The sequence below is a fragment of the Ascaphus truei genome, chromosome 3, assembly GCF_040206685.1.
Source record: "Ascaphus truei isolate aAscTru1 chromosome 3, aAscTru1.hap1, whole genome shotgun sequence".
Lineage (NCBI taxonomy): Eukaryota > Metazoa > Chordata > Amphibia > Anura > Ascaphidae > Ascaphus > Ascaphus truei.
In genome coordinates, this window is record NC_134485.1 from 262,066,034 (window position 1) to 262,138,122 (window position 72,089).

The window sequence follows — 72,089 nt, forward strand, 5'->3', positions numbered from 1 at the left end:
CGTGGAGTACAGGAAATGCCTAGGTTCACAAGAGCAGGAGATTGTTACATTTGGCGTGCTGAGGAGCACACCAGTCGCAGCAAGGACACGGAAGGGTGAGGGTGTAGGTGCAGGGCATCAGTAGGCCCCTGCACTAGGCCAGAGACCTCCTTATAGGCCCCAGCTAGGCCCTGACTCCCCTGTAAGTTTGTGGCTGCTATAGGGACACTGCCCCAATTAGCCACCATAGTGTCAGGGACACAGTAGGACGCCGCACAGCAGATGTGGCCTGTGGTCTGGAATCAGACAACCACCACAAGGCTAGAGACTCTCATCAAGGTGGCACCCTCCAGCTGGATACAACCCACATGGAGGCAGACTCCATCGCTGATGGCGACGGCATGGGACCAGACGGTTTCTTTTCAGTCGGTGGTACAGACTGCCGGAGCACTTGGCAGGTATCACACCCCATCAACATGTGCACCAACTCTAACATTGATTGTGGGCAGCGCTGTCACACATACATTGGGTGGGTTGGCTCCTGTGGACCATGGGAGGGTGAGTGCCCAGAGCACGTCAGTACATTGGGAAAAACCCCACCAGGGTGTGGAAAGGGTAGTTGGACAGAAGGCACTGTGTGGGAGTACGGCCCTGCAAGGCCTGTGTTAGTGTCTGTACTGTTATTTGCATGTTCAGTAAACCTGTTATCATGTACGCTGTGTGTACTTATTGCATTAGTCCTGTGAAGGGGTTATCCAGCGCTGTCAGGATCCCTCACAGGTGGAGGTGCTGTCACCAGATGATCAAGGTACACCCCAGGCTTCCAGCAGCAGAGGTTCAGGCCTCCTGTCAGCCACAGGTAAAGCACCACACACAGTACAGTAGCTGCCACATCTCCCATAGGGTGGGTGAAACAGTGCTAGAATAGCAAAAATAATATGGTTTATTATTTTTTTTTAAAGTAATACATATTAAATGATTACTGGTGCTAAGCAGCAACAAGGGAACAGTCCTGTTGTTACATAACAACATAATAACATCCCCACAAACTGCAAAATGTTACTTTTTCAATTTGACATTATTCATCAACATTATTAAAAAATCATTTAAATTATTACCAGCTTCTCAGCATTATTTGGCTGTAGTCTCCAACGATGGTCACTTACAGTACAATGTTGCCAGCGATGCTAAAGAAAAATTCAGAGTAGACATTGGAGAGTTAAGTTTGAGGCTTAAGTAAACCATAACCAATCTGTGTTAAGGTCTCCAGATACAGTAGTTGTCTTTTTCTCACAGTATATAAGCAGGCTTTCCCTGATGTTATTTTCCCTGGTATCAAAAAACTATGCAGGTTTTATTCTAAGCAGCATAAGCACTGTTATTTTTTATTTTTTTTAGAGTTTTTAACTTGTTTATTGCTTCATTGGTACCAATGAATCTTTTAAAAAAATGCAAAAATTCCTGTTGTAGTCATTGTTTAATTCTTATTTTCATTCATGGTTTCTCTGGTTTGGTGGGAACTGTGTTCATGCAAAAAACACATCCAGCGATAATGTCAGGTAATGTTATGTAATTCATGCATATATATTTTTTTTTGGACAATACTGTACACCAAAATTTTATGACATGCATATGCGTTTCCAGCAGGTTCCATATAAACTTGCATGTGCAGAAATTCAATTTCGTCCATGTATATTTCAACCAGGTTCCATATAAACTCGCATGCACAGAAATTCAATGACACACATCTGTGTTTCTATGGAACCTGGTTGAAAAGCATGAGTACCACACAATGTAATTCATGCAAATCACTACTGTATTTCTTCTCGATTATTTATATACAACATATTCTCTTTGCAAGTGAAAATGAGCAAGCCCGAAAAAGATGCCGACTGAAGAAGGTTGTACATTTGGAAGAAGAGCAAAGAAATTTGTATTATTGTATTTTTCATAAAGTCATTTACTGTAATCTAATAAGAAATATTTAATATTTTAAAATACATTTTAGTCATCTGAAATTTTTAGGGGAAAAGGGGTGGGTTACATTTAAATATCATTACATATCATATCATATTGTGTCATGAAATTAATGGGAATAAGGGATGGGTTACATTGCCTTTAGATTTTGGAAACATTTACATACAGCCAAATTTGCAGTTTATCTATAACAAATTACAGGGTCGTCCGACCCTGATGTTTAAGTCATATTTGTCATTTAAGCTTGTTGTTAATTTTTACATTATTTAGCATTTTGTAACCTTTTCTTAAAAAAAAAAAAAAAAAAAACACCACTGAATTTTTTCAAAATCTCCACAAATTCTAAAAAACAATTGTGAACTGAACATAGACAGTTATATATTTATACTACTAACATTTGAGATGACAACTTGGCATCAAGGAGCTTTTTGAAGGTGTTAAAATCTGTGAACAAACGTGAATTTGAGGGGAAAACTGACAATGAAAAAAGGGACTACCAACTAGGCTACCTACAGATGCAGCGGCCATTATTCGAACAAATCTCGAAATGGAATTTCGAGATATGCCCGAGATCCTCAACAGTTGTGCCGTGGCAGACTAATGGCCCATCAGAGTAATAGACGCGCAGTAAGAGAGAGACTGAATCAGTCACTCTAACTACGCGCCTCTCACAGGCGATTGCGGGGGTTTTATTAAAATTCTAACAATACAGAAATGTAGCAGCTGGTCTCCGGAGATGAACCGCATTGATTTCAGGTCCGGGGACCCCTACTTTCTGAGATACAGGCCCCGTTATGGGGTGTCGATATCCCCATATTAAAATCCTGTGGGTCACATGACCGTGGGATCTAAACAAAGCAGAGGGATACCGGCACCCCATAACGGGGCCTGTATCTCGGGAAGTAAGGGGTCCCCGAGGCTGAAATCAACATTGTTCAACTCAGGAGACCCTTTCTCACAGGCGACCGAGGATGTATTTGCTTGATCAGAAATGTTGGCCCCCAATAAACATTAAAATACAACAACCTACTACGCACCATCTCTACCCCAAAACATACATACAATAATGGGCATAATTCCTATTATGCATATAGATTGACAATAGTGCGTTTTCCAATTAAAAATACAAAATTTCCCAGCCAGCATAAAGTAAATTAAAGTTGGATTTACCCCAGCCAGGGTGAAGGCAGTCCTCATCTTCCAGTCTGTCCTCTGTGTCCTCCATTGACAGCAACATTACAATAAAAATCAAACTACTGACAACTAACCCTTTAATCACCTTAGCGGTTAGTAACCGCTATTGTAATTAAAGGGCTAACCCCCCCCCCACCACCACCACCACCACTGAAACTCACCCGGGAGACCTAACAAACCTCTCTGGGGCAACTACACCCACCACTCACACCCTCTACCCATTGATTTCCCAGTGGTAAATCATTCTCCAATATGAGCATGGATTACTACAATGACAATTAATAGGCAAAAAAAATACACAATGAAATAAAATACAATCAATGTGTTTCTTACCTTTGCTGAGATACACCCCCCGAATCCTACTCCGGCACCAACTGTTCAGCTTCGAAGCAATGCTTAACAGCCTGATGCGCAGATGTCCACAATCCTCTGTTGATTGAAGAGACATCTCCAGTAAGTTCTTTCCTTCTTTTCTTTCATTTATTCTTTCTTATTTCTTTCCTTCTGTCTTCTCTTCTTTATAATCCAAAGGGACCCAAAGATGTTGTGCTCAAGTGAGATGGGACATGTCTTATATAAGGCCTGCAATGTCACATTTGAGTGTCAAATGATACACTCCCAATCTGATTGGTTTGTGCACCATGTGACAGCTTCCTATTTTTTTCAAAATATGACATCATCAAAATGGGAGGGAAGCCAGCCGATAAGGTAGTATGTGCTTTCCTTCCTTTAAGATGACATCACGAGCAAAAAAAAAATAGAAGCCATTTAATGGTATACCCACCAATCTGATTGTAAGGTATACCATGTGATGCCTTTCCTTTTATGGAGTGATATGGCATCAACAAAAAAGGGAGAGAGACATGCTACTTGATTTGCTCTCTTCCTTCCCTGATGACGTCAAAAGTCGGGACACGTTTGAAAGATATAATCGACTTTTGTTTTTTTTTTTGTATTTTTTGGTCTATTGATTACCATCATCTGTGATCTCCATTTTTTGAAGCGGATACTCCTCTCAGATTTGGGTTACAGTATATAACTATTAACTTCATTATATCATTTATACAGACACACTGACATTTATTAATGCAGCATCTGCCGGTTTTAGACCATTTGCCATGGAAAATCTGTGGCTATCTCGCAATAAAGCTGCGAGATTTCTGTAGCCAGAAAAATAGCCCATCGGATTAACACAGTAGGGATACCTGCATTTGAATGGGACTCACTCTTTGTGAATCCATCTGGGCTGCGAGTCCTATTCAAAGGCAGGGAACCCCCCCCCACCCGCTGTGTTAGTTCGATGGGCCATTTCAGTCTGCTCTGGACCATCTCATGACAGTGATAGATTTTCCAAGGCAAGTGGTCTAAAACTGGTAGCTGCTGCCTCTGTACATTGTGTCTTGCATTCAAACTGTGATATACACTTATGTGAGTGATTAAACATTATTCTTCTGTTATATCAGTCAGTTAGGTTTGGGATTTCCCCTTTTTGATGTGTCTTTCTATCAATGGTAATTGTCATATGTGCAATTTTTTAATGTACAGACATCTATATTTGGAAGGAGACCTTGTGCCACCCTTATAATTTATGGTTTTCTGTAGGTTTATATTCCCCTGCCCAGCATTCAGTCTATCTAGTAGCAAGTTTATTCAGGCTTTTTTTAGCATATACTCCATTGTGAGGGGTTATCGCTCTGACTATGTGTTTTTTTTAGAATTTTTATTGTGTTTTTGTTACACCGGTGCTGCCCGCAGACCAGACCCGTCCCCTGAGCTGAAGGGAAAAGTGGTAATACACGCACCCGCAGCAAAGGGAGCGTGTCCGGAGTGTGGTATGAAGCGTTGCCAGGCCAGGTGTAGTAAGGTAGACAATACTTGCCGGTACCGGTTGTAGAGATAGAGTGAATTATGCCTTGCCGAAGTCAGGGAGTGGAGAGTGGAGATAGGTCATAGTCCAAGCCGTGTTCAAGGGGTTACCAGAGTGAGCGTTATCCAAGGAGTGCCGAGATCGAGAGCCAGAGGGGGTAGTCATACGAGCTGTGTCAGAACCTGTGAAAACACTGAGAGAATCCAGAAGTACTTCCATACAGAGACTGTCGAGCAAAGACTGAGAGCAGAGAGGAGCTAGATAAAGCAGGAAGGTCCAATTAGGAACGGAGGCGGGACAGGAAGAGCTACAGGGAGACACAGCAGATTGGTGCAGGCATAACAGGCCAGGTGAGTCTTGTTGGTAACCTGAGTATGCCCGTGCAATGTGTGGGGGCAGAGACTGAGGTCCGGGGGACAGGAATAAGAGTGTGCAGACTGAGCGTGCTCCATAACTCGTGTGAACCGAGCCAGTGGATGGTGCAGGTGTGCGTGCAGGAGGGCGTGGGCACGCCCAGCGCCGAGCAGAGGAATAGCCGAGGGGAGTGATCCCGCGACGGCGGCAGGGGCGAGAAGCCGTGGAGGCCGGTAAGGCAGGATTGTTTTGTGTGTCCAGGAGCTCCCTCCTTGCAAACAACTCTGAGTGTCCTTATTTTGTGGAATTTTGGGTATTCCTTTCTTTAGAGAGTCCCACCCTGTTGTGTTGATTAGTTCTATTCTATTCTCCTGGGGAGTTGTTAGTGCCTATTTACTTTTTTCATGGATTCCATTTTTCATGGATTTTTTTTCTTTGCTACTTCTTTTGGAAGTACTCATGGTTGGTTTTGTTCACAATGTGTTATAAACGTCCATGTAGAAGGTCTCAAATGTATTTATGACAAGTGCACAGTCTTTTACTGTTCTTACATTGTCTTGTTCAAATGAAATGATTTACTGCTTCCCATTCATGTAACTGCCTCCTCTTCTGTAAGCTTTTGTTATCTTCGATAGTCTTCTCTACCATGTCACAGTTCAATTTTCTGCAATATTCAGTTAATCTTATCTTTGAAAATCTTATACTCAGCTAAACAGTTGAAGTGATATAGAATAACAAGACAGGTTACCACCTAATGCTTAGCAACTGAAAATGGAGTATGACTGCATGCATTTTCTTTTCAAGGAAAAAACAACTGTATAAGCACATTACATTGAATTTATTCAGAATTATCAGGAGGACAGAAATCGATCTGCTTTGTTAAATCATCACTGTTATTTTAACAGTTATTTTAAATTGGTAAATAGCAGTTTGCAATTTAGACTCAGAGATTAACTTCTAAAAGCACAATACCAAACATAACAGAATGTACAATATCTACAGGTTTTTTTAAGAGGCAAAGTAACTGCTCGTCTCAGTTTAGTGAAGAATGCCAAAGCACCAATTACACTGCAATCATAAGGCCTGAAAGTAGTTTTAAGAATATTACACATTCCCTACAGAGGGTGGGAAACACAGGCTTTAGCAAACACTGTAATTGGTTTATGTATCATGTGTCTATGACAGGTGTTATGTGCTATTTTATATGGATGCAGTGCTCATATAAAAAAGGACACTGTTGCATAATACATGAGTGGTGGAATCCTCTATTGCCCCTTCACCTTTTGGCCATAACAAGCCATGATCTCCTAATCTATACACCTAAACACAAAATATCAAGATACAATTAATAGTCTTATACATAAATGTAAAAAAAACTTTGCCAGCACCATGTATATGAAGAATTTAAGACAAATTCGTACAGCCGCCAATATCCATTCCCACATTGTGGGTTAATCCAAATTGTATGAGATGTTTTTGCTGGTAAAAGCTATGGGATGTTCTGAATAAAAGCCTGTTTTATTTTCTCTTTAAAAACGTCTCCTGTTCTAAAATCCCCTGTACACATCTCCTATATATCGTGTCAGAAATTGGGATGAGAGTTGGCCCATGAATTTCAAAGGGGCTCCGTAAAGACGGTCAGTGATATTTTTTGTGCTTTTGTTTCTATAACAGCTTGCACAACAGCATTAAAAGCAGAAGGACCACGTGCAGACTTTACCAGAATAAAGCGCTACAGATCCAGTCAGGAAAGGCACATTGCGCTGGATAAAGCCTCAAATGCCACAGCCTGACAGGGAGGAATGCTACCGATGGTGACACACACAAAGTACTCATTCTGTGACCAGTCTACTCCATCACATCTTTGAAAAGGAAAAGAAATATGGCTGTTGAGCAAAAATAAACAAAAAGTCTACAGAGACATCTGCGAGAGCTACAAACTCTGCAATTGAAGTCTGAACCACCTGTAGGGCTACCATTGGTGGTTCCAAAATAGACAGAATATTTACGCTAAATCGCTACCTTAGGTCATTGTGAAGAATACACCTGAAAGTGTCAGAATGGAGGGTAAAATGTGTTTTGTCTGTAATGAATCCGGCCACACGAAAAAGTGTCCCTTCAGGCGTTCTGAGGATGATGATAAGCATGTCTCTTATTTGCTCCCAGAAATGAGACGCACCAGTGATGTTGGGATTGCCTGGGCCCTAGGTACACGGAAGTCACTTCTCCCTACGTCCTTGCTGGCAGAAAGAGCAGGACCCACTGAACAATGAATATTTCTGCCTCAACTGCAAGAAAAGCATAGAGGGTGCAGTAAAACTGCAGAAATATTAAGCAAAAAAGGGGACCGTAGTATTCCTGATGTGCCAGTCTTCCAAAGTAAAGAGGAAGAGAAAGAAAAAGAAAAGAAGGTGTTAGGTTACTGTGGAAGTCTCAGATACATCCGCAGATGACTCTGCAACATCAGAAGGGCCGAGATGCCCTTCAGCCTAAAGTAACTAGTGGATTCCCTAGAATTACAGAATCTCTAGATGGCCCAAGGCATAAGCCGTGTTTCTTGGGTTCTGACATTGAGAAACCCTCAATAAACAGTACCAGGGAAGTGGAGCTGGAACCAATAAGTGATGATACCTAGACCAGCCCTGAAGATGCACTGCAAAATGCCATACTGTACATGACGGTAATCTACTCAGTGAACGATTGGAAAAAGTGATAGAAGCTAATGCTGAGCTACAGATGGGTCTGCTTAAACTCACCTTTGAATGTGGGACTGTGGAAAACACAGAGCATAATTTTCTTAGGGACTTCAAAGACCACGACTGAGTTGAAGATGGCAAATGCTATTATTACCACCATGGTCAAGCAACAGAGCCACTTTGACGAAGTTATTGCTGACTATAAGCAGAAGAATGAAGAGGCTCAGGCAGATTTTGAACTCTCTCAGAAGGTGTGAGGAATCGCCATCCTGGCGGCCGTGGATGTGTCCTCACCTTGCTGGCCCATCTGTAGCAGATACCCAGGATGCGCACTCATCCGGTCCCGTTGCGCGCGTGTGCATCATGCGTGATCTGTTCCTGCATCCGCGCACCCTGGCCCTGCCCTCTGCTCTGACGCATGGCGGGGGCATTCGTCCAGCCTCCCCGCTGATGCGCGGTGCAAGCCCCGCCCGCACTAATGATTGACAGGACCGCCGTGGGAGTGACGTGCGACTTAGACCCCGCCCCTTGACCTCCGTGACGCGCGCGGGTCGGAGAGCTATCGGTCCCACCTCCATTCATGATCAGGCTGCACCATAGGGCACATCTGTGTGCACCAGCAGCCTATTGGATTCTTACTTCCTGGTTCCACCCTGGCTTGCTATTGGAGGCTCCTCCTATTTATACCTTCCTGTTACATCTTACCTCTACTAAGAATAGTTTTGTGTGACGCCGTGCCTTGCTGCATTAAAGTTCCTGAGACATTGCCTTGCTTGCCTGATTAACCTCTTGCTGCCTGAACCCTGCTAGTATCTTGGACTCCGCTTCTCTCCACTCCTGATCCGGCTTGTATGACCATTCTCCTGTCTCCAGTCCTGACCATGGCAAAGTACTCCGATGATCCGATACTCTCCTATCCTGAACCTGGATACGTACCCCGACGATCCACAACTCTCCTCTCCTGAATCTGGCAAGTACTCCACTGCTCTCACATCTCCAATCCTGACTTGGCTTGAATGACAACTCTACATCCTAGGTGCGCCCACGTGCTGTGGGTTTGCGTTACTCAATTCCCTATCTCAGCACTGCAGTCGCGCTTCATTTGTGGTGAGCTACGCATTACAGAAGGAGTCTCACAGTCTCAGCTCAGAGCTGGGAAGAGAGAGGTTCACAGTAAGTATAGAGCTGAATGTCTCTCGCTAGGAGTTCAGCGGTCTCAGCACAAAATTGAAAATCTCTCAAAAGGAATTTAGTAGTCTCATGCAGAACTGGGAGTTTATCAGATGGAGATTTGAAGTCTCAGTCAGAGCTGGAAGTCTCTCAGAAAGAGTTCCACACTCTAAACACAGAGCTAGAAGTCTCGAGCCAGGAAATCTGAAGCCTCAACACAAAGGTGGGTAAATGGAAGGATGACTATGAGAAGGTCCTGAGTGTTATAGAGACTGTAAAAAGAGAGAACAACAACCTTACAGAGGAGGTTTGATATCTGACTGATAAAGTCAGTGAAGGAAATGAGAAGCACAAAGAAAAAAAGGTGAAAAAAAATCTAACAAGAAAAGTTGGAATTGCATTTACTGCTGCGGCTCATCTGAGTCTAACACATCGCCGTTTTTTCCCTGGCTTTTTCCTGGAATGCGACGTACTTCACCTGGAGCATGCCGCATTCATTTTGCGTTCTCAGCCACGGGTCATGCGCGGTTGACGTGCGGTTGATGCGTTTATTGAGAATGGTTCGGATTTAATAGGTTGCAATTCTTCGCGTGTCCGCCAGATGGCAGATATTCATGAATTGTAATGCGCATGCGCTTCAGTAATGTGTTGACTTGCAGGTGTTTTGTTTAAAAAAGATACCACAGTGTGCTATTGTAACTTGGCCTTGAGACTGAAGGAAGAGGTTGATACATTTTTGCAATTTAGGCTTTTCATATTAAAGAAAGACAAAGACCAGTTTCGGTTACAGTATTCTCCAGAGACCTGCCGCCCGCCATGAGTGTTCAAGTGCAGCCCGTTTTCCAAAAACCCGACAGAAGTTACGCATATTTGATATGGGCCGCGATTTATGCAACAGATGATAAGATGTTGTTCAAATTTATCAGTATTTTATCGAAAACTATGACTTTTACAAATTTTCGCCAGCTCCTCATACGTGGAAGCGTGCAATAAGGAAAAGGTTATGTAGCGATCCCTGTTTTTATCGTATTGAGCCACAATTTGTTGGAGGGTATAGGTGTGTATCACCGGCTTTTTCCTGTGTCTATGATCATGCAGACGGCAAAAGGCGAAGGGTCGTGTTAAAACAAACCAAGAAACGACAGTCGCTGCCAAGCAATGCACCAGCACCGGCTTCCAATAACAGTCCCACCGTCAGTGACAACCCTGAGCCTGAGCCGGATTTCGCGTGCAGTTTCGATCAAGCTTGCATGTACCTAAGCAATTTTCAGGCTCATCAGCTGACTACAGGTGGACTAGTCCCGTTGCAAACTATTGACGTGGATGATCAAGAACACTGGACTGGCAGTGGATCGGTGCCAGCGCCAGCTGAATAGGAAATTCTATGGTGAGTATTGTTGCCGTATTATTTTCTGTGTTTTTTTTTATTTTGACAATACAGTATCAATATCGGTGCGATTCAAAAGTCAAGCGATTCTCCTGTAAGCAATATCATTGGCTGAGCGGCTTCTATAGTACTGTACTGCAGATACTGAACAATTGGTGGAACGCTAGGCGCATGCGCATTGGAACCTTCTTGAAACGCATATGCGTGTCATTACATCGACGGTAGGCGCATGCGCATGTGAACAGGAGACGCCCCAAGAGAAAATTATTGGTGGGACTGGCTGGGAAATTCTTTAGACCATTACAGTAAAACTTTTCTTTTTATTTTTCATCAGAAAAGAAAGCGGCTAATGGAGGGATTTTCGATGGATAATATCGCTTTGTGTAACAATGCCTGCACATTGCTGAATCGGATTTAAAAACCCACGTACCGGAGTCTACAGTTTAGTGGCCGTTGTTATTGATTAGAATAGAATACTGTACCTGGAACAGTATGCTGATATTTTCCGGCCGTACAGTATACAATACTTTTTTATAAACAGTATACTGTGTAATAAACCCGAAAAAATATAAACTATGCATTTATTCTACATGTATCACAGTACTGTACATACATTATGTGTCTTCTACAGTATACAGTGCCAGTACATACAGTACAGTACAGTATGTCTTCTATTTTTTTTAATTCTCTTATACTGAGCATGCCTACAGTTTACAGTGCAGTATGCCTCGACATGCTAGAAACACTGTATTTTGTTACAGTAGCAAAGGAGCCAATGGAACAATGTAAAACAAATAAACATGTTCTTTTATTGGTGGAGTAAGTACAAAAATATTTATTTACAAATACTGTACAATGTAGAAACATTTTAAGTGCACAGCAATTCAAAACATCAACAGGTGTATGGTTTACTGCTACAGTAGTGAAAACATTTATGTATAGAAAGTAAAAACATTTACAGTCAGTCAGTATGGTTTACAGTCACGTTTTAAAAACAAATTCTTTATTCATAAAATATACAAAATGCAATATCTCCTTTATTAAAGTTAAAACATATACAGTGGGATGGTGTGCAAAACAGTCTGCACCAGTACAGTCCTCGAGGGCATCAGACAGGCCCGGTTTTCAGGATAACCTTGAAAACCGTGCCTGTTTGCGGCCCTCAGGGACTGGAATTGTGCAGGTCCTGTGTGTGTGTGTACAGCAAGTTAAAACTTTTCTGTATAAATACAAGTTAAAAAACATACAACAACATCTCCTTTATTTAAGTACAGCAGGTCAAAACATGTACAATACAGTTCAGCACAACAGTATGCTCTTACCTGTGATTAAAAAAAATCTTTATTCATAAAATACAGTATACAAAACGCAACATCTTCTTTATTAAAGAAACATACAGTATACAGTACAGTGGGATGATGTGCAAAACAGTCAGTCAGGCCTGCACCACTACAGTCCTCGAGGGCAGCAGACAGGCCCGGTTTTCAGGACAACCTTGAAAACCGTGTCTGTTTGCGGCCCTCAGGGACTGGAATTGTGCAGGTCCTGTGTGTGAAGTTAAAGCAGTAAGTTAAATACAGTACAGCAGGTCAAAACATCTCCTTTATTTAAGTTCAGCAGGTCAAAACATATACAGCACAGTTCAGCACAACAGTATGGTCTTACAGTTCCCGTGATTAAACCATAAAGTCCACCCCATTGTCCGTCCATGGCCGATTCCTTGCATGGCGCAAAACGCCATTAATGCAGTCTCGAACGCCTTTCATTACAGGATCTGTAATTGGATAAAAGCGCCGCATTTCATCCAGAATGTTCTTTCTTAAATTGGCAGGAAGCGCCTTTTTTACGCTATTTCCGTCGTAGTTCACTCTGAAGGCCCAGTTGCAGCACAACGAGTAGGGAACATGGTGCTTAAAAAGTAACAAGGCATACTTGTGGGGTGCACCAGCACTCATCACCCTATACTTCTCCCTGAGTGCCGGTAGCAGATCGCACAGGGTGATGTCGGGCACCGTATCGATGCGAGCGAATGTAGGTCTTCTGCGAGCGGGTTTACTTGAGGCAACGGGCGATGGTAGGTTGTCTGGGAGGAAGCTTTCCTCCAGTCTTGGTCGCCGTGTTGTCTCCTGGCGTGGTCTTGATGGGGTTGTCATGTCCTCCTCAACGGCATACATGTATACTACATCTTCTGGTGGAGGGGGTGCGCTTGGTGATGGAAGGGGGTCGATGCTCCCATTCATCACATCCATGTCACCCCCCTGCTCTGGCGTCGGGGAAACAGGGGCATTAACACTGAGCAAATGATGTATACCCGCTATGTCAGCCTCTATCTTCTCCATCCATCGATCCATCCGTTGATCCATATCTAGCATCCGTTGATCCATATGTATCATCCGTTGACCCATATGTAGCATCCGTTGCTTCACATTTAACATGGTCTCCAGAAGCAAATCTATCTTTGCTAGCACAATAGAGTTCCCATGGAGATCCACACTTATCCCATTCAGCATCCGGTCTAACAAGCTGCTTTTTGTGCATGGCGTGTGGACATCTGTGTGGATAGGTGCAACGGAGGATGAGATGGGGGTTCCATGAGAGAAGTGGCAGCGATGTCGAAGAAGGGTGGAGGAGGTGACCTGTGGATATCTGGTGGAGGAGAAGTGGCAGCGTCGTCGAAGATGGATGGAGAAAGTGACCTTTGGATTCCCGGGTGAGAAGCAGAGTCGTCTAAGAGCAAAGGAGAAAGTGATCCGTGGATTTCAGAGGCGGCAGCGTCGTCGGATAGAACCGGAGAAGATGGCCTGTGGGCTTCTGGGAGGGCGGCGGCAGCGTCGAGGACGAGGGGTGGAGAAGACAGGCTGAAGATTTCTGGGATAGCGGCGGCAGAGTCGTCAAAGCGTATGTGAGGAAGTGGTCTGCGGTTTCAATGGGTTGGCTGCCAATCATTTTGCGTCAAGAGTACATCACCGTATATCTTTTTGACATAATAAGGCTGACGTCTATGAAAACCCTTAGCCTTTGTGGTCAGCAGAAGGTTTTCTTTATTGGCCTTAGCCTGTCGCTTTTGCCTTGGCGTCGAAACGGCAACCGTCTTTCGCTTTTTCTCCATGACAGGCACGGCAGAGGCGAGTGGGCTCCTGCATCCGTAGAATCGGGGTTGCTCCATGGAAGCAGGTGGCACAATGCAGTATCTGGACAAGGGCAAGTTCAGAAAAAGATCATCGAGTGGTGGGCTATGCAAAGTCTGTAACCTTTTATGCATGGCAGCGAGGTACAGGTGTTGAAAGTGGGCGTACTCTAATGTAAGTCATTACCGTATAAATACACCATCCATTTTCTGGATCAAATATACATTCTTGTGTTTGTATTTCTTTCTACTCACAGCAATGGTTGTAAAAAAGATTTCCAAGGATCTCAGCATGCGACTTAAGGAGATGTACACGAGCGGACACCGAATTGCTGCTATCCAACGCTGGTTAGCTACTTCTGGCCTCATTGTGCCAGCAACCACCGTGAGCTATCATGCACATGGAAAAAACAGAGAACGCAAAAGGGCACCAAGGGTAACTAACGCGTAAGTATATTTATAACACTTTAAAAAAAAATTAGATCCAAAAATGTACTGTACATCTACAGTACTGTATCTTATATTTTTGTTATTTCTGTCAGAGTATACAGTAGTTACAGTTTTTTTCTTTACAGAGAGAGCAGCACCATTTTACAGTACATAGTATTTTACAGTAGTCAGAGTATACAGTAGTTCCAGTATAGACTAGTTTGACAGTATTACAGTAACTGCCTACTAACTGCTCAATTTTTTTCTTTCCAGAGAAAGCAGCACCAGCCATGTACAGTAGTACTACACATCACACAATGCCATAATACAGTACGCACATTACTGCACTCATTTTTTGTTTTCTTGTTGTTTCAGGAAAAAAGGGTGGCCTGGGGGGAGGTGGGGTGTTGTGTCCAGTCTAATCTGTTTGTACAGTAAAATGTACAGTATATAAACAGCAGTAATGATGTACACAAAACCTCTCCTCTCTCAATGAACTACTGTACTGTACACAGAATGAGGAACAAGATAAAGACGGAAAAAATAATATTACTATATATATATATATATATATATATATATATATATATATATATATATATATATATATATATATATATATATATATATTATACATTACAGTATATATTATTAAATAATATTCTTATAAATGTGCATTATTCATGTTTCCCCATGTTTTACAAATGTTTTCTAAATGTTTATCCAATTTCAATCTGCCAAAAGAACTTAATAAAGACTGCATTATGTATTATTCATGATTATTTTTATATTTGCATTTTTTGGTTCCTGATAAAATAAAATAAATATTTATTCACATTCCTGCTAATCATAATCATTGACAACTACCAACCCCCCCCACACCTACAGTACACCAATGATCACCATGTTCACCAATGAATAAGAATGAATGACAAAACAACATGAATCAGTTAATGGTTTTTTTAACTCTCAATTGTCACAATGCTGTGCAAATCGGATTTACATTTCAAAATCAAGAAGATATTTTCCAAAGCGTTACCGTAAACAAAGACTCAAAGGGTTGGGGGGGGGGTGATTACACGCAGGCGCACTGAGGCTTTGTAGCTCGGCTATGGACAGATTAAGAACACAATGGCAATATTCAGAAAATTAACGACTGTGGAGAGAGGGGGCTGGGTGACTCATGCGCAGTAAGCAGCAAGCTCCCATCTCAAAGGATTAGAGTACACGCAGGCACAGTGAGGCGATTGACGCTCGGCTAGGGACGGATTAAAAACACAATGACTAACTTCAGAAATTGAATGACTCTGTGGAGGTGTCTGTCGATAAGAGATTGTGTGTGCGTGAGGGAGAGATGAAGGATTAGTTGTGCAGCAGTTCAAAGAAATAACATACTGTACTATAGAGTACAGCAATTTCAAAAGGCAGTTCATCATAATACTGTAATTTAATCCCTACACCCCCCAAATACAGTACATAAAAAGCACACAAATCAACCATGTGCAGGCAAACGCACAGATTTAATATCGTAATATCAAGATTGTTTTTGCAGGATTGTGGATAAAATAACAGTTAAAAAATCATGATTAAAATTTTTTTGGGGGGACACTCAAGCAAGCAGTGGTGGGTGAATTTACAGGCGCATGAGCAGGAATAAACAAGCTCCGAAAGAGGATTACACACGGCGCATAGAGAGTTGATGCTCTGTGCAAATCAATTTCGAGAAGGGATTTTCCAAAGCGTTGCCGTAAACAAAGCCTCAAAATTCCCATCTCAAAGAGAATTACACGCAGGCGCAGTGAGGCTTTGTAGCTCGGCTATGGACAGATTCAGAACACAATGGCAAGATTCAGTAAATTAACGACTCTGTGGAGAGGGGGGGTTGGATGACTTATGCGCAGTAAGCAGCTCCCATCTCAAAAAGGATTACACGCAGGCGCACTGAGGCTTTGTAGCTCGGCTATAGACGGATTAACAACACAATGGCAAGATTCAGTAAATTAACGACTCTGTGGAGAGGGGGGGAGTTGGGTGACTCATGTGCAGTAAGCAGCTCCCATCTCAAAAAGGATTACACGCAGGCGCAGTGAGGCTTTGTAGCTCGGCTATGGACGGATTAAGAACACAAAGGCAAGATTCAGAAAATTAACGACTCCGTGGAATTTCAAATCCTTGAGCTAGCGTTCGTGGGGGAGGGGGCTAAAGGTACAGCTGCATGAAGTTCAAAGGTAAAGACATACTTTAATTTCAAAAGGCAGTTCATCATAATAATACACCCCCAAATACAGTACGTAAAAAGCACACAAATCAACCATGTGCAGTCAAATACACAGGGTCGCAGTCAAAAGCTACAGCACAGATTGAATATCGTAATACAGTAAGATGGTTTTTGCAGGCTTGTGGAGAAAATAAAAATAAAAAAATTACAATAATTTTTTTTTTAATTTTTTTTGTCACTCACTCAGGCAAGCGAGCAGTGGTGAGAGAAGTTACAGGCGCGTGTGCCGTAAATTTCTGCTGTCAAGCAGGAATGTGATTAAAACCAGACACACGTTCAAAGGAATGGTGTGGGAGAGATGTACTGCATTGCACAGAAGATAAGAAGTTGAAATACCCTGCAGTGCAGTTAATTATCCTGAGCGAGGGGAGAGCGCTGTATATGAAGAAATGTGACACTGTTACAGTACTATACACACCTATGCGTTTCAACAATTTTAAAATTAGACATACTGTACAGCAGCACAGCACTGCAAATGCATGTATACTTTAAATATGCAAATTTACAATTACTGCGCGCGCACACAGACTGTGTACTGACGTAGGTTGAACCACGAAGGTATTAGACTTCCAAGACAACAGCTCGCAAACGCCCCCCTGAGTTTTTACACGGCATTGCAGTATTGCAGACAGCGAGAATAAAATGCTAATATCACGAGCGCGAAAATAACGCAGTTCACTCCGGGCAAAAACGACAAAAAATGCACCTAACCAGGATAATCTGAGAGCCGCGGATCTAGCCGACTTAGACTCAGATCGGCCACTTCTGTAGAACTGGAAGAAGCAGATGAAACTGCCCATCCGTAACAGAGCCAATCGCTTCAATTGAAACTTTCTAAGATAAAAGCAGACTCTGAAAGAAAAAAGAGAAGCGTTCTACCACTTCAGAAATACTTCATAGCTCTTATCAAAGGAAGGTTGGAGAAATAAAGTTATCTCCACAAATGCTGTGCGACAGTCATGATACAGGCTGCCTACAGAGTAAAGGAAGCTTGTCAGCTATCGCCAGAATAAAGCAGCATGCCTTCTCCAGTAAATATGGAGAATACAACGACAAATAATAAGTATGAACATTTGAAGCAATCTGTAATTATGGTCCAGTCAAATGTTAGGAAGTATCTGCAGCAACGGTGCTACAGTACAAGAAAATCAAGGAAGCTTCTTGAGTGATTCAGTCCAGATATGAGTCCTACAGTATATCCCAACCATTCAAGCTGTGCGTTGTTATAAGCGCATTTGCAATACCATATCAGTGCTACAACTGGCTTTCCACAAAATCCAGGAAAGAAGAACCGGATAAGGACTGAGAAGTACAATACAAATCAAGTCATGGTACTCTACCCATGTTGCCCAAACCAGATTCCTCATGATGAAACCAGCCACTACAAACATCCAGTCTTTAGCTAGATTGAAACAGAACAGTATCTGTGATCATGCCCCTAAAGATGCAACACTAGTTGTCTACTCGTATTTGCAAGGGAAAAAGGCACATGACTACAGGTTTGCCAATTGCAAAAAAGGGAAGCCACGGGTAATGGTTAAGTGTGTGGAGAACTGCGGCAAGATTTATGTACTGGCAATTAAGGATCCTGAACCTGTCACCAATTACCTCTCTACTGATAAGGGGGTTATACTTTTTGTGGATAAGTCCATGATAGATGAGAAAGCTGTAGGCCAGTGTCCCCTAGTACTGACAGAGCATCAAAATCGTGCAACTACAGTATAGTAGAGATACCCTGCCAGACATCACTTGGGATTTCCCGACACATTGAAGAAGCGGACAGACTGGATAAATGAATACATAGAGAGAGAGAGGCCCAAGACTATAAGTCTGCCGACTGCCAGAGTAAGATGCCACAGGAGCCAATCAGAGTTGGTAAAAACTTTGCCAAGTTTACTATGCCCGAGATTAATGATGCTGAACCAGCCAGACGCAGGTGTCACCCTAGTGACAGGGAATAAAAGACCACAACCATAACGTGCGAAAAAACTTGTTGCCAATCGAGTAAAAGATGTGTTGATAAAATGGAAAAATGAGCATGAGCGAGAAGTCCTCCGCTGGTCAAGCACATTGTGGAAAGTTGTGCTGTGGAAAAGTCAAACAGGAGTGATTAAACCATGCTGAATTTGAGCGTCTGCTGGTAGAGACACTGGTTGTGAGCTCAGAGATTAAAACAGGTGCAAGAGGTTTGAGGAGATGGGAGGGAATGGGGTCGAGAGGGCAAGTGATAGAGGGCGAAGAGGAGACCAGTAGCGACACATCCTCCTCCGTGACAATGGAAAAAGAGTTGAGGAAGGTAACATACATGCAAAAATATACCAATGTATACATAAATAATTATTATTTTATACGTCTCAGCATAACAGGATTATTTAAATACTGGTATCTCCTGATAAATATTCCAAGTTTGTACTGTTCAATAGCAGATTTGGGAAATAATTTTGGCAAAGCTCACATCTACAGATCACTGCTCTTATTGCAGTGTTTCTGAGATTTTTGAATAGCATGTGAATAAGTAAATTGATGAAAAGTGATTCCTCTTTAACATAATTTTATTATTAAATGTATGTGTTATGTTAAAGAATGTGAATTCTAAGATATTTAATAAAAGCATAATAAATAATCAAATATCTTAGTGAGGTGTTATTGTATTTACGAATATATATTATCTTTGTTTCTCTTCTTCAAGAGAATGCTGTAAATATATGAATCAGTAGGCCTAATGCACTTTGTATGACCTTTCAGAAACTCATGGTTATAGGATTTATGGATAGACAAAACTGGATCAACTATGATTTTGCTAATAAAGGTTGTTTCTATTCCCCCCAAAAATATATAGATTTTACTTTTCATTAACAGCCTATAACAGGGCAGGAAAGCTTAATAAGATTACATAGTAACACCTATGTGAGCCATTTTAGAAAAACTAGCATGTTGAATCAAAAACCACATTTTGGACTAGAAGTCAGATTTTTATGGTCAATTCATTCATTGCATATTCCATCAATTCAAAAGGGGAAATCCTATTTATTTATAAATGTCCCTAATGGATAGAATAGACATATAATGTACTACAGTAAGTTTCTGTATAATCCATCGCTTTGGTCTTGTAGCTGTGATTTATAGTATTAAATTATATTTGAAATACATATCACTCCTAATGTCTACAGATTCCATCATTGCACTCGTTTGGGACCACATAAACCACATTTGACTGGTTTATGTAATATATATTTTCTGAAGCACTTTAGAACCACAGGAACTATTCAAGATAATTCAGGCTACTTAGATATTGAACATGTGAAAGCACTTTGCTGTCATCACAAATTAACAAAAATGAATATTTTCTTTCTTAGAAATGTAAAACAGAAAATGCAGGTTTAATATCAGATAATCTACTTACTTAATGATCCTAACTTTTTTGCTATTAAAATACCATTCATTTAATAGTTATTAAAAAAATGTATACTATCAAGTCTATAAGATCCTTCAGAAATATGTTGTCTTTTGTGTATATCACAGTGTAGTACTACAGTATACTAAGCAATAATTAAAATGCATTTACATATTTAATATCAGGCTTCTTTATTTTAAATGAGGCAAAACATTACTTTTTTAAATTTAGTTAAAACCAGTTCTAAGAAACCAGGTCAAAATCTTATCCTTAAATCAAAACTACAATCATGCTTAGGGGCCTATTCACTAAACTGTGATAAAATCAGTGCATTGCTGATCGACTTTGCATTTTTATTGCGCTATGAAACATGTTGGTAAAAACGGTATTCACAAAGAAGAAATCCATTTTTTTTTAAAAGTTTGTTTAAAAAATGCAGCATCAAAGTGCTATCGCGCTATAAATCCAATCGATCAGCAACTGATTCAACCTGCAGCCAGTAAGAGCTGCATGGAGAGGCTACACATCAAAGAATGGCTCTTACAGGCGATCGTTCAGTTTCAATATTAAAACTATTGTGCGGGAGCATGGGGTCTCCTGAGCTGAACCGCATTAATTTTAACCTCGGGGACCCTCTACTTCCCGAGTTACAGGCCCCGGTATGGGGTGCCAGTATCCCCCTGCAACACCCTTGTAGGGATCCCCGGATACCTCCTGGAGACCCCCAGACACCACCAGACACCACCTGGAGACCCCCAGACACCTGCAGGGACACCCTGTAAATACCCGGACACCTATGAGGACCTCCAGGTAACCCCCAGATACAAAAAACAGCGCAAAACCGCATAGTGAAGTATATCAAAATATAATTGAATATAAAGAAGGTGAGTATTAGGCGCTCATCAGGTAAAGAGAACAAGCACATTGAGGGCAAATAGCACAACAGGTTACCACACTGCAGCAGGTATCATGGGTCACTGGCAATCACAGCTGAAAAGAATTGTGGAATCAGCCTCACGTCCTCAGTGGAAGGTGCTGCTGGAACTCCGTCTGTCCGGTGGTCTTGGTCTCATCAGTGGAGGATTCCTCTCTGGGATATCAGCGTGTGTGCATGCACACAGCAGGATAACGTCGCAGCCGAATGATGTCACAGCGACAAAGATGGTAGTCTCTTCCGCACACGTGGTATGCAGATCAGTCCAAAGCGGAACAAAGTCCCGATCTCGCCAAAGTAATGAGTGTACAGCTTAGAGTCACAAACTCAGTGACTAAGGGCTCTATGCAGTAAGCGGCGAAAAAGTGCTTTCGGCAAGTGTTGGCGATAGCCATGATTTTGCCGATTTGCCCTCGCAGTATTCAGTAAGGGCCGAATCCATGGCGATCCCTGCCGAATCACTGCGAAAGCAAAACGCCGATGAGCCACCGATAAATAAACCTGGCTCCCGATAACCTGCCGATAGGCATTTCTACCGATATGTGTTTGCAGCAGAGAGAGACCAGCCGCGCTCTCTGCACAGACATCGGCAAAATAAAAACATATCAAAACAACTTTTACTAATAGTGTACATGTGCAGGGGGTCTCCGTAGCTGAACCGCATTGGTTTCAGGTCCAGGGACCCCCTGATTCCTGAGATACAGGCCCCTTTAGGGGGTGCCGGTATCCCTCTGCTTTTTTTACATTCCGCAGTCACGTGATCGGGACCTTTAAATGTAGAGGGATATCGGCACCTCATAAAGGGGCCTATATCTCGGGAAGCAGGGGGTCCCCAGACCTAAAACCAAAGCGGTTCAGCTCCGGAGACCCTCTGCACATCTACACTATGAGTAAAACACATATATATAAATAAACACTCATTCCTTACCTTTGCGGCTATGTGCTATGGTAACGAAGCAGCATGAATGTATTTTTAATAATAGTGTACTGTGAGCAGGGGGTCCCCTGAGCTGAACCGCGTTGCTTTGTGGACCAGGGACCCCCTGCTTCCCGAGTTACAGGCCCCGGTATGTGTCATTGGGTGGCAGTGTTGCCGCCATCTTTGTAGCGTCCCATTCGCGCCGTGTCCGCTATAAATATGGCAGCGACACTGTAACCGATGCCCCATACCGGGGCCTGTAACTCGGGAAGCAGGGGGTCTCTGAGCCACAAATCAATGCTGTTCAGCTCAGGAGCCCCCATGCTTTCGCACAATATTTTTAAAATACATAAATGCTGCATCATTACCATATGAATAGCCGCTAAGGAAATGAAGGGGTTAAGGCAGAATAGCATGTTTATTGGGGACATTTGCCCCCAATAAACATTGCAATAAACAACATACACCCCCTGTGTATTTAAAATACATAAACAACAATAAATACATTAAAACATATAGCATTCACCCATTTCCGGCTGCCACGATGAAGGCCATCCTCATCTTCATCCTGGCCATGCCCCCTCTGCTGCTGCAAAACAGACACAAGAATGAAAACATCCAATGTAATGTCCCCTAACCCCTTAATCACCATAGCGGTTATAAACCGCTGCAGTCATTAAGGGGTTAACCCACCCTCACCCACCACTCGGGAGGCCTACATACCCTCCCACACTAACCCCCCACCCCATGAGGCCTAACCACCCTCACCCACTACCCACAAGGGAGGCCTACCCACATACCCTTGAGGCCAATACTCGCTCCCCCCACCCCCAGTACCCACAATAAAAACAATATACTGCCCCACAATACACATCATTCTATTTATTAAATACATTACCCACCCCCTGTGCCCCCTCATAAATACATGATTTATCCTTTTACATACAGGGTTCATACCCCAGCCCCACGCGAGTCCCCGGCGGGCTGGCGGATAGACCATGTGACAGAGGCTTGGGGGAGAACAGATGTGACGTCATTGAAAGCCTGTCACATGGTACTAGAGCCAATCAGAGTAGGGATAGACTTCCCACGCTCTGATTGGCTACCGTACCATGTGAGGATGGCCATGTTTCTTTTCATGACGTCATCTTAAAGGCAATTGAAGCAGAGCCATTCTGATTGGCTGTGCTTTCATTGCCTTTAAGTGACATCATCATTTTTTTTTCTCAGCCAGGCAATGAAACAGCCACCCACTTTTATTACTGGCAAGGACTATTTGGCGTTCATCTCCTGTTCAATTGCTTCCCCATCCCCAGCAGCTTCGGCTGTTTCATTGCCTGGCACCTGCGAGCTTCCTTCCCCTGTCTCGGCTCTCAGCGGTGACGTCACGTGGTCTCGCGAGACCTGAGGTCCGCGTGACTGTCCCAGGGAGGCCTCGGCGGTTAGAGCTCTGGTGATCCTCCATTTATGAGCCTATACGTCTGCAGACGAGTGAGGCAGCTGGCGGTGTGATACTACAGGAGAGGAGCTTCCATGCGGTGCAGCAGCACACGGACGGTGTGGTGAATCCTCCTTTCCTACCCAGGCCACGGAGGGCTGTGTGATTGATATACAGGCTTTATTATTCAGCAGTGCTGTAAGTAGGGTTTCAGTTTTAGCCCCACTGGACGCCATCACTTTAATAGTGTGTTCCCTGCCCAACAAGCAATTGTTTGTTGTTTTTATATGTGTATTTTTAATTATATATTAAATTACTGTCTATATTTGTATACTATATCAGTGATTGTTTGTTTGTATATTGTTGCGCTATGATCTTTTTTCTCTTTTCTTCTCTTTTATGTTGTGTTCTTAAATGTTTGTTTGTCTGAGATTGCATAGAGGACACTTCCATGGAACTCATCCCAACTCTTTGAATTGGAATATATTTGGTCAGATTTTCTTTCTTTTTTGGCGCCGGTTTATCTTTATTTATTGTCATTTTTTGGTTTGTGTCACCCATTGTTCCTGGCAGCCTTTGCCTAATATTTTAGGAGTTTATATATTATTAGTTGTTAATATACACTAATTTTTGTATTTTAAGCATTAACGCTGTTCCCACTGCCCTTTCCCTTTATCTGTTTGGGGAAGAGGCTTCTCCCCACTGTAGTTCAGCAGCCTTCCAGCCTCCAGGCTCTTGGGGAGAGTGGAGAGCAAAACAGGAAATCAGTCTTACATACCTGATTTCTAATTAGCATGACAGGTGACAGAAATCAGGCAGCAGACAAACTCTGGTCTGGATCTCTCATCCCTCAGTTCCAGCGCTTGCCAAACTGTGGGATGGAGTGCATGTATTATAAGGCTGCACTCCCAGGCCAAACAGGATAGAAACTGTTCAGTATCCTGGGAGCCCTATATATGGAAATTATTACCATCCCCTGGTTTCTGTCACAGTATGTATGTATGTATGTATGTATGTATGTATGTATGTATGTCTAGGTCGATATATACATACAGGGTAAGAAATGATGTTGTTTTAAAAGCTTGATTTGCTGTGTTTAAAATTCTTTTGGATATGCTGCTATGCATAAATGTGTGTGTCATGTATTTTAAAATTAGATAGATGTAATTGTTCCTATTGTATGGTGTACTTTAGGTCAGGGTGAGGCTTGCTTTTGTATATTGTATTCTTGTTGGTACTTATATTTTCTCAAAGCCTAATTTGTTCTGTTCAACACTTGAATTAGTTTCTGTTAGAAATAAGAGAAAATCATGAAAATGCTCACTTATCCCACTGTAGGGTTTTGTTAGGCTGTCAGAATGGTGTTAAAACTGTGAATTATCTTCTTTAAGAAATCAATACATCTCTCTGCAGTAAATGTAATATGTGTAGTTTTAAATCTGTACAAATACATTGGGGAAGATGTATCAATGTAAGGGTTTCTTACATTAGACTCAAATTGTTAGCCAGAAAAGTTCACGCTTTGAAACACATACAAGATGAAACAGTGTTTCACATAGAGGCAGAGTTTAATGCATCTATTTATTATCTACATGTCATGTAACTCCTCCCTAATCACAAACTGACACACAGACTATTATACTCTATAAACTGTGAGATCACTAATCCGTGCGGTCTGACATGGAAGCCCCTTTGAAATTAATGGAGCTTCCGTGTCAGACCTCATGGATTGGCAAACTCGCAGTTTATAGAATATACCCTATGGTGAAAAATTATGACCAAATACCTTACTGCATTGATGCAAAGAAATGCAGGGAGATGATGATGATGCAATTTGCATTAAGTGTGCTCCAAATTTGCTTTGATACATCATTCCCATCGTCTATCAATTTAGCACAGCACAATTTACAGCAAATTGTTAATTCTCAGAAGTCTACAATTTTAGAAATATAGAAATATACAATAATTTTCAGCTGTTCATTCGGAAAACTAGTGCCAATTTAGCTGGGATTCACAAGAGGTAATTGGCTGTTCAGATGAATGAAATGTGAGGGAAAAAAACTGTATTTTCTATTGAAAACCGCTTCTTCTAAAGCGCATCTAAAAAAAGTGACAAAAAGCTTGATTTCTACTTGGTTTAGAAGCACAATGACCAAAGGTGGTACTAATTCCATCCCCAGTCTTCTACTGTATATGGGTTTTGCTTTCTCAGCTTGGCCCACATTTCAGGTTCTGGATTTTACATGAAATACCAATCTCACCACTCCTGAGATAGTGTTAAAAAAAATGTGAGTGGCTGAATCCACAGCATCTTCACCTCTTGATACCAATAAAGAAAGTACAGTTCCAAAGCGCGGGGAAAACATTTCAGGCGAGGAGAATCCTGCTTGTGTAGCCAAAACTACAAAGACAAACAAATTCATCAAAATGTAAGTCTCCTCTAGGACAGAGGTACAAAGTAGAGCTCTACTCACAATAAATGAAGAATTGCATTGTGAACATGTAACAGCCAAGAACAGAGAAGAAACAACGTTTCAGGTCCCATGTGAAAGGTCCAAGATTGCATTGTGAACTTGTGAATAGAGCTGCTCTACTTTGTACCTCTGTCGCAGAGGAAACCTCCAATAAAGAACCATCCATTTAAATGAATAGAATATTTTCTTTGATACATACTGTACATATGCAGCCACCATTATCCGATCACTTGCCTGGGTAAAAACTAAGGCATCGCACAGTAAATGCCTCACTATTTCTGTGAGATTCCTAATAGCCCATTAGATTAACAGCGCATGGGTCCCTGCAGTCCCCTTAGTTTGAATGGGACTGCAGGGCTCCCTGCTGTGTTAATCCGATGGGCCATTAGGAATCTCACAGAAATGTTGAGGCATGTTGAGGCATTTACTGTGAGATTGCACCAGATATTCCAAGGCAAATGCTCTAATACTGGTGAAGTGATCTAATACTGGTGGCTGCATCTGAACTGTGCAGTTTGTTTGTCCCAGAATGACTCAGCATTTGCCTTGATACATAGGGTACATGATCTACATCTACATTGAAACGCATGGAGCTCCAATGGCGGCTTATGGGACCCTGCAAAATGGTGCCTGAAAAGGCGGGAAAATTACACAAAGGGCTATAATCACTAAAGAACTATTAACCCTTGTACTCCCGGATGGACCCTAGTGTGTTTGTGATGCAGACACTGATTAAACCAGATATTACAATAAAGCATGGGAACAGGGGAATACACATTTTCATGTCATAACAAGGGTTAAATCACATTTCTGGACCTCAGCCCAGTTAACCCCTTCTCTCCCTGGTGAGGTCAGGGGATGGCCAAATGGGGTGCAACCCCTTTAATACCGGGCCACCCCCTTTCTCCCTCTACAGTAGTACAGCATGTTTTTGAGAACCCTTCTACATTGATTTCTTATATTGGTTCATCATGTGTGTGTATATATATACTTATATATATATATATATATATATATATTTCTCTGTATATAAATATATATATAGTTGCATGATGATGCCACTGTACAAATGAATGGGTGAAGGGTGGGTATCGGGCCAGTGTGGCTTAACCCCTTTAATTACCTTTGCGGTTATTACCCGATAAGGTGTTTAAGGGTTTACATAGTTACATAGTTACATAGTAGATGAGGTTGAAAAAAGACGTACGTCCATCAAGTTCAACCTATGCTAAATTTAGACAACAGATACTTTATTCTATATCTATACTTACTTATTGATCCAGAGGATGGCAAACAAAAAACCCCATTAAGGGGAAAAATTAATTCCTTCCTGACTCCAAGAATTGTCAATCGGATTAATCCCTGGATCAACATCCTTCCCATGTATACTTATTTGGTATATCCCTGTATACCTTTCCCATCTAAAAAGATGTCCAACCTTTTTGTGAACAAATCTATTGTATCTGCCATCACAGTCTCCATGGGTAATGAATTCCACATTTTAACTGCCCTTACTGTAAAGAACCCTTTCCTTTGTTGCTGGTGAATTTTCCTTTCCTACAACCTTAAGGGATGGCCCAGAGTCCTTTGTACTTCCCGTGGGATGAATAGTTCTTTTGAAAGCTCCTTGTATTGTCCCTGAATATATTTGTATATAGTTATCATATCCCCTCTTCGACGCCTCTTTTCTAATGTAAATAAATCCTAATTTAGCTAGCCTCTCCTCATAAGTTAGAATGTCCATCCCCTTTATTAATTTGGTGGCTCTTCTCTGCACTCTCTCTAGTTCCATAATGTCTTTTCTTAGGATTGGTGCCCAAAATTGTACTCCATATTCAAGGTGTGGTCTTACTAATGCTTTGTAAAGGGGCATAATTATGTTTACTTCCCTTCCATCCATTGCCCGTTTGATGCAAGATATGATCTTGTTTGCCTTTGCAGCTACTGCATGACATTGGGCACTATTGCTTAGCCTGCTGTCTACAAGCACTCCTAAATCCTTCTCCATCAAGGATTCCCCCAATATATCTCCATTTAATTTGTAAGTCGCCTTTTTATTCTTGCATCCCAAATGCATAACCTTACATTTATCTGTATTAAACCTCATTTGCCATTTACCTGCCCACGTTTCCAGTCTCTCCAAGTCCTTCTGAAGAGAAATTACATCCTGCTCTGATTCTATTACCTTACACAATTTAGTATCATCAGCAAAGATGGAGACTTTGCTCTCGATCCCAACTTCAAGGTCATTAATAAACAAGTTAAAAAGCAGGGGTCCCAGTACCGATCCTTGAGGTACTCCACTCACGACTTTAGCCCAACCTGAAAAAGTTCCATTTATGACAACCCTCTGTTGTCTGTCCTTTAACCAGTTTTCAATCCAGGTGCATATATTATTACTGAGTCCAATTTTCTTTATTTTGTACACCAACCTCTTGTGTGAAACCGTATCAAAAGCCTTAGCAAAATCTAAGTAGACCACATCAACTGCATTACCCTGGTCTAAATTCCTACATACCTCCTCAAAGAAACAAATAAGGTTAGTTTGGCAAGATCTATCCTTCATAAATCCATGCTGACTATTACTAATAATTTTGTTTTCCATTAGGTATTCCTGAATATTATCTAGTATTAAACCTTCAAGTAGTTTCCCTACTATTGAAGTCAGGCTTACAGGTCTGTAATTCCCCAGGTGTGATCTAGATCCCTTTTAAAATATAGGCACCACATCTGCTTTACGCCAATCTTGTGGTACTGAGCCTGTGGAAATGGAGTCCTTGAATATTAAATATAATTGTTTTGCTATTACTGAGCTTAACTCCTTGAGAACTCTTGGATGTATGCCATCGGGGCCAGGTGCCTTATTTACTTTAATTTTTTCAAGTCGCTTATGAACTTCTTCCTCAGTTAACCAATTGGTCATTAATATGGAGGTTGTGGCTTCCTCCTGTGGCGCTACTATTGAACTTGATTCTTCCCTGGTAAAAACAGAGGCAAAGAATTTATTTAATACCGCTCTTTTTTCCTTATCTCCAATAATCTGCCTACCCATCTCACACTGAAAGGGTCCTATATTTTCTTTTCTCATTTTTTTGTTATTAAGGTACTTAAAGAACTTTTTAGGGTTGACCTTACTTTCTATTGCAACCCTTTTTTCATTATCCATTTTTGCTAATTTAATTGCCCTTTTGCAATTTTTGTTACATGCCTTATAATTCTGATACGATGTCTCTGTCCCTTCTGACTTAAAGAATCTAAACGCCTTCCTCTTCTTGTCCATTTCCTCCCCTACCTGTTTATTTAGCCACATTGGTTTTGACTTATTTCTTTTATACTTATTACCTAAGTGTATACACTGATAAGTGTGCTTTTCTAACAATGTTTTAAAGACTGCCCATTTATCTTCTACATTTTTCCCTGCAAAAACATCATCCCATTGTATTACTACTAGATTAGACCTCAGTTTATTAAAATCTGCCTTTCTAAAGTTTAAAGTCTTTGTTGAGCCCAAGTGATCTGTTTTTTGATAATTTATTTCAAATGAGACCATGTTATGATCACTGTTACCCAAATGTTCCAGGACTTGAATATTTGTTATTACTTCTACATTGTTTGATATGATCAAATCCAGAACTGCCCCTCTCCTGGTTGGTTCCTCAATAATTTGGGTCATATAATTATCTTTAAGCACCCCCAAAAACCTGTTTCCTTTTGTTGTAACGCTAATCTCATTGCCCCAGTCTATGTCTGGATAATTAAAAACCCCCATTATGCAAACATGACCCAGTTTTGATGCCTTCTCCATTTGCAAATGTATTTTAGCTTCCTCAATCTCACAGATATTTGGTGGTTTGTAGCATATACCCACAAACATTTTCTTTATACTTTTACCTCCACTGCTAATTTCTATCCACAAGGTCTCTACATTTTCATCATTCCCTTCATAGACATCATCCCTTATAATAGGTTTTAGATCTGGTTTAACATATAGACATACTCCACCTCCCCTTCTATTTGTTCGATCATTCCGAAAAAGAGAATACCCCTTTAAATTAACTGTCCAGTCATGAGTTTCATCCCACCATGTTTCAGTAATGCCTATGATATCATACTGCTCCCTTGTAGCTATTAATTCAAGCTTCCCCATTTTATCTGTCAGGCTTCTTGCATTAGCAAGCATGCATTTAAGTTTTTTTTCAGCCTGTACTATTATCTTATCTGCTCCTTCCTTTCTGCTCCTACTTGGTTTAGTCTTTAGAAGTTTTCTAGTATTATCTCTATTTACTATGGGTATCTCACTGCTTGTCAAACTTGCACTTGCCCCCATTCTACCTCCATACCAACTTGTATCCTCATCTATTCCATTTAGTTCATTATCTGTTTCATTCCCCTCCCCCCTCCATCCTAGTTTAAAATCTCCTCCAACCTTTTTAGCATTCTCCCCCCTAGCACAGAAGATCCCTCTTTATTGAGGTGCAATCCGTCCCTAGAATATAGATGGCACCTCTCAGAAAAGGAGTCCCAGTGCTCTAAAAACCCAAACCCCTCCTTCCTACACCACTTTCTTAGCCATGCATTAACCTCCCTGATCTCTGACTGTCTCCCTGCGGTAGCGCATGGCACTGGTAGTATTTCAGAAAATACAACCTTGGAGGTCCTTGCCTTACGCTTTTGGCCTAGATCCCTGTAATCCTTTTTTAGGACCCTCCATCTTTCTCTAACTTTGTCATTGGTGCCAACATGTACCAAGACCGCCGGGTCAATCCCAGCCCCCCCCCCAACAATCTGTCTACCCGATCCGCAATGTGCCGATCCCGAGCACCCGGGAGACAACAAACTGTTCGATTCATGCGGTCCTGGCAACAGATTGCCCTATCTACCTTCCTAATAATGGAGTCCCCTACCACCACAATATTTCTTTGCATCTGAGCATCCTGAGTCCCCACTGTGCTGGAGGAACTATTCCCCTGGCTGCTAGAGGAATTAGTCTCCCCCAGCCTTGCCATTTCTGCCCCAACATTCCCAATATCTTCACTCAACATGGCAAATCTATTGGGATGTGTCAGCTCAGAAACGATGTGTCAGCTCAGCCTCTCCCTATTGCCCCTGCTTCCCCTTCTAACTGTCACCCAGCTACCTACCTGCTCCTCACTAACAGCAACTAAGCTACCTACCTGCTCTACACTAAAAGTGCCACCATCTGCACCACTAGTCAAAGCAAGGGCCTGCTCAGTGAGCTCTAATTCCCTTTCAAGATTGCCAATGTCCCTCAATATTGCAAGTTGCCTCTTCAGATCAGCAATCTCTGATTCTAAAGAGACCACCTGCTCACACTTCTCACAGCGGTATGCTCCTTTGAACAGCTGCTCCAAGTGCACATACATGTGGCAAGATGTGCATTGAGTGGCATTTTCAAATCTGCTCATTCTAGCAACTATGAAGTTTAGAAGTAATAACAGTAAACTGTACTTCAATAAACTATACCTTGTTTAACTGCTTCCTTGTTTAAACTGCTTCTGGTTCTAACTGCACACACTTTAACCAACCAGCACTTTAACCAACCAGCACTTCAATCAACCACACAGATCAATCAGTACACGCAAGCTCAGGATTCGTTAGAAGCCTCTGTTTAAATAGGGACACCCACCAGGTGTGTTAGGTTATCAATTAACTAACCCCACCCACTGCAGGTGTGTTAGGCCAGCCAATTAACCAACCACACCGACTCTGCCTCAGGCAGGAGAAAGGGAAAAAAAAGTTACAGGCTTCAAATTACAGCACACTTTAAAAATAGATTAGCCCACTGCACACTCCCCAAAAACAGCCACCCCTGCTAGCATACCCAGTACTTCCCTTTCCGTCTGGTTCTAACTGCACACACTTTAATCAACTACACAGATCAATCAGTACACGCAAGCTCAGGATTCGTTAGAAGCCTCTGTTTAAATAGGGACACCCACCAGGTATGTTAGGTTATCAATTAACTAAACCCACCCACTGCAGGTGTGTTAGGCCAGCCAATTAACCAACCACACCCACTCTGCCTCAGGCAGGAGAATGGGAAAAAAAAGTTACAGGCTTTAAATTACAGCACACTTTAAAAAAAGATTAACCCACTGCACACTCCCCAAAAACAGCCACCCCTGCTAGTATACCTAGTACTTCCCTTTCCTTCTGGTTCTAACTGCACACACTTTAACCAACCAGCACTTCAATCAACCACACAGATCAATCAGTACACGCAAGCTCCTCGCAAGGTTTAATTGATATCTGAATGTAATTGCAATGTATTGGCTATGTATTGGCTATGTATTTTGTGGACAACGAAAGACAAGGATGTTGCTGGCGACGGGGGCTTCTTATTGATGAGGTCAGTAGTACTTTATTTATTTTAATATGATAGTTAATGTGTTTAATAATGGGCAAATAATCTATTATCCGTATCTGGATAATATTTATTTTGCACATTATTGTACTGTATGTGTTGGGGGGTGGGATGTATGTATTGAATGTATAGGCCAGGTTTATTTCTTTTACATTCAGGGTTTGTTCCTTAGTTCTATGTGAGACCTCTGGAGACCACCTGCGGTCTCCTCGGGTATCTCACGGGTATCAGGCTGGTAGTTTCATGGGTGACACCTGCGGGGATGAAGCGGTGGCCTCACATCTGTGGGGGCACCGCGGACCCGTAGTCTGCGGGGATGAAATGGTGGTCCCACATCCGTGGGGGCACCGCGGACCCGTAGTGAGCACTCGTAAGGCTAAGGCCCCGCTCCCTCAGTCAGCGCGCCCGCACTGCAGACAGGAGGGGCGCTGACAGACACAGACCGCGATATGCGGTCTGTAGGGAGCGGGAGCCGGAGCAGGATGTGGGTGCGAGTGGGAGGCTTGAGCGGGAGGGGGGGCGTGGCTTGAGCGGAGGGACCCACTACTCTCCCCCCCTCCCTCCACGGGCTTGGGCTGGAGCTGATGATGGAAGGTAATCAAAAGCAACACACACACAGGCACTCATACACACACACACACACACACGCAGGCACTCATACACACACACACAGGTGGGTGGGTAGCGGGAGGCCTTAACCCCTTCATGACCGTAGCGGTATTATCTGCAATGGTCGTGAAGGGGTTAAGTGCACCCGCAACCCCCCCGCAAGCCCTAAACAAACAACAAGGGCCAAATACCCTCTTCACCCACCCTGCTACCCACAATAAAGCTGGCAGGGTGGGTTAAGCCCTTCATTGCCTTAGCGGTTATCCGCTAAGTTAATGAAGTGGGCTTTACATGCATTTTTCCTGCCTCGGATGCATGCCAGGGGGCTTCGGTGCGGGTATCAGCTCCGGAGACCCCCGGCATCAATCACAGACAGGAAAAAGGGCTGATTTTTTCTAAGTGTCGACCTTGCCGATGCTTCTCCTCCACCAACTTGCCAACTTTAGTTGGCGGGCTGGATTGGCGCTAAATTCTCAATTCTGCAGTGCCGATCAGCAGCGAAAAGCTGATCGGGGCTACTAGAATACAGCCGATTTCAAAAAGTGTCGATAAGTGCCGAAAAGTGGCTTATCGCCACCCAGCTGCCGATAAGTTTTTATCTGCAACCAAAATAGCCGATTTTTCCCACTTATCGGCGCTTACTGAATCGGGAAGGCAATTTTGCAGAAAAAATGGCGAAAAACGGCTTATCGGCGCTTACTGCATGAGGCCATAAATCACCAAGCATAAGGGGCTAAAATCGTAGCAATAGAAGAGCATTATCCTATGCGTTTCGTAGCAATTGCTACTTCATCATGGAATAATTTAGCAATGGCTATCGTCAGCATTAAATACACCCCCCGCCTTCCGTATTGGACGGTCGCTGGAGGTAACTGCCAATCGGGTTAAAATGGGCTGCAATCCATGCAAGCTGACAGCCCTTGCTAATTACTAAACATGAATACATTTTATTAGAACATAGCACTCAAACAACAAAGGGAATAGAATAAAAAACGGAATAGAATAAAAACCTAGACGTATGCCTAGAAAGAAGGGAAAGAAATGTTAATAACAATACATAATCATTTCTAAAAAACGTCAAAATCGGAAATTATATAAACCTATTAATAAAAATATAAAAAATGCAATTGAACAGAGAGAAAGGAGATTCACCTAAGGATTACTCAGTATAGGGCCCAGACATCTATGTCCTCATTTAACCCCTTAGGGGACATCTAACTTAAAGATCCAAAAGGTTTCTTGAGTAGAGAGTTTCTTAATTCTATCACCCCTTCTCCTATCACAGGGTATTTGTTGAATAACTCTAAATGTCAAATAAGAGGGGTCTTTATTTTGATGCAATAGAAAGTGCCGTGACACACTATGTTTTTCATATCCACTTCTGATATTTCTGATGTGTTCTTTAATGCGTATTTTAAGGCAACGTTTAGTTCTGCCAACGTACTGTAAACCACAGGTACATTCATGTACATACACTATATACATAGAGGTACATTGTATAAAATCTTTTACAATGAATACTTCTTTAGATCTCCTACAGATCACTTGATTTCTATCTGGTTGCATAAACTTGCAAATGGAGCATTTACCACAGGTATGATTGCCACTGGCTTACCACTTAACCAATTTTTGGAGAGTCCATTACAAGTCCATTATAAGGTGGCTCCGGTCAAGACACTTCCATGTGGCACCCTAGGTTCCAGGAGTATGTCCCCTAAATGCACCGCACAAGGTTTCTGCTAGAGGCGGGGGACATAGTAGACCACTGGTGGGTTGAGGGAGAGTTCAGCCCAGAGGAATCCGCAGAGGCTTTAAGGCACAGGGAGTATGAGATCCACCTAGGAATAGTGCAGCCTATGGGGGGGAACCCCGAACATTGTCTTGGCCCAGTTCCAGATATGCAAAATAGAAAACAAGCATTAAACATTGAAATACATTTAAAAAATCTACTTTTTTTAAGATGAAAAATATTGGCAGCGCCTCTTTTTTTGTAAATAAAGTTATAACTAGTAGTCATCCAATAAGTCGATGGACCTCAGGGAAGAGCCCTTGTATGCCTCAAAAGTCTATTGATGCTGTCTCTCACAGTTTTCATAAGAAGACGGGTAGATTTAAAATTGCACTTAACTTCCTACAAAATTGTTCTCCCTAAATTTGCTGGAAGAGCCTTCTTGTATTTAAAGCAGAACAAGATAAGGATCACATGAACATCCGCTCCCACTTGGGAGCGGATGTTCATGTGATCCTTATCTTGTTCTGCTGCTGTCTGAGAGGATCTGCTACACCACCGGAGGCCAAACGGGAGATGCTTCTGGCAGCGTCAGGGAAGCAGCTGGAAGGAGGGGGATCAGGACGTTGTCTTATCGTGAGTAGAAGCTACTCCACACTGGGCATAGCTGGGGCTATGGGGACTTAGGGCCTCATGCAGTAAGCGTCGATTATGTGAAATCGGCAATCTTACCGATTAGTCATGTTATTGGCGATTTTTCCTCTCCGTATGCTGTAAGTGCCGAATACATTCAAAATCAACCCGAAAACAAATCCGCCCACTCTCACGATGATTAGCCGATCACACACAGGTGTATCGGCGTGCGTGGCGGGGTGCTGATAGGTTGCCCAATCACAAATCTTGCTGAATCAGGCGAAACAAGCATGTATTGGATTGCGCGCCATATTTAAAGGCAACGTGTACTGCTAATCATTCTCTGTGTTGTTGGGAGTGAGAGAGAGAGAGACGCACAGAGCTGGCTGATTGAACATTTGCATATTGACTGAGAGACTTGTTGTGTATTGGGTGAGCTTTGTCCATTGTTGTTTTGTTTACATCTTTGTCTTGTTTTATATGTGGAAGTGTTTCGTGTGATTGGCTGTACATTTATTGTCTGTTTTTTGTGAGTGCTGGAAGTATGCCCGCAAAGCGTGAGAAGAGTGATGCTGGTGGGAGTGGGAGTGCTACTCGTGCGAGTACGCGTCGGAGTGAACGTACTGTTCAGGGGAGTGATGTTGCTGGTGCACCGAGTGGTGTTGCTGGGAGTGCTGGTGCTGGGAGTGGGAGTGGTGTAGCTGGGAGTGGGAGTGCTGTTGCTGGGAGTGCTGTTGCTGGGAGTGGGAGTGCTGTTGCTGGGAGTGGGAGTGCTGTTGCTGGGAGTGGGAGTGCTGTTGCTGGGAGTGGGAGTGCTGTTGCTGGGAGTGGGAGTGCTGGTGCTAGGAGTGGGAGTGCTGGTGCTAGGAGTGGGAGTGCTGGTGCTGTGAGTGCTGCTGGTGGCGCAGTTGCTGATGGGGTGTCTGGTGGTGGCGTGCTTGCTGGTGGCCAGCTTTTGGAGGCTCTTCCATTGGAAGAAGGAGAGTCCAGTCAGCACCAGCCAAGCTCTGACCCTAAACCTGCTCGGAAGAAACGTGTGGAGAAGCCACGTAATCCTCGCTTCAATGACCAGGAAAATACAGCTCTTGTCACTGGCATTCTGGAGCACTATGACAGTATATATGGACATTTACTAGGTAAGTGTACCTTTACATTTATTATTCAAATACATGTGATCCTAGGTCATCTGAGTTTTGTTCATATGAAAATATGGGTTCAGAATATCTTTCTATGTTAATTAGTCTGGAAACACAGCTTTTTATCATGCCTTACAAGGACAACTAATCACAGGCGGTCAATTTGCAATAACTGCATACAATATGAATGCAACCTTGCTTACATGTATAGGTTTAGTAGTGAATGCTCATGTGCTTCACATATTACACCTAAAACAGCATGTTTGCTATCTCTTGGAACAGCTAGCAGTGTAGGAAACTGGTGCTTCTATTATTATTAATTTACCTCATATATTTTATATGTTTTTCAAGGGCGGACAAGTTCAGCAAGCAGAAAACAAATGTGGGACACAATAGTCATTGGTGTCAATGCGTGTGGGAATCATGTGAGGGACAAGCGGAATTGTCACAAGAGATTTGATGATATTAGGTCCAAATTGAAAAATAAAATACAACACCAACGCGTGCATGCTACTGGCACTGGAGGTGGGCCGACACCACAACGTCTCATATTAAGTCCATTGGAGGAGCTGCTTCGGGCAAAATTACTTCCCGTCGTCGTGGAAGGCTTACCTGGTGACAGGGATATTGGAATTTATCCCTCACAATTTCCACCAGGTGAGAAATATTACTGTACTAGGCGTGTCGTTGCTTACAGTTATTTTGCATATTTACACTGCTTTTTATACTGTCTTCACAATATAAGCATACCTGCATCTATATATGTATATGTCTGATTCTGTATATATATATATTTCAAAATAGACATATATGTTGTAGTCCTACTAAAAGCAGTAACTAATATAGCACGTGCCATTGCGTGCTCATTAACATGTGAATTCCCAAAATGCATTGCTGCAGTGGAAGCAATTGATGGTGGGCGAAGATGGGGAACAACAGGGTAGTACACATGTGTAACACATGTTAATGAGAAATTATTACTAGCTACAGGTACAGAACAGAAATATGTAGAATATTATTGTGTATTTTATTTATTTTACTCCGACAAACATGACATTACTGCCTATTTTAAGCATGCATCAAATATATTGCATGCAACGGCCTACAAACATCACTTGCACTAACACATCTATAGTTGTTAATGAAAAGGTCCATTTTTGCTTTAAGTCATATACAGACAGCAAAATGAGGCACACGTATCATATGTTATGTCATTGTTTTCATAACTTAAAAACTGCACACGACTATTTAGCTCATCTACCATTGTGTTAAAGCAGCTGCAATTAATATCTCATCACAGCATACACTTCAACAGAGGGGGTGGGGTTCAGCACACACACTAATTACAGCCTCATTTTAGGGTCAACATAGTTCACACCATTTTCACCTGTTTCAAGTAATTGAAAGGTGTGGCTGATTAGGCTTTTTGGGGAAGGGAATACCGTTCTTACAACCTGACTAGCACAACTGAAGTTAATCACACTCATTTGAAAGCTTAACTTTAGCTACTAACTCATTACTTATCAAAGCGTACGTCACACATTAGTTCACTCATATCTATAGTTGAACTACTACTATCAACGACACATTATCACACACTGCATGTGTTGTCTTGTTGAGTCACAGCCACATTCAGGTGTGCCACATCTTATATTAATGTACCACACATATCCTCTACCAAAAACAACACTTTTTGCAATATGACCACCTTCATGATAACCATTGTGAATGGTCATCTCATGATAGTTATGTACATTATGATACTGATATCACTACACAACATATGATTTTTATGTACAAATTTAATCTATTTATCCTCACGCATTACTGCAGAAACATAGTATGTTTTATGTTAGGGAACTCAAAAGTTCTAAGTACACAGGCATGTACATTGTTATTACAACTATTTATGTTCACTTTCACACACACATTTTGGGTTAAGGAACTGATGCTGTTACGTACTCATAAATACAGAACATACAATAACTGTTTGTTCAATATTTACACATGTAAATGTAAAACTTATGTTATTGTTATATATAGTTGCCCCTGAAGGACATGTGTCACCTGAGACGGAACAAGTGTCTTCACCTGGGTCAGCCAGCTCAACACACCTAGAAGGTGAGTGTATCAGTTGGTGGCCATATAATATGTGCTCTTCTATATGTTATGTTGTCATGTTCATTATTTGTTTTGCACATCTTCTTTAAATAGGATTACTTAGTGTCAGTGAAAATGAAGTGTAAGGCAACTTGTATTGTGTTAGTGATGTTAACTATCATGTAGGAGTTGTGAGTTTACAGCAAGTTTTCATTCACTCATATTTCATACTGAGTCCAAACATTATTCTTAAGTCAAGGTAGTTTTTAATGTGAGGTTATAAAACGTATGGAAACATGTTAGTTGTTACTTATGACACAGTAGAATTACATAGTAACACAGCAGAGATTAACATGCCATTTAATAATGTGTACATTTATTTGTAGAACATGATGAAGAGGATTATGATGATGATGATGATGATGATGATGATGCCGCCGCCGCCGCCATAGACACACAAATACAAGCAAGTGACCATGAAGAGGTTCCAATTGAAACTGTTTTACCGCCAAATCGTCCAGCAAATACCACATACGATGCAATTGTAGCTTCTGAGGGAAAAATTGTGGAAGCAGAAAATCGTCGCCATTCTGACCTGATGACAGTGCTGGAAAGGATGATTGCACTGCAGGAAGAAACAGTTTCACAATTGGCACATCTCCACAGAGTCTTCATTGAAGTGCCTAAACAGTTGCAAAAAATCAACACCTCATTCGAAGCATTAGTTGTTCAGCAAACACAAGCTAATTACTTGAGAATGACTAATGTACCACAATTCAACATCAACACGTCACAGGCAGGATCCTTACATGCTGGGCAGTTTTCACCACATTCATCTGATCTTCATTCACCAGGCCCGAATGTTACCGGTCAAGTAGCAGACATTGCTGTGCAGGTTCCTGTCGACATCCTACCGCTGCCATCTGTACAAAATCAGCAGCTGACACCTACAAAGGAGGCGACAAAAACAAAACAAGACACACATGAAACAGACCAACCATCACTTGTGCAGTGTCTACCAACTTGCTCACATGTGTCAGTGGGCACAAGCCCTGTCGGTGAGTCACTGGCCACAAGCCCTGTAGGTGAATCACTGCCCAAAAGCCCTGTAAGTGAATCACTGCCCAAAAGCCCTGTAGGTGAATCACTGCCCAAAAGCCCTGTAGGTGAATCACTGCCCAAAAGCCCTGTAGGTGAATCACTGCCCAAAAGCCCTGTAAGTGAATCACTGCTCAAAAGCCCTGTAAGTGAATCACTGCCCAAAAGCCCTGTAGGTGAATCACTGCCCAAAAGCCCTGTAGGTGAATCACTGCCCAAAAGCCCTGTAGGTGAGTCACTGCCCAAAAGCCCTGTAGGTGAGTCACTGCCCAAAAGCCCTGTAGGTGAGTTACTGGCCACAAGCCCTGCCCGTGAAGTGCCAGAGGCCACTTAAAGTGGCTCTGTTGTGGCTAAAGTTGGTGGCAAACGAAAAAGGAAAATTCAAGAGACAACAAGCAGGCCTGTTACTCGCTCTCAAAAGGAACAAAAAAAATAAATTTTATAATTCACTAAATATGTCTTTGGCCTTGTTTTGTTGACTTCAGATTATCTAATTAATATTGTATGTATGCTGAAGACTGTGTTGTTTCCAAACTTTCAAATATGTTCTTGTACACGTGAAGTTTTGGAAATGTAAACACTCCTAATTAATGAATAGTGTTATAAATATTTATGTTTTAATCGTCTGTTCAGTAATGGTCCACCAGGAGCCAGTTGCTAAGTTTAGAGAAGCTGCCATTGACTTTGCAGCAAAACATTGCATTTGGGTGTGTTAATTGATGTAATCATTGCATGTGCATATTATTCACATGCAATTATAAAAGCACCTATTTAACTGCAAACATCTTTCTTGTACGTGTACAGCAGGATTTTGTGTTAAATATTACTTACCTTTGCTGGCCATTGTAATGTTGTCCTTTAATCATTTATGTGTTCTTGTTTCAAGAACATCTCTGAATTTATACTAATATATATGTAGTATGTATGCATATATGCACACACACACACACACACACACACACACTGTGTGTGTGTGTGTGTGTGTGTGTATGTATATATAGTACTATCTAAACTGGTATAGATGTATTTACAAAAAACATACACTTCATGCTTCCTTGTGAAAACACAGTATTTTAATAATACAGGCCTAATGTTTGAGAACTATACTAAGTGTGAGCCTCTAACATTGTGCGCAAACAAATGTTTATTACTTAATTCACTCATGTTTATCACCATTTAAATAGGTTTCCTACAAGGCCTACTTACTGCCATCAATATGTTGTGTGTGCTCCTGCAATATAAAAAAAAAAAAAAAAAAAAAATATATATACTGGTATATATATATATATATACACATACACACACATACACACAATATACATATAGTACAATATACACTTTATATATATATATTTATGAGAGAGAGATATTTATATATATATATATATAGAGACACACGTATTTAAACTCATGCAGACAGGGAGTTAACCAGACTTTCAAATACACACAGAAATGTATGTGGGAAAAAAACCTTTCATTTTGCAGGTGTGTGTATTTACTGATATGGCTGTCTAAGCACTATTTTCACACAGTGCTCTTTGTTATTTTTCAAGAAAACTCTATGTTACTGAATTAAAAGTGTAGGAATGTTTTCAGAAACGAGATAAAAAAAGGATACATGTTTGTCCCACATGCGGCTATCACAAACCACAAATTTTCAAGCAATTAAAACTACAAATCCAATTGGCGTTTGAAATAAGGAGTTACAGTTTATAGTTTTGTTGACCTTGAAAAGGAAACAGCAATTTGTTAGCCATTGAGTAGTTTCATTTTGATGAGCAAAGAACAAATACCTGCACACATCTTTTTCGCTAATTTGCAATGGCTGAAGAATTCGTGAAAAATATGAATCCGAATTTAGGCTATAAATACATGGTGTCAGAAGCTATTTTGAGAACAAGCGGACACCAAGCAAGCACACGCCAAATCTATGATTTGATTAGAGCAAAATATCCTTATTACCAAGACCGTCGGCATGAGCGCAATTTTAATTCCTCAATAAGATTCACTTTATCAACTAATGACTTTTTTGAACGTGTGCAGGATAAGCTAGAAGACAACTATGGTTTCTGGAAGATTGCCAAAGAAAAACATTTCACCGTGAAAGAGGGCACATATATTGTGGTTAAAGGCATATTTATTCCTAATGCCAATAGCAATGGATCCGCTACTACTGTTCCGTGTGAATCGATACCTGCTGCAATATCTGCACCCTCCATTCCTGAAACCCACATTGTACAACAACAAAACTACTATGATTATGTACCAAGCCTTTCAGCTGAAAATGCATTGGAATGGGTACCCGAAGAAATGAACCTACCTCCCGACCAATTGTTTGAAGAAAGCAGTGGCGATTCCTATGAGCGCTTCATGGAGGAGATGTGTGTCATACTGGATTCAGCGGGTGGGTCAAGCGTGGATGAAAAAGCCTTGCATTTCTGGAGCGACCAGTTGCAGCCAGACGAAGAGTTAATTCTAGAAGAATGGTAAATATAACAACCGTTATGAGTTGACTCTGCGTTTAAATGTTTTTTTTTTTTGTAACCACCATTTTCTCTTTCAATGCGTGGATACAGCGTAACATTGCAGACTGCATAACATGTAGCGATCACAAAGAAATTGTTTCCGAATACAATATAGTAGAACCTGAAAGAGTAGTACACATTGCTGACGGAATAAATATACGTACTTTCCTATCCCTTTAAACATATTAGCAACATTTTACCATATCTATAACACATACCTGTTTTGTTATCATGCTACATCTACAACATTTAAAAGCGGGTCCACCACGTATGACGTGGGACCCTTGTCATGGCCCAAGGCGTCCTTAAAAAGGATTACGGATGTAAGTCCCGCCCCCAAGCGACGTGCGCGCCTCAAAGCCTATTGGCTGTCATGTTTTGTTATAGTAACGGTAACTGCAGTGTGTCATGTGTGCGGCTCAGTGTTTGTAGGCGTCAACTGGGCGTTAGCCGAATGTTAATTGAGTGGGAGGAGTGTTAGCGTGCGTTTCACGCTGGTTTAACATGACGTCACACGTATTGCATTTGCGCATTGTGTTATCGGCCGTCCTTTCTGTCCAAACACGTCTGTTTAAAAAGAATACAGATGTACTCGTTTAGAACGAATGTAGTTTCGTATTCATTGTATTTGAAATAAAGATTTTATGTTTAATGGTATTTTCAAGATGTATTGAACGCACAACGTACGCTTTGTTTTGCGCATGCGCTAACAGTTAGTGCAGCCAAGCGTGAAGTGCGTGCGCACACTAAGATGTGCGCGCACATTTTTCAGTATACAGGCAACGTTCACATCATATACATAGTTATGCCTGCTACAAATTTAAAGAAACATTACATACTGATGTACACTTGTAGTTCTAACATATAAGTGAGTGACGTGTGTATGTACACAATCATATAGAGCTGTGTAACGCGTTGTCACGGATACATATATAGTAAGGTGCCATATTTGACCATCATGTGTTTGCTGTATTTCAGAGATGTCGGGGAAGATACAATCGGATCAATGTATGATTTCAGAAGAGTCTACCTTTATATGAGATGATTGTGAGGAGGAGCCACCGACTACTATACTACATATGGAACTAATTTTATATTGCTTGCAGCGCTTATTAACAAACAATTAAAAATGTGATACCCTTATGCCTATATTGCATAAGCACTTAATTAACATAATGATGTTGCAAAATAGTGCCTCATGATTTTTTAATGAGTGTTCTTTAATGACTACTATCATTTTATGGCATGGTGTGTTTTATATATAACAACCATTGCCACTCTGCTAACACATTTGTGAATTCTATTGTGTAATGGAACGTATGACTGTCGAAACTATGTAACAATAATAATAAGAATAATAATAATAATTATAATATGAGCATGTTCATGTATAGCGCTGCTAGTTGTACACAGCGCTTTACAGACACATTTTTCTGGCTGAGGTCCCTGGCCCGTGGAACTTACAATTTATTTTTTGCCGCCTGAGGCACAGGGAGATAAAGTGACTTGCCCAAGGTCACAAAGAGCCAACACCGGGAATTGAACCAGACTCCCCTGCTTCAAACTCTCAGTGCCAGTGTGTGTCTTTACTCACTGAGCCACTCCTTCTCCCAATGTAAAGGACACTTACAACCAACTAGCCATTTCTTGTTAAAAATCTCTTGTTACATGGGTATGTTGATAAAATGGTTTGGGACTGTAGCAAATAATGTTATTGGCCAGATGTTGTGGTCCCCTACAATGCATGATGTTCTGAATATGACATCAACATCATGTAATGAAGTACGTTTCTGTGTATATTTCATTAACCTAACTAACTATAGTTTACTGTGTTTATTAAACGTTCTAAAAATACATAGTATAGTCAATATGATGATATAAGCTACCATAATAAAGCTGGTGTTATCATTTGTCGGTGTTATACATGGATCCTACACAAATTGATACAGACACAAACAGTTGTCTTAAAAAGTGTGTCTATGCTACTGTGCACGTGATTGACGTTACAATTGTGAGAATACTTGATAATTATCATCATGATAATGATGAAGTGACGTGATTTATATTGCAAAAATATTACCAACATTGTCATATTGGTAAATTAGAAATGCTAAATGACAGTAACATTTGCAACAAAATTGTGTTTTCTGTTAACAGTTTTACACTTGGTACATGTAGGACACATCCACACACGTGTGACTTATACATACACATGTCACAAATGTAAATTAATGTTGACTATTAATTCCTAGAATTAAAAAACACCTACATTGCTAAATATAAGATGTAGTACGCATTGTTGTGATTACAGGCATTCATGCATGTAGTGTTATGATCAGTCAATTTCATCCGTGATGAATGAGCTCCCGTAAGTAAACAAATAAGTACAGTTATCCCCTTGTCTCCAAACACATCTATATTACATTAATGGAATTTATAAGGAAACATACATAAAATGTGATGAAATGTGAGTAATCATTTTCTAATACAATGCACATGAAAGCTCAAGAGTAGCTAAATGCATATACATGATACAGAAAGTACATGTATGTTACATTTGTGTGAAAACCAATATGTTGGGTTTTTACTTCAAATAATTATAGGAAGATTGAGGTAGGCACATCTTATGAGAGATGTCAGCAAATATACATACCATGATCAGTCATACTGGAGATATACCTATAATGCAAAGGAACAATATATAAATTGCAAACATTGACATGCCATCTTCAGTACCGTAAACAACACAGCAAAGTGTGTATTTGGTGTTAAATGTGCAACACCATGTATATTTAATCACATTCCAAATGTAAATCAGCCTGGTGTACACATCATATGGATGTACATGTTACACTGCACCAATAACATTGTATGTAAGCATACTAGAAGCATGAATGTGTATGGGCATAATATGTGTATTGTGTTAGCATAAGGAACAACACAATGCTAAAATATTAGTGCTTTGTTACCCCATTTGTATTCACATACACACAACAAAAGTACAATTGAAGAGGGATTATATAACCTGTGCAACAATAACATACCGGTGCCACATCCCTTTGTGCACACAGCAGAGAAAAGAAAGGTGTGCAACCCATATTCATCTGTGTCCTACCAGAAGGGTATATAAAAAAACATTATTGTTAAGATAACATAATGTAAGTATAAAAGTAGAACTTGGAACATATATGTTTTTACTTACAAGAAAAAAATGAATTGATGAGATTCTGGCGTGTCTGGCCACCACTGGCTGTTTGTTCATTTTCAGCAGCTACATGGGTGGGATGCTCGTCTACCAAAGGCTCAGCTAGGTCTGATTGTACATTGTGCCTGAGTGCAACATTGCGCAAAATGCAACAGGCAAGGATAATATCAGACACTTTTTGAGGCTTGTATAGAAGAGCCCCACCAGTTCTGTCCAGACACCTAAATCTGGTCTTGAGTAGGCCAAATGTCCTCTCTATAACAGATCTTGTAGATATATGGGCTGCATTGTACCTGTCCTCTGCTTCAGTTTGAGGGTTTAGCACCGGAGTCAAGAGCCACGGCCTAATTCCGTATCCTGAGTCACCTATAATGAATGGAGCACACATAAGCTGACATTAGTGATCAAATTGTACAATGCCAACATTCCTAAATAAAAATGTGTTTTGTGTTAGAACATGTAAATGTGTACTCACCCAGCAGCCAACCATGTTCAAAATGTCCCTCTTCGAACGCATGGAAGACTGAAGAGTTCCTCAGGATAGAGGAATCGTGACTGGAACCAGGGAATTTGGGTACCACATGCATTATCCTCATCGTCGCATCACATACCACCTGTACATTGAGTGAATGGTAGTGCTTACGATTGCGGTACACATGCTCACTCTGACTAGGTGCAATCAAAGCAACATGTGTGCAATCGATTGCACCCAGCACACATGGTATTCCTGCTATATTATAAAAGCCAGTCCTGACTTCCAGCCACTCTGTCGCCTCTGTAGGAAAATGAATATAATTCCTAGCGCGTCTATTGAGTGCATAGAGAAACTGGGTCAAGGCCCGCGAGAATGTAGATTGCGAGACCCCGCCCACTATGCCCACAGTTGTCTGGTATGACGCGGAAGCAAGATAATGTAATGAGCACAGCATTTTAACAAGCCCAGGGACTGCACGACCTCTGGCTGTGAAAAAATCTAAATCTCCCCTTATCTCCTGATAAAGAGATAAGATTGCTGCTGAACTCAAACGATAGCGACTTACAATCTCCTCCTCACTCATCCCATCTAACAGGGTTCTCTCCCTGTACAGACGCGGACGAGGCACAACTTGTCTCCTCTGTCTTCTCCTCTGATCTCCTGTCCCTCTACCTGTCCCTCGGCCTGTCCCTCTCCCTGTCCCTGTCGTATCCGCGTGACTGTCCCTGTCACTGTCCCTCGGTGTGTCCCTCCCTTGCCCTATATGATTCTCTTGATCATCAAGCATGTCATAGAAAAGAATGTTCCTCCGTCTCCTAAACAATCTCAACATTTTGAAATGAGTAGCTGTGAATGAGCAGGTAATGGGCGTCCTTTAAATAGGTATGTGATGATGTCAGGTGACATAGTAAAATGCAAGGTGTTACATTAACATAATAAAGTACTTCTGTGGCAAGCTGTGTGCAGTTGTTGTTATAAGTATTTGTTGTGTGTATTCTGCAGGGAATGATGATATTTGCCAATGATGTGACGTGAAGCTTTGTACAAACATTGCTTGCAAATAAATAGTTGCATGTGCAATGCATGTAAAACTTCTGAAGGCAAGAGTCAGTCATGTAATTAGACAAAAAGGCTGAGATTGACGTGGGAAAAGTTGTGTGTAACATGTGTAATTAGCCATGTTATTGTGACATGTTGACAACAATGAATAGTCGTGTGCATATGCATGCATTTCTGTAATGAGGATAGTTGCTATAGAATGAGTTTACAAGGTGTCCCAATGCTGAATTACTGTACATGTGTGTATACACTACCGACACACTTTATTGAAGTGTGGTCGGTACCGCAAGCCGGGAAATCTCCCGGCTTGCTAGTGGCCGCCCCTCGGCGTGCCGCGCGTCATAGACGAGCGGTAACGCGTCATCGGGAGCGTGCGCCCGCTGCACGCGTGTCCAGGGGCTCCCCGAGGGAGCCCTGGTGTCCCGCGATCGCGGGACAGCGGCAGGGGGTTCCGGGGGACCCGGCGGACCCGGCAGCGGTAGGGAGAGCGCCCCGATCGGAGGGCGCTCTTCCGCTGCTTCGGCGTGCGCCCGTCACACTCGGGCGCGCGCCAGGCTACTGCTGCGGCACAGAACGGGCAAATGCTCGAATAAACTGTGCCGCAGCAGTAAGTTAGGTTGAAGTGCTTGTAATGCTACGGTTACAATGTAAACATGCAATGTGATTGAGCGTCCAATAAGTGACGTCATGAAAATAGGGAGGACCCAAAAGTATATGTAAACATGAGAATACAGATGTACATGAACGTTTAAAGATGTGTGACACATTACTAGCATTGTGTAATGTAAAGGAAGATGAATATACGGTGTATGTGTGACATGTGTGACATGTGTAACATCATGTAAATAATTGTCGCTCAGTTCAATAAAATGTGTGATATGATGTGAGGTTCTCCTTTAAGAGTTGAGTATAGTATTTTCCCTTGGCACATCATCACATGATGAGTAATGTGACCCGCAAATGCTGAAAACATGTAAAAGTATAATGTTATGCAAATAATACACGTCAGCTGTGACACAATGCAGGGAATGCCCCCACACTGTAATGCAAATGACGTTTGTATTGTGAGCAATGAAACGTAAACAGTACTATACTGTTATACGTCCCCGCTCCATTGACTCCATTGATGTACAGAAGTTTTTTTTTTTCTAATTGCCGTTCCGGCAGCCTTAGCGATCGTTCTCCCCTCCAAACTGCCAACTTTAGTTGGCGGGAGAAATTGGCCATAACATCTCAATTTCGTAGTGCCGATCAGCCCCGATAAGCTGTTTTTTTTTGTTGAATCCAGCCGATTTAAAAAAGTGGCGATCAGTGGCGAAAACAGGCTTATCGGCAGCCGACTGGCCATAACAAAATAATCGGCTCCGAAACATGGCGATTTCAAGCACTTATCGGCGCTTACTGAATCTCAAACCCAATTTTGGCTATAAAATGGCGATCATTCCCTTATCAACGCTTACTGCATGAGGCCCTTAGTGATTACATATCACACCATTCTGTCCCTGTTATGTTCCCCTCTTGTTACCCCCAGTCATCCTTATTTATAATGTTACTGCTTAACCCTTCATTCCCTGATGTCCGGTGTTAGCTCCTTTTATTATTATTATCAACTATCATGCTTTATTAGCATTTTCTGCTAAACCACCTGGAGCCTTTACACGTTTTTTTGTTGTTCTTGTATTTATAGCCTTCATAATTACCATTTTGGGTCCACTCGCTGTACAGCTCAATACTGACGTGGTGTTTAAAGATGAACTGGGCATATTTCTGAGGTAGACCACCACATCTGATCTTGTATTTCTTCCGGACCTCAAAGAGAAATAAAAATGTAGTGATTTAATAAATGTAAAATTTGATAAAATATGTAAAAAAATGCATACTGTAACATAAAGTTTTCCCTAAAATCACTCATTTATTAAGCCTGCTTGAGAGAAAAAAATACAACTTAATTTTTTATTTTTATTTTTGGACTTGAATTTCAGTTTGGCAGTGAAGTCATTGTAGACTGTTTCGTATGTAGGGTTTCTCAGGCATGGTCCCATGGCCCAGGCGAGTGTAGGTGTTGATAAGTAGCCGAATGCCTTTTGCTTGGTTTACTGAGGTAGGAGTGGGGAAGGGTGCAACTCCGTAAATTGTTTCATCTTGTGTAATTCTGGGTTGACTGTGCAGGATTACACTTGAAAGAAATCATTTATTTCTGTGTGAATGTCTTGGAACGGCCAGGGGAGTTGTTGATAACGAGTCGAATGCATTGTCCTTAGATTTGTGTGTCTTACAGTACAGCACGGATGATCATGAAGGATTAGAAAGCAACTGTGAACTGTTTGCAAATGTTGTTATTTTCTAAATCTTAACATTGGTTAATTATGTAAACTAAAAAGCATTACTTAATGTTTTCCATTAACCATGAAGTGAAAAAAAATCAATCAACATCTCTGTGTGAAATTTTATTACAGGTTATGACATGTAATTGAATGACAGTGCATACACAGGCGGCACACTTTATTCGAGTGCGGCTCATTCCGCAAGCCGGGACATTTCACTCACACTCCCTCAGCGTGCCGCGCATCACCGATGCGCGGTCACGCATCATCGGGTGCCTGTGCCGCCTGTACGCGTGCCCAGGGCTCCCCGAGGGAGCCCTGGTGTCGCGTGGATGTACTGATGGCGGCGGGACGTTCCGGGGGACCCGGCGGACCCGGTAAGGAGAGGGGGAAGCCCCGATCGGCGGGCCTCTCCTCCGAGGCTTCAGCGCGCGCCCGGCACCGGCACCCTCCGGCGCGCGCCAGGTTACTGCTGCGGCCGAGAACGGGCAAATGCTCGAATAAACTCGGCCGCAGCAGTAGTGTGTTGTCCAAAATAATACTGTAGCACGACAAAGTTTTAAAAACATGAAGATATTAATACTGACTGTATAAAAGTAAAAAAGGCAAAGATTTTAAAAAAAGCGATATTAGAGCTCCACCAAACTTCATCCTTATTTTTTGACACTCGATTTCAAAGTTTCGTTCTGGGGAAAAAAAATTATGTTATAAATTCCGGTAGTGCGCATGCGTTAATCACGCTCAAGTGCGAATGTGTACAGTACAAGCATTGACTTCACGTGACCCACAGCCTCATTTGACGCATCATTGCCATGGACACGAGTGATGCCAGAAGAGTCAAGGTAAGTTTAGAGTTGCAGAGCCTCGCGCGATCCTCCAGCATTTAATTGAAATGCCTCCAGGAAGAGCGTGGGGTTTCTGCCACCACCCGCACCCCACCCAGACAAATTCAGTGCCCCCACTTTGTGCGCAGGGTTATGTGACATCACGTTGCCATGGTAATTTGATGCCGGGTTACCACGACGACGCATTGCTGGAAGGGAACGTACTATAAGTGGATTATGAAGGCTTCGCATGATCCCCCGACATTTAATTTAAATGCCTGGAGGGAGAGCGCGGGATCCAGGGGAATGAAAGTTAATACTATTTACTGTAGTACATTATATTTACCTTTATTATAAACTTTGCAAACAAGGTGGGGATGGGCCAATGTCAGAGGTGTACTGTGCATACAAGCGGGGGTTACTGATGTAATCTGCATTATATTCCTCTTCATTATATACATTGGCAACCGGGTGTAGATGACCCAATGTCAGCGGTGTACAGCATTGTGCATAGCAGCCGGGCTTATTCATTAAATCAGCATCATAGTTGACAGGTGCCTGCTGAAGCTGGTACTCAGGTGGGGCAAGGATTGCTGCTCACCAGGTTTTCAGTCACGGTCAGCCCACTATTGCAATAGTATTGAGAAGCTGTTTGGGTCGGGAATTAGGAATCTAAAATGGATGAAACCCGACGTTTCTGCTTTCGCAGTCGCCATGAGCAAACATACCAGCAAATGCTGGGAGCACAGAGAAATATCCTTTTGTACAGGTATCTCCCAGAGGAGGGGTTGTGCGAAAAAAGCCATCCTCATTAGTTAATGTTTGCCTTACCGAATGCTTCCAGCCAAATTGGTTCTGTGACATGAACCTCGAAAATCTCCAGATGGATGTAACCAAATTAACATACTTTCTTTACTGCATGCTCAAGGAAAGGGTTATGCTACCCCTGGGGAAAGATTGACCTGTGTCTATCGGTAAAAAAAATAAAAGTATATGCATATTAAGGTACATTTCACGAACTGTTAAATTCGAACTATCTTTTGGATTTTTGAATCTTTGTGGATTTTTTTTTTTTTTTTTTATAAATGAGGTACTGTAGGTATTTGCAGATGAAGAGGGGTGTGCATGACTATTTCTATATACTGTATGGGTGATTGTTACTTGTGGGACTGGATGAACCCTCTATACTCATAGTATGATACAGTACATCCCTTTTCTAATTTTTTTAGTGCAACACAATTTTCTGTTCTTGGCACATACTCCAACATTTTATTCTTTACTGTATCTTTTTCAAGGAATAAAAGCTTTGAAATAATATGACATGCAGGCACTGTCTTGTGCCAAGTTTATTAAAGGACTTGTTCTTTGGACCAGAAACAAGGAAGGAATATTCGGAGCAGCAACTGGAAGACAGGATCCAAAATCAAACAGCACCCATGTCAGTCAAAAATAGAAAGGTTTTATTGGACAAAGACGGCAATCTCCATGATTGCCTTGCAGACTTGAAACATGTAGGAGGTGTTCATGGAAATTGCTGTTTTCGTCCAATAAAGCCTTTCTATTTTTGACTGATCTGGGTGCTGTTTCATTTTGGATCTTGTCATCCAGTTGCTGCTCCGGATATTCTTTCCTTGTTTCTTGTCTCGTTTTCATTGAGATCCAGGAAGCACACGAGGATAGAGGGTTGGAGTCTGCACAGCTGACAGATGCTGAGCTCACAGCTACACTACCGGCATACAGTAGCAACCACTGCTCCGGTTGCTTCTACTACGCTATTTTAATTTGGGGGGACAAGCTCAGGAGGTAAGATACACTTTCCTTACGTGTGGATCCCCACCTAAGTGCTAGGCATCAGACTCCACATCTTGACCTTCCTCCACGACAGAACACTATGTGATAAGACTCTTTTTCAGCACAACCCCAGAGTGCACGACAGCAGATACATTCACCTTGTTCTTTGGACCAATAGGAATATTAAAACATTTTTTTATTAAATGCATTCAGAAAGGGTCTATCTAAATCTTTTTCATGATTTGGATTGATGCTCTTTATACAGGGCACCTCAACATTAATATTAATGGTGTACGGGCTAGAAGTTCAGAAATCTGATACATGTATTATCGTGATGTTACCCCCATTTAACGTATCAATAGTTGTAATGCCTATCCACAAAAGTTATTAGCGGTACAATGCCCTCATGTTAACCAGAAACATATTGTAACGTTATCTTTAACGGATGTCTGGTCTACTCCTATGCAAATGAACAGTTTACCTAACACAGATCTACAAACCTCTGTTCATGTTACTGCATTGAAATAATATTATGATAATTAGGTCACATAAAATTCTGTATTACTCACATCCAGTATAGCATCCAGGGTAGGAAGGGAGCGATGTCTATCAGGAACACCCAAAAAGAAAAAATGAAAAATGATGGTGCAGCAAGTTAACACAATAATGGTGCAGGTAAGTCTTGGCTCTAATAAAATGCCTACTTACAACAAGTAAGTGATAAAACAGCAATAACAGGAACAGGATTGGTGATGATTCTGGAAGACTTCCACTCACGTTGAAGTTCATAGAAGACAAGGAGAGACCATAGTGTAGATCAAAGGTATCAGGTTTATAGGTAAAAACGCATAAGAAATGTACTTACAATGTGTACATAGATCAAATTCACATAAGGGTTTACTTGAGGCAGTAGAGGTGTCTGGAGCAGATGATACGCTTGCAGCTTCACTTCAAAGTTCCCCCGTCGGATCGCGGTGGATGGCATCTGACATCACGTCCGGTCTGGGACAGCTGTGCAGTGGGAGGCTCTACGCGTTTCGCTGTGCTTCGACAGCTTCCTCAGGAAACGTGTAGAGCCTCCCACTGCACAGCTGTACCACAATTCCAAGTGCACAGCTGCTCCACAACTGAAGGCGCCGAGTCTGCCTTGCTGTATTGCCGCCCACTTCCTGGTTCGCTCAACCGGAAGTCGTCAGTCCCAGACCGGACGTGACGTTAGACGCCATCCACCGCGATCCGGCGGGGGGAACTTTGAAGTAAAGCTGCAAGCATATCATCTGCTCCAGACACCTCTACTGCCTCAAGTAAACCCTTATGTGAATTTGATCTATGTACACATTGTAAGTACATTTCTTATGCGTTTTTACCTATAAACCTGATATCTTTGATCTACACTATGGTCTCTCCTTGTCTTCTAAGAACTTCAACCTGAGTGGAAGTCTTCCAGAATCATCACCAATCCTGTTTCCTGTTATTGCTGTTTTATCAGTTACTTGTTGTAAGTAGGCATTTTATTAGAGCCACGACTTACCTGCACCATTATTGTGTTAACTTGCTGCACCATCATTTTTCATTTTTTCTTTTTGGGTGTTCCTGATACCATCGCTCCCTTCCTACCCTGGATGCTATACTATTTGTAAGGAAATCTGTACACATTCCCTGTGAAGGTCGAGAATAATTTCAGTTTCACCTTATAATTCACTATATACTTACGCACTATCACTGTTGTTTTAGCGCCGTTCTAAGTCACTGGGATTCATTACTCACATCCAGACCATGATTTTCATAGCATGAACACAATGCTATTTCCTACACTCACATTAACAGGTATAACGAATCTATGTTAAAGTAGTCAACTATTTTTACTTAATAGAAATGTAGATACACCGAAATAGATACATATAAAAAAAATCTTAATCTCAAAAAAATATATACAGCTAAAGTTAAGATGATACCCCAAAAAAAGGGAAGAATAAAAAAAGAATGCCTAATAAGAGAAAAAATCCAACATATATAATCAAAAAAGTGAAAAAGAAAATAATTAATACATTGAAAATGGGGCAACGTAAATGTTTCAGGGTACCAAACCTTTCTTCTGGCCCATTCCTACAGTTATAAATAAAAAAAAGTAGTACTTCGCTTTAGTAAGGATCTTCTTGAAGTCCAATTTGTAGAAGTTGCTTCTGCTGCTATCTGGCAAAACGCCTATCAATCAATTTCCGTAAAAGCCACTGCAGCTGTTGTCCTTTTGAATGCTGATCAGAAGGTCCATCTGGTTTAACTTCTGGAACTTCCGAGGACAGAGATTGAGCCACCTGTGCTGAAGCAGGGATATCCTGAAATTCTGGAGGGTCTTGAGGACTGGAGTTGAAAACCCCTGACTTAACCCTTTCATTACATGGGAGATAGATATATTATGGATCATATACAGTAAATGTCTGAAACACAAAGAGATACATCTGATAATGTGTCATATAAAAGCCTGCCTGTCATTTGTTTTTCTTGATAATGTGTCATGTTCATGTAGTAAACTCCACTATGGTTTTAGTGATTAAAGTGAATGTAGGATACGGTATGTTTGTCTGGCCTAATATGGTACATACAGGTGGTCATATCCAACGTTTCACTTTAGGACGGATGGCATATCTGACGCTTTACAATGCAACGCTATGGGCCGTTTTCCGACGCCTGAATGCCTTACTAGATGCCTGAATGCGTCATCCGACGCTCACCACCACTGATTAACATGGGACTCACTTTACAACGGTTTCACTATTCACTATTCACTCCTACCTATTCACTATTCAACATTATTTCCAGAACGGATTCCGTTGGATAACTGAAGACTGCCTGTACTTAAGTAATAATCCCCAAAGAACATGGTATTACTGGCCAGTAATGCCCAGCTCTGAGGGGATTATTACTATTATAGGCTAAATTTAGGCTTTTTCCCCAATTAAACATAAGACACTTTTGTAGTCATATTGATTTTTATCAGCATGATTGTCTACGTTCTTTTGCTTTTACTGCAAGTATATTTAAAGGAAATTATACATACACATAGCCCCCTCTCTATACACACACACAAACACACTGCAGCCTCCCCCTTATACACACAAACACACTCTGCAACCCCCCTTTTATATACACACCAAAACCCTCTGCAGTCCCCCCTACTCACTCTGAAGCCCCCCTCCTCTACACCCGCAAAACACACCACAGCCCTCTTCCACCCTCTACACTCACAAAACAAACACACAACACACACAGCAACCCCCCTCTACACTTACACACACACACTGCAGCCCCCTGTGAACACACAAAACTGCAGACACACACACACACACACACCAAAACACACCAAAACACACTGCAGCCCTCCTTCACCCTCCCCACCCACTGACACACACTGCAGCCCCCCTCTACACCCAGAAAACAGACTACAGACACACACACCTAAAAAACAGACTTCTGCCCCCTCTGCATCCACAAAACACACACACAAGGAGCCCCCTCCACACCCACTGCAGCTCCCCCCCACACACACACACAATACTCTGCACTCCTCCACCCACAAAACACACACTGAAGACCCACTGCCGCCTCCTCTCTGCATCCACAAAACACACATTGCAAACAAACACACACAGACCAACAAAACAGACTCTGTCACCTCTACATCCACAAAACACACACCAGCAGCCCTCTCTACACCCAATGCAGCCCCCTGTAAACCAACACACTGCAGACACACACACACCAACAGAACACTCTGCACCCCTCCTCCACCCACAAAACACATTGAAGACACACACTGCAGCCCCCCCCTCTACACCCACAAAACACACAAAAACAGAAGACATACACACCAATAAAACACTCTGCTGGCCCCTTTTACACCCACAAAACACACACACACAAACCTTTCCACTCACTCTCCTGTGCTGAGCTCTCTGCAGGCAGGGTGGGGGAGGAGGAGTCAGTGCCTTGCATGTGCCTCCTGTCCAATCACTTCCCATGTCTGAGAGCTGATCTCACTCTGTGAATAAGAACTGAAAGCTGTTTGGCTGAAAAATTTGGTAGGATGCCAAGAATTCTGGGCCATTACTGATTGGTTAAAATTCCGGGCATTATCCAATCAGAGAGCAGGGATTTCAAAAATGCCCAGAATTTAACTGCCTTAGCCTGTAATATTGAATATATTAAGTTTGGGTATACAATAATGTGTCTACATTTTATATCAATAATTACCAAGAACCAGACGTTAGGAGCAAATCTTTATATCACATACAATTACTTCCCTGTGTGGAAAAGAAAAATAGAAAGGTAGAACAAAACAACAACAATAATAATAAAACAAACTATTTACGAAGTCATCTCATCCTTTTTGAAGTGAAACTTCTTTGCTGGCACCTTCAGGGTTTTCAAGGGAAAAATGTATTGACTTGTAAAGAAAAACCGTTACAAAAGTAACATCACGCTGCCAATAAACGCGCACATGCGTCTTTCACACATGTGCAGAAGAGGAGCTTGCAGGCACCACCACTCATGTGCAGTATACCAGCCTTGTCCAATGGTGCTTCCCCCTCTTCTAGCACGCATGCGCACTAATGGCCGCAGCCCTGCGCATGGCTGCGGGCCTCTGTGCATGCGCACTACGGGCCGCGGGCTTCTGCGCATAGCCGCGAACTTCTGCGCATATGCGCCATTGACCGAGGTGGAGGAGAGGAGCCGGGAACACCGGGCAGGGAGAGAGCGAGAGAGCCGCATCCTACGAGATCCCGGTGCTGACACACACACACAGTCACACCGTCACACAGTCACACACACACAAACATGAAGAGTCACACACACAGTCACATATACAGTCACACACACACACGCAGAGTCACACAAGCACACATGTACAGTCACACACACACAGCGTCACACACACAAACGCAGTCACACACACACATGCCGACTCACACACACAAGCACATACACAGTCAGTCACACGCAATCACACACATACACACAGTTACACACACACATAAACGCAGAGTCCCACATACACGCAGAGTCCCACATACACGCAGTCCCACACACACACGCAGAGTCACACACGGGGAATTCATAGTTAGTATAAATATATTAGTACCATGCATGTGCGTTCCAAGTCAAACTTCTTTGTGTTTTATCACTGAAATTGTGTTTTGATTTTAAATTAAAAATATCACCATCACAAATACAATTTGTGTGACAAAAGACAAAGAAGTTTAACTCAAAATGCGCGTGCTCAGTACACACACCCTTTTTATTTTATTTTGGAGCCAAAGTGCCAGGCTCACTAGGCCATGGGATGTGAAGATTTTGTTGCTTGGAGATGAGGAGGAGCGCAGGCAGGTATAGCAAAATATGCAAGAAAAAATAACATATATAGTGCAGATGGTAAAACACTGTGCAGATAGATGTAATCTATAGAATAGAACTCACAAAAATCGCAGAAAGTATCACGTGTCAGAGATCCTTCTCTCTCTGACTGGAGCCCTTTGTGCAGTAACAGGGTGATCCCTCAAGGAACGGATATATATGAATAAAGAGAAAAGCCACAATAGTGCATACTATTCCAACATTTGTATTAGTCACACAATTAACACGAGTATATCACACTCACATTTGCCATGTATAAATCAGATGGGGGAGAGAACCGTAGCTCGTTATATGGTGGTGCAGATGCAGGCAGCTTCACAGCGTTTTGGATTCTCTTACTGTGTCTTCCGCATACGTCACAGCCGTCGCGTCACTTCCGCTATCGCGTCACGGCTAAGGGCGGAAGTTCCCACTGGACGAAGCATCTGGCGAAACGCGTAGAGTTTGTAGTGAGGGAACCCGCTCTGAAGGACTGGCAGAATCCGGGCAAAGATCTCGTCCAGTGGGAACTTCCGCCCTTAGCCGTGACGCGATAGCGGAAGTGACGCGACGGCTGTGACATATGCGGAAGACACAGTAAGAGAATCCAAAACGCTGTGAAGCTGCCTGCATCTGCACCACCATATAACGAGCTACGGTTCTCTCCCCCATCTGATTTATACATGGCAAATGTGAGTGTGATATACTCGTGTTAATTGTGTGACTAATACAAATGTTGGAATAGTATGCACTATTGTGGCTTTTCTCTTTATTCATATATATCCGTTCCTTGAGGGATCACCCTGTTACTGCACAAAGGGCTCCAGTCAGAGAGAGAAGAATCTCTGACACGTGATACTTTCTGCGATTTTTGTGAGTTCTATTCTATAGATTACATCTATCTGCACAGTGTTTTACCATCTGCACTATATATGTTATTTTTTCTTGCATATTTTGCTATACCTGCCTGCGCTCCTCCTCATCTCCAAGCAACAAAATCTACCCTTCTGGGATCTGGAACTGTCCCATCAGATGAAGTTGAGCTGCCCTTTACACTTCTATTTTTCACTATTGGTGTTATATTGTGTGTATATAAGTTGTATTCCTAACAACATTATTGGTTCATCTGGGAGCGCCCAGTCCATTCCCCACTCCTTTCCTTCCCCTTCCCTCACATACCTATATTTTTGCATGGGATGTGAAGCCTTACTTTTGCCATGGGCACTGGAGGTGGCATGAGTGACTCCACAAGGGATGGAGGAGGTGTAGTCAACAGCACTATTCAGACCCCTAATGTGGGCAGGAACTCACTGGATGCTGCCAGTGTCTTCATCATGGAGGGGGCTTGCTGGCTCTCCATCCCCTGCAGCACTGCCCATGTCAGTCCATTCAGTGCTGTTGTGATCTTCCCCATGATGTTACTCATTGTACTGCTGTTCTGGTGCATCAAGTTTCTGACGACCCCAACTTTGCACCTTGATGTCTGCTTCATTCTTGTCAACTGTGTAGCTATAGCAGTAGGGTGATGGTTAACAGATGGAAGAGCACCAATAATCAGTGAACCATAATACTATAAGCAGGTTGCTGACGGTGAATCTTAGGAGATAAGTTCTGGGTATGGTGGGTATTTAGATTAATCAGATTTAAAGATACTGAGACTCTTTAACTGATGAATAAACTAGTGTTATTGTGGATAGTGAGCAGTTATATGGTCCTAAAAGAGTAAAAGGATAACTTTATACTGATTGCCACCTTACTTCAATGTGCAAGGCATGGCCTATAGTGTTTTCTAATCTTATGAGGGCAGACATTGAAGCATGTTGCATACATTATGTAGCAAACTTATAAACACCTGTTTGTGTGACTGCGGTTCAAATAATACACTAATCTTTGTTCTGATCTTTAAGGTTGTGTATAAAGTGACACGTACAATATACATGAGTTTAATACATAGTGCATAATATATGTAATGTATTTTCTGATCATCTTTGTCCATTAGACCAGGAAGTCCCAAGACCTGGGAGGTAGTAATTACCTCACCCAGCTGCTGCTCCTTATCCTTGAGATGAAGGTGAGCAGGTAGTTCCCTCCTTTCTTCCTGGCATTGGTCGCATGGTCAGACAGCTTTAACTTGCTGTCGGCCCAGCGCTTCTTAAGTATATCTATTGTGCAGCTTGTGTTCCCCAGGGCTTCATGCGGGTGAGGATCCTGATCCAAATCCTCTGTTTTTCAACACTGCTAGTGCATGAGCACAAAACACCCAATAAGTTTGGGTGGTTGTCCACCACTCCATTAGAATGGAGAATCTCAAGTTCCTCCTCAGTGAACTTGAGAATTTGGTTTCTTTAAACATCTGAAGCAGGCGCACTGGTTCCAGCAGCAGTAGTGAAAACTCAGGTGGAAACACAGCCATGTCACCATTTCAACTTTCTAGCTTATATGGCTGAGTAATTCAGTTTGTAATGTGTATTTATTTAAATTTGCAACATGCTCATGGGTATTATGTTCGGTAACGCACATGCGTTATTTGAAACATGTACGTTAATTGGAACTCCCATTATATTGTTTCCCACTGGGCATGTGCGGTGTATTGTTTAATGTATCACAGTGAAATGGTAATCCCTGTTCATACAGGTAATGTAACAATGCTAGTTGGGCAGACTGCTTTTGTTTTTGCATATCATTAGCTTGAGGATGCCTGTTAAATTGAGGAAAACAAACGGACGTTACATATTTAGGTAACTTCACTTTAGTAGGCCAAATTTTACAGAGCTTTTAGTATCTACCTCTAAATGTCTTAATAATGAAGGTATAAAACATAAGACATTTAATTAAATATGTTCCTGATATTGCTGTAGTACTGCTGCGGCCGAGTTTATTCGAGCATTTGCCCGTTCTCGGCCGCAGCAGTAACCTGGCGCGCGCCGGAGGGTGCCGGGCGCGCGCCGAAGCAGCGGAGGAGCGCCCTCCGATCGGGGCTTTCTTCCTCCCGCTGCCGGGTCCGTCGGGTCCCCCGGAACCCCCTGCCGCCGTCCCCCACATCGCGGGACACCAGGGCTCCCTCAGGGAGCCCTGGACGCGCGTGCAGGGGGCGCAGGCACCCGATGACACGCCGAGGGGATGCCACTAGCAAGCCGGGAAATCTCCCGGCTTGCGGAACTGGCCGCACTTCAATAAAACGTGTCGCCAGTGTATCCATATGGCAATGGGTTGCAGCAATCAAAAATGGCTTGTGGATTTGGCACAAACTTGCACATTGTTTTGACAGAAAAATGACCAACAATATTTTTGCTGGAAAATACAGGGCACTGCAATTATTATTATTATTATTATTATTATTATTATTATTATTATTATTATTATTATTATTAATACAAATTTGTAAAGAGCCAACATATGCCACAGGTGGTACAATGGGTGTTCAGATTGACATCAATGACCAACAGAACGACATACAAATAAGGACAAACTTGCACAAACAGATACAGAAGGTAATACGGGCCCAGCGCATTAGAGCTTGAAATATAGAGGGAAAAAGAGGCAATATTGAAACAAAAGGTTAAGTAGCTGCTCATTGTGGGATGGAGTATGCCCCAGCCACACATCTGGATCTATTAAGGTTTGGGGATGTAATTGTGATAAATAGAATGGAGTCACTGCAATCACTACAAATGTGATTTATTAAAAGTGCAAAACATGTTGGTCCTATACTGTGAAAGGTTGCGTCCCAGCCTTTGTTTAAAGAAGCAGCAGCATCAGACCCTGGGAAGAATGGAAGAGGCTTTTGCTGTTCTCTGAACCTTCTTTTTATTAGGTATTCCACATTCAGGTGTACAACAACAAGTTCCCCCAGCGTGATGTCTCCATACAGAGAGTAGCCAGCAATATCTGCATTAGAAAGTTTGCATCCTTTCACTGAAGTTCCACAGACATCCTCATATCACATAGCAGCAACAAGGACTGCATAAGGAGACCCCAGGGAAAGAAACTCCCTCCCTTTTATTACTGGTTAATTTGGACCAAATCAAATTAAGTATACCACACAGGGGAGTTGTCTCCCAAAACTTACACAATTTTCAAGCATAATACACTTCACACAACATACAATTTTCTATAGCAAGCCCCCAAAATAGTACCTTTTTACAAACATTCCATGCATGTCTTTACTCTGCAAAATAAATGACATTCAGTATCACTTACTTTGATCCCCCCCCAACATACCATGGTATAATCTACCCTGGATGGTATGCAGGAAGGACACGCTCTTTTCCTTTTTAATAGGGACTGCCCCATGGCTGTGTAACATCAGACTGTGTTTAACACCAACCACACCTGCATTGTACTGACTGACCTCAGGACACCACATTAAAGGTTAGTAAAGTTTCAGGTAAAGGAAACAAAACAAGATCGCTGGGCCCAGCAAAAAAAAAAAAAGACAGAAACAGAAAGAAAGACGAAAAGTGGTGCACTTGATGCCAGAAAGCAAACATGCATTTAACTTCCACAAAAGTGCAAGCAGCCCTTTCACAAAAGTGCAAGCATGCCCTGACCCTTAAGATATAAAATCCTTATGTACTGTATGTACACCGTATGTTGCTACAGTACTACCATTGTTATATAAAGAATTACAAATAATTTGTGGATTTGATACGTACAATTTTTAAATGTTCTAGATGTGTGAAAATCCTTTATTTTGTTAGTTAAATTTAAAAAATCATAATCTGTTAGAACAAATTCATCTATTAGTTTAGTATTTCACAAATGCTCAAGTGAATGACAGTGTTAAATAAAGCATGCAAATTAAAGAAACAAATAAATTAACAGAGAAAAGTAACAATTTAGTGAAAATAACCCTGGGATTTATTCAACAAATGATCTCTGGAGCAATTTACAATAGATCTTTTATATCTGAATTTCAATATGAGATATCGCTTATTACTCCTTGATATCCAATGTAAGGGGTATATTAGACGATGTAACACTATCATGAGGTACGCAGCTAGAACATTTCAATTCATAGCCTGTTCTTAGTTATTCCAGACACCAAAAAAATGCACAACAATGTTACAATTTGGTTTAACTGCTATCAGGGCTATTATTAAGCTCATTTCACTATATTGTCCTGCTTGTTGTTCCAATCGATTTAAGAAGTGATAGTTGCTTATTCTGTTAGTTGTGATTGTGCCAATCAACTATAAAGTCCATTTTGTCTTGCTCAGGTGCCTTTCCTACCCATTCAAATGAATGGATCTGAAATCTTCCTGAGTAAGGAGACCACTTCACATTATATTGAATAGGGACCACAGTGAGTCACCCTGTTTCAAATGATCCCTCTACTCTTGATGACGTAGTTGTTCCATTATCATCCAACAAGATAGTTGGATCAGACTTTTGGCCTATTAATGAATGCCTATTATTGATATTTTATTATTGTTTTATTTTTCTTAGAACCTTGTGGATGTGGGAGGGGAAAGGAGGAGACAACAAAGCAGGAAACACTGAAGCAGTGTAGGTAAGTTGTGGTCACCTTTCTAAAACATGTAACCTGTTTAGCAACCATGTAGAAACTCATTCTGAAGTGCTACTCCATCCCATTTCCATTTTAAATTAGAGTTAATCTCCAACTCATTCCGAATTACGTTCATGAAGAAAATGAATTCTCATGTACAGCAGCCACTTAAAACGTGTTGTCATAATGAGTCAGCTGCTCTTTAAGTCTTGTTCTATATTTGCATTTAATGCCCTTTAGTTAATTTAAGTTATTGAAATAATTAGATGAATAAATTCTGTAGTGAGCTAATATGATATGCATGGAAAATGAATTTGTGCATTCATGTAGAATTTTTTTGCTAAGCTGAGCCCTTTATTTTACGCAGAGTTAATTTTCCATTAAAATAAAGCTTGTGAAATCAAGCCAACTTTAAAACCAGCTTCAAATACCTTCACTACCCTAACTTTAGGAAGAACAATGTTTCCCTGTTCTGTACTAATCCTTTTGGGTGAGTATGTGCTCTAAAAAAAAAAGAGTTATTTGGCAGAGATACAGTAACAAACTAATATGTAATAACTGAATTGTCTTTTAAAAATATGAAATCATCATCATGCGTAATTATATAACAAATAACTTTCAATTGATTCACAATTAGAATACAAAAGGGATAATTGAAATAATAGTGAGATAAAAAGACACTATACTTTATCAGCACTGCTCTTCCCTCTAATATACATCTTAAAAACTATTCCTTAATGAATACACTATCTTCTCCAGCTAGCTGGTATTTACAATAATGACATAGAACATTTGAACCATTAAGTTGTGAAATATAGATTAAAGATAAATACACATTTTATAAAATGCAGTTCAATATACCTTTAATTGTTTTTTTTTTAAGTGATACCATTAACAGAGCAAGCAGAGTAACCAATAGAGTAGGTCTTTTTTAATAGATGTTTTAACACAGAAATCTTAAATATAGGGTTTTAAGTCAAAGTCTTCAGAGACACTGATGAAACATTTGATAAAAAGTAAATACTGTTCCTTGAAAAGCATTTGTAATCTTGAATTAAATCCATTAACTTTATTTTTGGAACATGTAATCAATTGAACCACATAATCCTGTTTAATTTACAGTACTTCAGTCCAGTGAAACAACTGCTGTAAAAAGATTAATCGGGCAAAATAAAGAAAACACATGTAACTTAAAACCTAGAATAGTGGCTATGTATACCATTGTAAAGAATAGTGGCTATGTATAGCATTGTAAAGAATAGTGGCTATGTATACCATTGTAAAGAATAGTGGCTATGTATACCATTGTAAAGAATAGTGGATATGTATAACATTGTAAAGAATCAACATGTACATGTAGAAGGATTTGTAATCAAAGGTTTTACGCATGAAATAATTTCCAAAACATTTTTTAAGAAAATAGAAAAGTCTGTGCAGGGAATATTGTCTATAATTCTCAAAGACTTTTAAACTACAGACAGGTAACGTGTATTGGGTAACAATAAACTCTTTCACTTATAATTTTTGCTCTAAAAAAATATGAGTGTTTTGGTTTTGGACACGGGTTCAGTTCTAAAACAAATGTTCTGGTTTTTACCAAAACTTAATTTGTTTGGGTTTAGTTTGGGATATTTATCACATTATGGGGAAAAAACTTTCGCTGTATTCAAACAAGGGTTGTTAAATACAAATATTAATTAATTAATGTTTCATTTATATAATATTGTTTCTACAAAGTCTAGGGGTTCTAAAAACATTTTTATAGTGACATGGATGAGGCAAGAATTGTCACGCCCGTCAGAATCTCTGAAGACTTTTTAATGACCAAGGAACAAGAAGATATAAATAGCTTTCTTGTAAAATACTTAACAAAATGTACAAAGTAAGTTATGACGAGTTAAAAAGTGCCCAAAACCCTCCACCATACAGCAAAAAAAAAAAAAAAAACAGAACAATTATTAGCACATTCACATATCTCAAATAGGCCCACAATGCTTCCACTGCAGTCACGGATTCTGGGAAATGACCTGCAAATGACCAAAGTGTGTCACTTTTTGCTTCATATCCATCTTAACATGGACCTTTATAGGGATAAGCGTATGCCTGCTGTGTTGCACAGCTTTTTAGCACCGCCTGGGTTAAAGAATTGCATGATAAGCAAACCTACTCACAGACAGCTGTTTCGATATTTTGGATCTAATAAGGTTGAGAATGGTTATTGACCTTTCAATGTTATCCTGAAAGTGGTTGCAAACCACATTGCAAGGTGCAAGGCGAGTGAGAAGGTGTTGAATAGGGCTGAAGGAAGTCAACCAAGGTTATCCTGGTGACAATGAATTTATAGTGAGTTTTGTCGAAAGTCACTTTTTTTTATTTACCTTTTGTAAATTATACCAACAATGTGTCTGTGAGCCAGTCACTTATTCTCTCTTCCCTGCCTATTTTAGTTATCTCACCTGCAGGCTGAAAACGGTCCACTGAGCTGCTCTCCAGACAGTAGTGACAACTAGAATTTACTACTTTATAGATTCCTACTATTATAATAAGAGCCCCATAGCCTACAAAACTATCTCTACCTCATTGAATTGGGACTCTTCATTTCTGGTCTCATCTGTATTTCAAATGTACAGTATGGTGATTTACATTTTCAAATAGTTAGTATATTTAAGTTTTGTATCCTTATGATTACACCATAGTATTTGATATGCTTATACTTTCCAAGCCTAACTGGAGAAATAACTCCCACTTTTAGAATTATTCATATTCATACATAATCATTTGGATATGTACATACATCTGTCATTTCATTGGATCCTTCTCTTATTGGGTTCACTTAGATCCTACTGTATATCTCTGTATATACCATCAGAAGTTGAGATAACTTGTATAGATAACTATACACTCTAGCTTAGTGGCAAAAAGTGTCCTTATATACAATATGCACAGTAGATTCTCCTAGTGCAAAGGCTTTGTGCTACAGCAGGTTTATTTTTTTAGTTATTGGGGAAGCGCCTATATCCCTTTCAAGGACGTTTTACAGGTTGTAACTTTCTTTTTGACATTTATAAAAAAAACTTGATAAGAAATATACAAATCTTAGTAACATTGACTCCTGAGTTCAGAGAATGTGAAATAATGTTTATGAAAAATGAATCACACCTGGGGAAAATGATAGATTGGCACCAATGTATTGTACAGCAAATTTGTACATTTAAATTAAGCAATCTGCTTTAATAATGCAATAAAAATGTGCATTTAAATGATACTATTCATACAAACAGAACCCAAAGCATATGGCAGTAGAATTATTACTTTCCCTGTAACCGCTTATAAAGACTGACATTGATTTTATGATTATAGAGAAGATAAAGAATGGAAAAATATTCTTATCTTTCTAAGGCAAGAGACATCTAAAAACATATTGTTCCAAATCACCCAAAAGGCATAAAACAAAGACATTTTTTTGGGCCACGATCATATGACAGTTTTGAGAAAGTCCAATGAATCTACTAACGGAAAAAAAAGTTGTGTGCGCTGAGCACGCGCATTGTAAGTGAAACGTATTTTTCTTTTGTCAGTGCTTTGTCACAGAAATTGTATTTGTGATGGTAATGTTTTTAATTCAATGAAAGAGATTTGAGATTATAATTTATTTGATTTATTTTGTTGTTGCAATTTCCATACTATCACTTGGAATACACAATATAATTGACTTACAGTATCATAACTAAAGTAAGATACATATATTTTGAATTGTAAAGTATCTAAATGCCGCTACTCAAAAAAGTGTTTCATTCAATGTAAATCATAAAAATCAAAACACAATTTTATTGACAAAAAAACAAATACGTTTGACTTATAACGCTATATTATATTAATAGATATACAATTCATGTGTCATATGTTTACACACCTCGCATGTTTTTCAATTCTGCCTTTTTTATTATAAATTATACATTTCCATAATGTTTTCTTTTTGCACTTCTTTATTTTTAATCATTGGGAATGTGTGTGTGTGTGTGTGTGTATATATATTGTGACAAACGCCCCTCTTTTGTAGTGCTGACGTCTGTCTGGGTTCTTCCCGACACAGTCTTCTAGGGTTAATTATACAACAAACAGGATCATGCAAAGTATTATGCTGCTTAACTCAGGCTTCTGCCTGCTTTATTTTCATCCAAGTAAGGTACTGCAGCTTTAACATGTGTAGGTTAGAGGTACTCAGATACTTTCATTCAGCAGTTCACACATTTCAGTGTTACAATATTTCCCACACTGTTATTTCAAGAAATAAAACCAAAATCATATAAGCAAATCCTATCCCTTTCAGGGATCTAACTACACATCAGAATCAGTCTCTCTAACAGCTGCTGGCCAACTAAACTGGTTCCCCAGCTTAAAACAATGCTCTCTCATTTAGGGACAGCACAGTCTTTTAGCAACAGCAGTAATCATTTGTTTTGTCTTATCTGTTCGTGGTGTCCAGGCAAATCCTCTGGTACTGTCATACGTGGAGAGGCCGTCAACCTCGATACTGGATGCAGGAGAGTAGCGACACCCCCAACCCCCAGGCTCCAAGGAGAGAGAGTGAAATGCAAAACCTCTCTGCTCTAAATACCTGTGCATGTGATTAGAAGAGCAGGTGAGGGAGAACTAGAGCCATTGTAATCTGTGGTCTGGATTTTCCATCCAGCTGCCTGAGGTAATGGGAAGCTGTGGAACGGATCATTTGTAACTATTCCTGCACTTTCTGCTCTAAAATGGGGCAGAAAGCTGCCTAACATCTTTGGACTATGTCACATATCCCCCTCCCCAGCTCACACCTACTGGGGTGAGTGGCCATGGACCTCACTGGGGTGAGCGTCCTACCTGAAATACTTGAGCTAACTCCTCAGTACAACATTAAGTATTCACATGACACGAATATGAACTTCATTATATAATTTACCAACTGAAAGGGCCATCAACCCTGTATATTAATTTGTAGTTTAGCTACATTTTCAACACAGAGAACCAATATAACACTGTACCCTTGACAAAATGCTTATTCTAGAGGCCTAATATACCTTAACTACAATAGCTTATTTGCATAGTTAAGTGTCCGTGACATAGTCCACACGTGTAATAACAAAAAAATATCGGTCAATTCCCCAAACACATTTTTTTTTTTTTTTCTTTGACTTCCAGTCCATTACATTTCCTGACTTTATTTCATAGGCCGCTGCAAACTGCAAATGACTGGACTGTTTCTTTAGCTTCTGACGGAACTCTGGGCCCGGATAGTCTTTGTCTTTATATTGTGGCCCAGAGTGGCGAGATCCGGAAAAATTCAAGGCCAGCGTTGACCTTCGTCGCTTTTGATTTGCGACCTTTGAACCTTTAAGGTACTTCTTACTGCCATGTATTTTCTCACGATCATCCCTCTCAGAGATTTGGGATTTTTCCTTTGGGGCAATTATATGGTACTTAGAAGATGAAGCACTGACTACCTGGAGCACCTTCACCTTGATGGGGCTCTCACTAACTCCGGCTGTACCCTGTGGCATTTTACCTTTGCAGCCGGCAGGCATGTAGTCTTGGACCTCTCTTTCCTGAGGTCTACATTTATTCAGGCGGAAGTACCGCTGGATAACCAGTGACGCATTTCTCAGGGTTTGATAGCGAATCCTGTTCTGTGTCATCCTAGTCAGAGACTGGATTTTTATAGTTGCTCCTTTCATAATGAGGAACCTGTTTCGTACCATGCGGGCACGGTAGAATGATTGAAGAACACAGGCTGCTTTATTCCGGTGATTGAACACACGAATTTTCATCCCTCTGTAGGCAGCCTGTAGGATGATAGTTGCGGCGCGTTTACGCTGATAATTTTCTCTTTCCCTTCTTCCTTGGATAAGAGCTTTGCAGTGCTTCTGAATTATTCTAATGCTTTCCTCCTTTTTCAAAATGTTAAGTTCCTCCACGAGAGAATTCTGTTTTGTGCATACATCTCGCAATTCTGTTCTCAGAGCGTCCATTTCTTCCTGGTGCTGGCTCTGAGTGTGCATCAGTGCTTCCTGCACTTCTAATTTTTCCTGAGTCAACTGTTTCTTTATTTTTTCTGCTTGGTCAGTCAAATCTGAATTTTCCAATTTCAGAGTCTCATTTTCTTGCTTTACAGTCTCTAACTCATTTAGAGCAATCTCATGGGTTTGCTTCAACATTCCCAGCTCTGTGTTCAGACCGTGGCCCTCCAGGCGCAAGTGTTGCACCTCTGTGCTGAGCGCATGAACCTCTTGTAGAGCCTTCCCGTATTTCTGTTTTAGGATAGCAATCAATTTGTCAGACTTAATCTGTTTTTCATCCATGGTGACAATTACGGTGTTGGCCTTTTCCAGACTAGTCGTCACCTCTTCCAGCTCACTCCGTAAGAGAGACTCTGTTTTCTTCAAAGCCTCGTGCTCTTGTAAAGCTGGAAGTATACACCTCTGTAACTCGGCGTTCGCTTCTCGCACCTTATTGTTAGATTCTTGCTCCTTCTTCCAACATTTTCGCTCCTTCACCAAATCCTGCCACAGGACTTCATAATTATGGCGGGCAGCTTGGAGTGCAGAAACCAAAGCCTCTTTATCCTGGTTCAAGGATTCAGCTTCCCTTTGCTCCTCCTTTTCCTTTGCCACTGTTCCCGTGACAATTCTGCCGATCACTCCGGTCTGCAGCACATCTCGGCGCCTTTCTGACGCATGTCCTGACAGCGCAGGTTCAAGTGGCTCGGTTACTTCCCCTGTGACTTGAGGGACAGTTTTCTTTTTCTTCTTCTTTCTTTTTGCTTTATTAGCTCCAGAGATATCAGTGGTACTGGGCACACACTCACTGGTATCAGCTTCCACATCTTGCTTGCACACATAGGGCGTTGCTTGCTTTTGCAGCTGTTTGTCTTTGAAAATTTTGGGGCACACATCTTCCATGTGACCTACTTTATGACAGGCCCAGCATACTAAATTCATCTGTGGGTACGGCTCTCCTCCAGGGGCCACATACGAGTCGTCATCATCATCATCATCATCATCGTATGGCCTGAAGGGACACTGTTTTTCATGATTATGTACATTACAAAATAAACATTTCACGTCGGCCATTTTAGAAACCTGGCAGGAACAATTTGCTAGCTGCAATTTCACTCCCTTCAGCAACTTGCATACAGCACTTGCTAGCTGCAAATTCACTCACTTCAGCAAAATGCATTAGCTTTACAAACAGCACTTGCTAGATGCAATTTTTTTTTATTTTTTCTTCTTCAGCAAAACATTTTGGTTTTCTGTTTGGGTTCAGGGTGCTATTGCATCCACACTTCGCACATTCTCTGTGTATGCTAGAAGCACAACTGATATACACATTGGGACAGACTTCACTCATAGCATCTGTACTTTAGTTCAGCTCGGCGGCCATTTTAAACCCCCGCATTTATTTGCAAACCCACAGACTTTTTAGTGTCGACCCGCATTCTCCACCATATGTGACAAACGCCCCTCTTTTGTAGTGCTGACGTCTGTCTGGGTTCTTCCCGACACAGTCTTCTAGGGTTAATTATACAACAAACAGGATCATGCAAAGTATTATGCTGCTTAACTCAGGCTTCTGCCTGCTTTATTTTCATCCAAGTAAGGTACTGCAGCTTTAACATGTGTAGGTTAGAGGTACTCAGATACTTTCATTCAGCAGTTCACACATTTCAGTGTTACAATATTTCCCACACTGTTATTTCAAGAAATAAAACCAAAATCATATAAGCAAATCCTATCCCTTTCAGGGATCTAACTACACATCAGAATCAGTCTCTCTAACAGCTGCTGGCCAACTAAACTGGTTCCCCAGCTTAAAACAATGCTCTCTCATTTAGGGACACAAGATACAGCACAGTCTTTTAGCAACAGCAGTAATCATTTGTTTTGTCTTATCTGTTCGTGGTGTCCAGGCAAATCCTCTGGTACTGTCATACGTGGAGAGGCCGTCAACCTCGATACTGGATGCAGGAGAGTAGCGACACCCCCAGCCCCCAGGCTCCAAGGAGAGAGAGTGAAATGCAAAACCTCTCTGCTCTAAATACCTGTGCATGTGATTAGAAGAGCAGGTGAGGGAGAACTAGAGCCATTGTAATCTGTGGTCTGGATTTTCCATCCAGCTGCCTGAGGTAATGGGAAGCTGTGGAACGGATCATTTGTAACTATTCCTGCACTTTCTGCTCTAAAATGGGGCAGAAAGCTGCCTAACATCTTTGGACTATGTCACAATATATATAAATATATATATATAATAAAAATAAAATAACATGTTTTTGTATAGCGCTGCTAGTTATACGTAGCGCTTTACAGATACATTTTGCAGGCACAGGTCTTCTGCCCCGTGGAGCTTACAATCGATGTTTTTTTTTTTTGGTGCCTGAGGCACAGGGAGATAAAGTGACTTGCCCAAGGTCACAAGGAGCCGGGAATTGAACCAGGCTCCCCTGCTTCAAACTCTCAGTGCCAGTCAGTGTCTTATACTCACTGAGCCACTCCCTTATATATATATAAATATATCATTAACCCTTGAGCTGCTGCCTCTGGTTCATACACATTGTCACTATGATGCAATCAGCGAAAGAGAGGTACTCCAGGAGAAGTGGATTAATTCCCCTAGCAAATATAGAGATTGATATGGATAATGAAGACAAAATAGATATTAAGGGGAACTTCTTTACATTAGAAACGCTAATGTAAGAAGAAATGAGGCACTGGTGGGACGCTTGTTCCCTACAAGATTATATAGACCGCAAGATAATTCCCAGAGGTTTAAGGGTGACTAAATCCCCTACATTTGAGACTAACCCAGACTTTACAAGAGATTGGAATGAGACACTAGATAGATGTTCATTTTCATTAATGAAACTCCTAATAGAATTTAGGGACACCAAAGTTAAAGAGCTAGAGTTGGAGATAGAGAAAATCCAATCTTTGCTCAAACCGCACTGTGACACAGAGGAATTTAAAGAATATGATGAGAAACTAGCAGGAGAGTTATCACCTTTGAAAAAGAGGTCATAGATAGGAAAGATATGAAACTCAACCGTGATAAAGAGGACTATGCCACGGACAAAGTTAGGATCTGGAAACGGACCCAGAATTTCAATTACAGGAAGGGGGGTAGGTACAGGTCAGGCTCTAGGTCTGGTAGGGGAGGTCGCCACCAATCAAGAGATACATCCAGCCATGCCCCCTCCAGTCACACGTCACAGCAGACCACACAGGGCACCTCCATGGGACCCCCACAACACCACACTGGGAGAGGCTACACTGCCCTGGAGGTTGATCCTCTTCCTGGGGACTCTGGGGATAGGTCTGGTGGTACTGAGGTGCGGGGTGCGGAGGGGGTGTCAGCTGATATTGGTGGAGGGCCCAAGTCTAGGGAACCTGCCACCACCCACAGGTCAGCCCATTTTTTGGACAGGGCTCTGAGACAGGAGGGGAGATTGAAGGGGAAGGATCCAGACAGACAATATCCCCTTTGGGACCGAGAGGCCCCAAACAGACCATCTGGTCAGGGAAAAAGAGGGGCAGAGGAGTTAGGGCAGGCAGAATCGTCCAGAGGAAGAAGGAAAACAGACGAAGGGAAATTGGTGCTTTAGAGAGCAGTAATATATTTAACTTATCCACCACCATATTGA

At 41.5% G+C, this 72,089-nt stretch overlaps 1 protein-coding gene across 1 annotated transcript; it reads left to right on the forward strand.

Moving 5' to 3' along the window:
* Positions 1–8,201: 8,201 nt before the first annotated feature.
* Positions 8,202–59,250, forward strand: LOC142490717 (uncharacterized). The gene is made up of 6 exons (XM_075593133.1): positions 8,202–8,318; positions 9,313–9,460; positions 38,153–38,230; positions 38,596–39,167; positions 58,901–58,972; positions 59,089–59,250. Exons 1-6 carry the CDS (start codon positions 8,202–8,204, stop codon positions 59,248–59,250), a joined length of 1,149 nt encoding a protein of 382 aa, XP_075449248.1.
* Positions 59,251–72,089: the final 12,839 nt, after the last annotated feature.

What these genes read in the sequence shown, in the direction of transcription:
- LOC142490717 (XM_075593133.1), top strand. Translation starts at nt 8,202, where the DNA reads ATGGCAAATGCTATTATTACCACCATGGTCAAGCAACAGAGCCACTTT. An exon ending in ATTTTGAACTCTCTCAGAAG is followed by an intron (nt 8,319 to 9,312) that starts GTGTGAGGAATC and finishes ATCTCTCAAAAG; the next exon opens with GAATTTAGTAGTCTCATGCA. An exon ending in TCCTTATCCTTGAGATGAAG is followed by an intron (nt 58,973 to 59,088) that starts GTGAGCAGGTAG and finishes TGTGTTCCCCAG; the next exon opens with GGCTTCATGCGGGTGAGGAT.